Raw genomic sequence first — 72,089 nt, 5'->3', positions numbered from 1 at the left:
CTATATAGGAGGAATTTCAATGGTTTTTTATATGTTAATTCCTAACTATATAAGGCCTAAAACCTATGGTTTTTTCAGTGAATTTCCAAGGTTTTTTAAAGGCTAATTCCTGACTATATAAGGCCTAAAACCTATGGTTTTTTCAGTGAATTTCAAAGGTTTTTTAAATGCTAATTCCCGGCGGGCACAACGAAGGCTTCGCCCAGGCAGGGGGAAACGGAGCAACTTACCCTCATGACTTTCAAAATAATTAGTTGTACACCTAGTATTGGCCCTAAAAGTCTAAGGTTAAAGGAACATCATAGTTTGGTGAAAATGCCAGTTAAAACATACAGTTTTTCACTATACGTGCCATCCGCTCACATTTTTGAAGCGGTGTGACTCTGCAAGCAGAAGGAAGACATTTTAATTCCATTATCTGCCTATAAAGTCAGAAATAAATTATAGCCCACAAGTCATATGTGAACCTTTTTCATGTGGTAGCATCAAGGCCTTGATCGTTTTCCAATTCATGCCATCATCACTAGCTGGAACTGGGAGACTAGCTATGCACTGCCTGGATCCTAATAGAACTGAATGGCCCATCAGACAGCAGCATTGACTGGTAATATTTATGTAGGTTTCCAGGCCGCCACCCAATCAACAGCTCCCATCCATCCATATATAGTGGGCAAGGCAAAGTAGAGTGCTGGTACCCCGAACTACTCGCACAAGGGGTGTGAAAGAAAGGAGACAAGTGGCCCAAAAGTCCCTGCCCTGGGGTAAGTCATGTTATATGGTGGTGACAAGAAGGCTGGATTATTTATTCGGCCCCTTCTAGTTTTCATGCCAGACCTAGTGTCAAGAATCATATTGCTCAGGTGAGCTGTACTTTTGTTTACAAGGAGGGAAGTCCATGGGGCATTGAGGACAGACTTCTCAGTGTTGTAGTGAAATTTGAGGCTCAAGGCTTAGAGTGAGTATAATAGTGTGAAGAGACTAAGAACCAGGCATCAGTGGCCTAATATATCTCATGTGATAAGAGAACTTGACAGCAGACTTTATGATGGTTTTTCGAAGTTGATTATAGGTTTTACTCATTTCTCACTGGCCAATGAGTTTTGACATAATTGTGTAATCATACGAGTTTCAAGGGAGCCTCTTTGGAAAACTTGGGGTGATTCTGAAAGAGAAGACATGTGTGCAGACCAGCCAGATCTCTGTATAGAATACCATTCTTTCTCAGCTTTTATTGCAGCATCCTTACAGTACAGTGCATTGACGCTTGTCTCCTCTCTCCCTGTGTTGAATCCTTATATTAGAAGAAGGCCCTCTACTCTCTCCCTTCCCCAGGCAAGTGTAGTTCACATGACTCCTCGCTCAAGATCCACTTATTCTACATACTTAAAATATGACGTTAACTATCCCCAGACCGCCTCCACTGCTGTTAGCTGAATAACATTCTGGTGTTGGTGTAACTCATAATAAAGCATAACTGTAAACTTGTGAACAAGTCTGACTTTCAGTAACTGGATTCTAAACATTCCATGTACATTAACTTCAAGAAACTCATATCAATTTCTGATCGATGTATTTATTGCACGTTAATTACTCCGTTCAGCAAAGGCTACAGACTGAATGAGCCAGACAAGGGTTCCTTGCATCAATCCATGCTCGGATGGTTTCTACTGATCTATGCTCTTTTCTTGACGTCATACATAAGACTCTCCTATGTTTCCCACAACTTATGTAAGCCTGAAGTTCACATGTGGTACTGTTCCACAATATCTACTGCTGATCCATTTCAGCTCTTATTCTTTGCATCATCCAACTCATATTCAAGTCATGGCATAACACAAGTGGCTTCCTCCTGAGTTGTACTCAAAGGGAACCCCGAAATCAGAGAGTCTACCCCTCGGGAAAATGTGCAATTTTCAGGCCTCGGAAAACCCGATAGGATCTGCTATTAACTCCTGCACTCTTTTAAACTATCAACCGCTAGTTGCCACAGTGCCGCCTCAAAAACCTGAATACTGTCTTTAACACTCAGCAACCCGTTGGGAAGCTCACCTACTAAACCATGCATTTACTTTCTGTGCATAGTCAGCAATTCTTACCATAACAGATAGGAGATCGAATGCAGCAGGATTGTTTAAATAGGCCTGGGCTCCTTTCTCCTGAAAAGGCTTGATTAACATACGTAATCGCCAGCGCCTTTCAACCGTTGCATGACAAAAATCAGGTCTCGTGAAATATGATATCTCCTGAAATGTCACTTTATGATCTGGCCTGGCTTTCTCAGCTATAGTTTGCCTTAACAAAAAGTTGCCAAAATAAACCAGTATTGCTCTTGGATAAGGGCCTGGTTTAGCGGGAGGGTTGAACGGCATTCGATGGGCACGCTGGATTTCGAATTCCCAGTTCCAATCCTTTAATTCGGGCAATGATTCTTTAAATAACCTAATCACAAAAGTGCGTACATTTTCTCCCTCCATTTTCTCTGGAACTCCAAGTACGCGCAGGTTATTGCGGCGTTGACGATTTTCGAAATCCTCGAGCTTCCATTTAATGTCAGTTAGCTCGGCTGCTTGAAGATTTAGATTTTCCGTGTTAGCCATAGCCTCATTTTCTGTGGAAAGAACCCTTGATTCCACTTCCGCCATTCTGATACCAATCTGCTTACATGATTTCGATAGCTTTTTAACCACACCTTGCATTTTGCGGATAGCCGCCTGTGATCGCCTGCTATCCTGAGCAGTCTCCTCTCTGTGGGCAGCAATGGCTTGTAGGATTGTCTCTACGGCAGTGTTAGAAATACCATGTATATTAGCTCCTCCAGAATCGGGGTCCGAAGCCTGTGCAGATGGGTGGGGTAAGGCTGGTGTCTGCAGTGAGCCCCCTGCTTGGGTTAGCCTCGTCATGGGCTTCAGTTTGGATCTCACGGTGTTGGCCCTCGCGTCTTCTTCCTCACTGAATTCACTACTGATGACCCCCATAGACTCCGAGTCTACTTCCTCGTCTTCACCACCATCCTCTGACTCTGAGCTAGACCCACTGAGACCCAAATTGCCTTGACTTTCCCCACCAACTTCAATATCGAATCCTGCCTCATCAGTAAATGAGTAGAACTCACTACGGTCCGTATCTGGCTCCAGGGTAGCCCCTTGTGGATTAGAAGTATGATGCCCCTCGAGTTGCACCCCTTTACCTACTGCATTAGTGAGTTCAGTGAGTTCATCAGGGTACGGAGCTTCGACCATACATTCAGGTGTAGTGGAAGCTGTTAAAGAGGTTATATCTCCAGCCGGGACAACAGATAAGACTGATACTGTTTCACTAACGTCCTCCTGCACCTTCTGCACTCCCATTATATTCGCGCCCACTCCAGAAAAAGACATAGATTGATTTTCAGCTATCTGGATAGTAGTAACATCATCATATGGCTTCTCCTGTGTTTCAATAAGTGGAATACTCACAGTTCGATTGTCTGGGGTCAGTATGGCAGTCTCTGCAGTCGCTGCCTGTACTTCAGCGATAATGGAGATAGAGTCCGAATTGCCCCCGGAGCCTTCAGGATTTTGTAGCGTTGATTCCTGTGATTCGTGCGAGACCAGGTTTTGATTCTCTACTGTGGTTGTTTGTACGCCGGTCGTGGGAGAGGCAGGAGAGGCAAGAGCCCCCTGTTTCCTGAATAGCATATCCATGACTGTATTGCCGGGTAGAACTATGGTCTGAGTATTTTCTTTATTTATTTTCCTTTTGGCAGCCAGGGCTGCTTGCCTTGGCGTGATCTCCCCAGCAGGTGGTCTCTGAGTTTTGGATTTGGATTTCGACGGGGGGTTAGTACTGCTCGAGGATTCCCCCCGCTGCATCTCAACTTGCTCTGCCTCACGTAAAGCTCTAGCGGCTTTTGCCAACCTGGTGCGTGCTGCAGCTGCAGATGCAGCTTTAGAAGGCATTTTACGAGTAAATGGCAATGTGAACAAATCACTGCAATCCTGCAAAACTTAAGGTGGTTAAAGGGGGTCTGACAAAGTTTTTTGTATCCGAAATCAAAGCTCAGGCATTCCTTGAACAGATGAAGTAATCAACTCTGCATGACTTTGTATTAAATCTTAGCCTTACAGTCCGTTAAGGATGGGGACTATGATCAACTGAAAAAACAGTATATCCCCTTAATCATATCTCTTTGATCAGTAATAGTAAGACGAATCTATAAACTAGCTGGACGTGATTTTGCCCATATGTAGGGCAACAGGATATTAGCCTCTAGAATTTTGGTTTCATATTCTTTTTTTCACCTTGTGATCTCGTTTGAACTTAATATAGTAATCATAGGTTATGGTAGTTAATCCGTTGCACGTTACATGTTTTTTTTTTTTTTTTTAGACACTCTGTTTATTATCACTTAGCATTTTCTGTCTCAAATGAAGATAGCGGAAGCTCTGGTGTTGTTCTGCAGCCATCACCCAGACTCTAATTGAGTCTGATCGCCTCACAGATTGGGGGGAGGGGGGAGGGCAGCGGGTAGACGGGGCTACTCGGGGCGGGGGGGAGGGAGGGGGTGTGCAAAAAATCAAAAAATACGAACCTAGCCGGACGGCAGATGCCTCACAAATAAACATAGAATTTGCCATGAAGATAATTGTAGAAATGAAAGAAACTATATCAAGTATCAACCCTAATAAAGGAATAAGTTTTACACCAGCTCAGTTTATCTTATACGACAATGGGTAGGTTGAGTATTAAAAGCTGGAATGTTGGAGGGCTCCTAAATAGTGAGAAACGCAGGCGATTGGAGGAGTTAATTGGTTTAAATCCAGTGGATGTTATATGTCTCCAGGAGACACATGTGCCTTGGGATAGGAAATCCTTGTTAAATGTAAGGGGCTATAATTTAGCAATAGCTTCAACCCAGACGTCAAATATTAGAGGGGTTGCAATATTAACCAAGACACATCTGGGGGAGGCATCACGCTATCTCTCCGATCCCCACGGCAGATGGGTTATAGTTAAGCTCACACTTGGTATTACTGTATGCAATGTGTATGGATCCAATGATGATGATCCTGCTATATTTGAACATTTAGAAGCCGAATTAGCCACCTGGCAGGGACCCTTAATTATATGTGGGGACTTTAATATTTCTCTTAATCACTCACCTAAAACTGGCTTCATGACAAAATATGTGGGCCGAAAGCCCAAAGTTTTTAAAGCAATTAAAAGGCTAGTCAACAGTTTTGGTTTAATAGATGTCTGGGCTCAAACTAACAAACAAGATCCAGGGTACACTTATTTTTCGCACCCACATCAGAAACACGTACGTATAGATTACATTTTTGTCACCCAGGAGTTAGCCCCTCAGTCTACGATTGTTAAATGTCCCCAAATAATATCAGACCATAATGCCCTCATCCTTTCTACTGAATTTGGCTCCACACAAAAACAACCTAGACACTGGTCATTCGATCGTAAACTTTTGGTTAACGCTGATTATATTATGTATATCAAGAAATGGACAGAAGAATTTTTTAATATGAATCGTTTTAGTTCTTCAAGAAATATAGTCTGGGATTGTTATAAGGCAGCGCTTAGGGGAGAAACTACTAGCTATCAAAATAGGATTCGAAAAAAACAACTTAATGAACATAACATGAAAATATCCACCCTAGCTAAAGCTGAAGCAGATCACACCAGGCTAATCTCTTTGGGGCAGGATGCCAAGCAATTAATGTATCAAGTAATCACATTGAAATCTGAGATTAACACAGCTCTTAGCCAGAAAGCGGCGCAAACATATAGGGCCCATAGAAAAGATCTGTATGAGAACGGAGAGAAAGTAGGCAGACAACTGGCTCTAACCACCCGGCAAAAAAATGTTGCCAGTAATATCAGTTCAATTCAGGAGGGTGGTCAAACATTTACTAAAGCGACTGATATAATACAACTATTTCAGCAATACTATCAAAGCCTATACACTGAAGATTTAGTTACCACCGACACCCAAATAAATGTGTTTCTTAACAACTTTTTGGATAACGATAATGAAGAGAAAGTTCTCGATGAGGCTACTCGTGAAGATCTGGAAGGGGAAATCTCCATCGAAGAAGTATTAACAGCACTTACTGCACTACAAGCAGGAAAAGCAGCGGGGCCTGATAAAATTCCAATAGATCTGTATATAATTTTATCTGAACAACTAGCCCCAATTTTGCTCGATCTCTTTTTAGGCATACAATGGAACGGAGTTTCTCCAGCATCTTGGTCTGAAGCCAGTATAGTTGTATTTCCTAAAAAAGGAAAATCACCCGTACTTCTTACTTCATATCGCCCCATTTCCCTTATTAATTCGGACTCCAAATTGTTTGCTAAAGTAATGGCCAGTAGATTAAGCAGGGTTATTGAACATCTGGTCTCCCCTTGGCAGCATGGTTTCGTCCCAGGTAAAGGGACTACTGATCATACCTGCAGAGCTCTAGCCCTCTTTGATGCCACTGCTGTTAGGGGAGGACAGATGTCAATGATCCTGCTAGATGCCGAGAAGGCCTTTGACCGGGTCTCATGGAAATTTCTCTGGGCGGTTATGGCAAGAAATAATTTTGGCCCCAAATTTTTAAAAGCTATGAATTCTATGTATACGTCCCCCAAAGCAAAATTACAAATTATGGGTTCTGAATCTGGACAGATTAATATATCGCGTGGTACCAGACAAGGCTGTCCTTGTTCACCACTGTTATTTGCGCTTTATATTAATCCGCTTATATTAAAACTCTTAGAGCATACACTTATTACCCCCATCCTGAGTCATTCATTTGAGACTAAAGTATTAGCCTATGCGGACGATATCGCTGTTATCACTGCTGATCCAGTAGTGGCCATGCGTGCAATCGAAACAATAACTTTGGAGTTTGGCTCATATTCAGGTTACTCCCTGAATAGGGGAAAGACTATTATACTGGCTACAGCCAATACAGTATGTAACGATCAAAGAAGGAGTCCTAAAGCTACCTATTTGGGAGTCATTTTAAGCCCCGACATCAAGCATATCGTAGCTCAGAATTATGACCCTCTCATTGCCAAGATTAAACAAGACCTAGATCGGGTCAATAACTTACACCTCACGATCATAGGAAGAGCTAACTTCCTTAAAATGAATGTCTTACCCAGATGTTTATATCTATTTCGTGCAATACCGTTAGTAGTAGAGTCAAGGATATTGAAAACACTCGACTCACTTCTGTCGAAATTTTTATGGCAGAATGGAAAGATTAGGAGATCACATAAACTGCTCTCTCTTCCTATAAAAAGAGGAGGACTTGCTGTTCCAAACTGTACGCTTTACCACTGGGCTTCGATCTTAAAACTCTCAATTCCGATGTTTTGTAATAGTAATGGAACTACACATGTTGATATTGATTACATTCCTTCAATATATGAGCTGGTTCTTGGTAAAGAAGTAAAGGGGCTTTTCCTCCAGGCAATTGACACTAAGTATATGAAAAAGAAATGCAAGGTCGAAATTATGTCTAGTGCTTGGAAAGTCTGGGAACGGGTTGTTAAGCTTTTACAACTTAAGAGACTTAACAGGTATACGCTATTATGGAAACATAGTACTCTTGGCGCACCATCCTATGATGTGATAGCAAGAAAATGGGAAAGGATGGGTATAATCACAATTGGCTATTTCTTGATAAACGATTTTGAAACCACTTTTAATGACCTAAAACAGAAATATCTACTCTCAAATGGCGACTTCATTAAATTTGCGCAGGTAATAGCGTATTTAAGAGCAAAACGTCTCTCTATCTATTTGGGGAGAGTAGAGATAATTGAAGCCCTTCACAATACAAACAATAGAATAGGAGCATATTATAGGCTACTACTAATTAATATGTCGGATGACTTGGAGAAAACTGAAACTAGCTGGGCTACAAAATTAAATAATCCTGATGTGGATATCGATAGGATACTAGAGATGAGCCAACTTTTGGTTATGGCCAGTAATTTAAAAGCCCAAATATATAAAACAGTTTTCAATCTCTATTATACACCCGCCAAGCTGTTTCTATGGGGGAAAAGGGAGAATGACATCTGCCCAAGATGTTCGAAAGGTCCCGCCACCCTGATACACATGTTTAGCAGCTGTCCCTCACTTGTTTTAATTAAGAACATGCTTTCAAATTTTTGGGAAGAACTTTTTGGGCATAGGGTACCAAATTCAGATACACTCTTTGTTTTAGGATACGATTCTACTCTTAAATTGACTAAAACAGAGCAAAAAATACTTTATATTGAGACCGCTCCCTTTAGAATCATTCTGGCAGCTCGCTGGAAGGAGCAAGAAGCTCCTAGTTTCCAGATGTGGCTATCCCGTTTTCTTGCAATCTATAACATAGAGACGGCTATATATACTACAAAGGGAAAGAGAGCAAGGAAACATGGGGAGTCACTCTGGCTTCCGATAACTAATTGGAAATCTAAACATAATCCTATGACTATATAAGGCTTCTAGTTTGCTCCATTCTAGAAGCTTGCTCTAATGTTATACGAAGTATTTCTGTTATTTCTTTTCTTTTTTAATGAATCTGTAATGTTTTGCGTTATATGTACTGTATAGATTTTGTCCGGCTCTGCCTGTGTTGGGTTCGTAATAAAAAGAAAAAAAAAAAAAAAGGAGATCGAATGCAGCATCACTGTATGTAATCAGGATATACTGTTCCTCCCCAATGCCTAACGGATGTCAGTACAGAAGCACTGGTGTATAAGGGGACATAGAATGCACCTAGGACAGCCCTTCCTGACAACAGCAAATCAAAGGGGGCACCAAAAGCAAAGTGCTAGGGTCTTGTCCTTTTGCTTTTTGTCCTTCACAAATACCTAAAGTCTGGACGCAGAATAAGGCCCCCCCCCCTTTCTGCCTGCTGCCAGCATCTGTCACTCAAGCAGCAAGACACCTCCTGATTGTTTTCTGACCCAGTTGGAAACCTCCACAGGATTTACTTACAGCCTTGGCAGAAGGCTTTAATTAGCAAGACGGGCACGGGAGACCGGCGGGCACAACGAAGGCTTCCCCCAGGCAGGGGGAAGCGGACGGCGTCTCCTCTTTTCCCGGGGCTCCCTCAGCACACGGGAGCCCCGCACCAGCCATGCACCAGCTGATCATTACCCGGTCTCCCCCTCGGCACGGGAGACCGGCGGGCAAGCGGACGGCGTCTCCTCTTTTCCCGGGGCTCCCTCAGCACACGGGAGCCCCGCACCAGCCGGCATCATTATCCGGTCTCCCCCTCGGCAAGGGAGACCGGCGGGCACATGAAAGGCTTCCCCCAGGCAGGGGGAAGCGGAAACCACGTCGTCCCGGCCCCGCCCACAACCAGGCGGCGGCCATCTTGAGGCGGCTTGGGCCGCGGCGGTGTTCTCGGGGGTAAAACGAGGGGTGGGCACCCTCGAAATTAAAATAAAACAGATGAAAATAAAAGAGAGAAGCCCCCCAAGCCCCCCCCCCAAAAAAATCCGAAAAATCGCGGGGTGCGCGCATGGTGCGCGCTTATAGATATATAATTTGATTCTTTTTTAATTTTCTCAGGAACTACTGGAGGTATTTACACTATTTAACTAAAAGCGTGATCACTACCATTTTGACAAGTTTGGTGTAATTCCCTTCAGCGGTTCAAGCTGTAGCCTTGTCTAAAGGTCCAATGGAAATTAACATGGGGAAAACAAGTTTTGGGACCCCCCTTTTTTCTCAGCCCCCACTTGACTAATCCCCCCCAAACTTTCAGGGAAGGAGAGGAGCGCAGCGAGCCATCTTCTTTGAGAAATTTGCGAAGATTCATCAACCAGCGCCAAAGTTATTCCCAATAGAATGTTGGTGATTTCCTATGGAAACTAGGTCCTAACTATATATACCTACTGGCTACCGCCAGTAGGTAATATATTACCTACTGGCGGTCGCCAGTAGGTATATATAGTTAGGATTTTTTCTTTATGGAACTTTTGTATATTCTATGTCTAATAACTTTGGCGTTTGTGGACGGAATCGGCTGAAAGTTTCTGAGCAGCCCCTGAAAATTTGGGGAGGTTTCGTTAAGGGGGGGCTGAGAAAAAAGGGGGGTCCCAAAACGCGTTTTTCCCATTCATTTTTCCATAGGGCGTTTGGCCTCACTTTTAGCTCGAACGGCTGAATGGATTTACACGAAACTTGGCAAAATTGTAGGGACTGTTAGCCCGATGTGCCTTTGCTGGGTCTCAATATATGTGCTCCAGTGGATTTTGAGAAATTAACGTTTAAAAAAACAGATATATCTGTGACAGCGTCCCAGATAGCGCTCCAGATTGCGTACTTTTCGCGTAATGGAGCTTTGCGAAGCTGATTGGCTCTCTGGTGTCTGTCAACATTCTAAACAGTCCGGTGCGGCCGCCATCTTGTCTCTCGGTAGGATCGAGAGACAAGAAGAGGAGAAAAACGAAGGGGGAATTTAATGAAAGGGGGCAAGGTAGACTCCTTTTGACCCCCTAGGAATGATGTTGGGGTCATTAAAGGGTCCCGTGGGGCAAATAAAAAAAAAATGATTTTTCGCGGTAGAAGCGCTTCTCGGTTCGAGAACCGGGTCGCAAACTGGTAGCGAAACAGGAATTCGCCAGTTTGTGTTTCGAATTAATTAAATTACAAGATGGAGGAAAAGCAATGTGAGTATTGGGTATAAGGGGGTATGGGAGACGTATCCTGACCCCCTATGTTTTCTGAGGGGGGTTGAGGAGGCTCATATATGTTGATACTTGTCTTCCAGCGGTTGCGCGTGAGCGTTTTTTTTTTTTTTTTGCTGCTTGACTTCTGTTAACGTTCGATTCGAAGGAAATCAGTAAGTGTTGACAGCCATTTTGACACTGCGAGTAAATATATTGTTAAAAATATTTGTTATAAATTAATCCGTATTGATAAACATTGTCTGCGCCATCTTGCTTTTTTTCCAATGCCACACTTTTGTCGTGCACGGCAGCCATTTTAGATGCCTTGACCAGACCCACTCTCTGCACGCCGCCGATCCTCAGCATGGCTCCCCACTTTCGCAAGCATCTCCCCCATGCACTGGTCACCCACGCTCTCTCTCTCATGTAAGGGCCATGAACCTCCTCCCATATGCGCTGCTCTTCCCTGAGAATCACACCCCGTGCTGAGGAAAATTCAGCCCAGATTACAACCGATGCCCAGGCTGCTGGCACAAGACGCCACTTAGTTCCCATCTTGAACGGTTACCAAATAAAGAGACGGGCGCTGGAAGCAGGAACACAAGAACAGAGTTTTATTTCTCATGAGGAGAGCCTGTTATTTCACTCTACATATCATACAAGTACCACTCAGCCCCCCGGCCCCCTAATCCTGAGGCAGAATTGCCACTGCAACAAAGGACTTAAACTCCTGCAAAGAACACCATGTAACATTTAATATCATTTTCCACCAATGTTTTCATATATCAGTGTTGCTGAACTCACTCAGTGAAATGTCGCTCATTTCATTAAATCACTTTTAAACCATGCCTTATAACAATGCACCCAATCCTATGTGGAAGTGCTTATATTAAACATGACATTGCTTTAACCAGGATAGACAAAGAAATGACACAGTGATGTAAAAGTTTCTGAAAGAAATGCCAAGAACGTCCCATGTGAAAGTGAATTTTATCTGGCAATTTTTTTCTTTTCCTTCTCATGAAAAGAAAGTTAATGCCAGGTTCGTTACCTGCCTCATCTGCAAAAAAAACTCTCGAGAGGGACCGAAAAAAATATAGCTATGGTAATCATACCATGCATCGGCACATGGAGAGGTGGCACCCTCTTAATTATTCTAAAGCGCAACTTCGAGATTTGGTGGATAACCCCCGACCGGCAAAAACATCCACCAATGACTTAGCAATAAGTGAGTCAGAGGCAAGGGAAACGGTCCCAAATCTGCAAAAGAACTTTGGGAAGATGAGATTGACTTGTGTAGCATGTGGAAAATTGATTTCATGCGGGGAGATGAGTATTACTTTAATAAATAGATCATATAAAAATCATCAATGTCCAAAACGTCCTAGAAAGTGATTTTTGTCATTTTTGAGGAAGAGAGATAACCTACAGTGGTACGGGGTCGTTTTCGTTCGTACTAGGGGGGCCGGGTGACATTCCTTCGGGGTGGCTTAGGGGCATTTAAAACAACTTCCCTGATACAGGTAGCATATAAAGTAGAGGCTAAATACCAGGATCTTTATCGATTGCTTTCTGCTGTACAAAAATGAAAAACACATACAACAAACCTGGACCATTCATATTTTCAATGTTTCTGCGTACTATACTTTTTTAACCCTTAACTAATTGAGCTGCTTCATTTCACCTGCACAAATACGGGCCTACAACCCCGTGGGCCGGCCACGGAGCAGGCTGGAACTGTAAATGGGGGAGGGGGGTATTTATTTGTGGAAAACATAACAGAGTCAGTGGTCGTTGATTTCATAGTAAAAAGTGCGACAAGTGCAACAAAATCATATCGATAATTCATTGTGAGCAAGTACCAAAAGTGTCGACAATTCGAACCTTCAATAAATACAGTAATCAATGATGCATTAGAACTTAATATCAATTCATTGTCCGAACGTGTAATCAGTCTTATCCCATATCAATTCATGTGCATACATATCTCATGATATCAAGGCTGAGCAATCGGGGCACAACAAGGAGTTGAGAGTTTCATTTGTACCGGCGCCATTTTGGGTGCGGTCAGGAAGGTCCAAGTATAGTCAAAATGTCTCCACCAACTCGTGGTTGGACCGGGACCTCTTTCGGCAGTCCAAAAGTTTTCGTTGAAGGGTGGCAGAGGGGACTGCCGACATGAACCATCAGTCAAAGTGGGGTGGGAGGCAACAATCTCTCCTACCGGGTCATACTGGTGTCCCACCGGAACTGATCAAGTTGGTAGTCTTGCAGGATTTTGGTCATTTCAAGACTGAGGCCGGCGCCGGCATGAGCGCGCCGACGTCCCGCGGCTACGTCGTGGTTATTCCGTTGGTGATCATGGCAGTCATTCCCCATCGGGGGTCGGGGGCCCACGTGGCTCTTATAGAATCTTCAAAGTTGAGGAGAACGTTTCTGGCCGCAGGAAACTAGAAGCGTCGTTGCACCGCAACAGTGGACGAGACCCCCGCTGGGTGAGCGGAGCATCATTGCCTCGCAATAGTGGACGAGACCTTTTGTTGGGTGAGTGGAGCGTTGGGGGTGCAGCTGAGGGGCCCCCACCTGTGGGGGTGGGAGAGGCTCGTTTGCGCCGCCTCTCCCTCCCAGCGCACCCCACGCCGATACCTGGCGTTGATATCCGTGATGTCCGGACCAGGCGATAAGAGGGGGGGGGGGTCGGAGGCAGAGGCAAGACATCCCCTCCGTGGCCTGCAGGGTGCCGCTTCAGGACCGAACGGGGAGCTCATATCAAGCCAGGGCTAGACCAGGAGATACGAGGGGAGGGGAGGGGGGGGGTCGGTGGCATGTGCAAGACATCCCCCCCCAGTGTTGTCGCAGCCATTATTGAAAAAAGAAGAAGAATCCCGTCGGCCTCGGCTCCTCTCCTGGTCCACATTACGCGACGACCCTTTTGTTGGGTGAGTGGAGCGTTGGGGGTGCAGCTGAGGGGCCCCCACCCGTGGGGGTGGGAGAGGCTCGTTCGCGCCGCCTCTCCCTCCCAGCGCACCCCACGCCGACACCTGGCGTTGATATCCGTGATGTCCAGACCAGGTGATAAGAGGGGGGGGGTCAGAGGCAGAGGGAAAACATCCCCCCCCCCCCGTGGCCTGCAAGGCGGCAGAAGAAGGGAATCGGGAGACCAGTACATTTCGGGCCATCCACCCCACGACTGATGGCGGTTAGCCGGGCCCCGCCCTGCACGTGTCGAGGCCTTATCTTCCGGATGGGCGTAACCGTGGCCCTGTTGCACTTCGGGAGTTTCCGGAATGGGGGTAGGTATCTGCTGATTTGTATCTATTTCATGTTACCGTTAATGGGCGTGGCGGGCGGTGGGACAGACATGCTTGGAGCAGTGGGGGGTGGCGAAACCTAGCTACCTCGTGGCTGCCGTAACGTCAAGCTTGGCTTCTTTCACCACTTCCATGTTTCTTATTTCTAGCGAAGTCAAAAACTCATCAGTGGCCTACTGATTTTGTTCGATTTCTTTCCCTTCCTTTTCAAGTGTGTTTCATGCTAAAGTTTCTGTTTAACAGGCTACAGTGATTACTTCGTATTTTACATATGTCTTCTTTATTAGGGGTACTCTCCGGTTGAGCCAGATGATGTACCTCTAATAAATGGTCCGGGTGGAACTAGTTTCTCAATCAGTGGGGAGTAGATGGGCATGACAGATTACAACGGGGGACAAAGGTCCGCATTACCCACCCTTCACTACTTGCAAAGACTAGACAGAATATTTCTATTCCACGTTATTTGCAAACAGAGAATACCTCGAGAGAACTATTCCTTGAACAATAAATGTCCAGCCAATCAATCAATCAGTGGGGAGAAAAACAGGCATGACGGATTACAACGGGGGACGAAAGTCCGCATTACCTATCCTTCACTATCTGCAAAGGGAGACAGAATATTCCTATTCTTCTCTGTTTGTAGACAGGAAATATCTCAAAGAGCAATAATCAATAAAAAATTAGTAGGATTATAACACTTTAATAACTTATAAATATATACATTGCAACAAAAAGAGTAAACACCTTAAAACATTTTTTATTAAAACAGAAGCAACAATGACAACTAACAGTAGTGATATCCTGGGCGGGTGATGGAACTGGGATTGTTAATGGAAAAAGATCTACAGAGAAAGGTATTGGTGAATTATACTTCTCCGGAAATTTAAAACTCACAAATGTTTTATTTGTGTAATCGTTTCAGGTCAAACGGATTGTGGGACAATGGAAGAGTCACCAAAAGGCAAAAAGTACACTCATGTATGAACATCTTACTATTAATGCTTGACTGAGGCCAAGGAGATCAGAGTGCATGAGTCTCATGCTCGATCGATTGAGCTAGCCGGATCGGGCAACCAAAAGTATAAAATAGTTATGTAAATAGTTATTTAATAAAATGTTTTACCCTGTTACTTTGCTGGTGTGTTGTATATATTTATAATATTTGCATAGGGTTTGTCGTTATTTTGGGTGGGGTGGGTGGCGGAGCCGAGCTGTCTTGCAGCCATCATGGTGTGGAGCTAAGTTCATCTGACTAGTTTCGTATTTCTCATGAGGGGTTGTTCTTAATGTTTCTATTTTAGCGAGGTCAAAAAGAGATCCCATTAGTGGCCTACTGATTTTGCTCGATTCCTTTTGTTTTTTTAAACGATTTTTCACTATCTGCAAAGACTAAACAGAGTATTGCGATTCTGTGCTTGTTTGTAAATAGAGAATGAACCAAAGAGAACCAATTCTAAAATAGTAAATGCTTGGATAACAATCAATCAAATAGAGAGGGCAGCAGGCACGACGGATTACAACGGGGGTGAAGGCCTGCGTTAACTACCCTTCACTATCTGCAAAGAGAGAGTACTCCTAAGAGAAAAGAGGGGGGGAGGGGGGGCAGCGTTCAAAGCACATCAGCGTGCATAAACACGAAAATGTTTTTACCTTTCACGTACTTGACATTTGACAGCTTTTGATATTTGCTATTAAAAAACCATTGAAATTCACTGAAAAAACCATAGGTTATAGACCATATATAGTTAGGAATTAGCATTTACAAAACCTTGAAAATTCACTGAAAAAACCATAGGTTATAGACCATATATAGTTAGGAATTAGCATTTACAAAACCTTAATTTACTCGCACAAAACCATAGAAATTCGCATATATAGTTAGTTGCAATAACTATATATCGCGCACCCGCAATCCACTGCTGATGATGTCACATATTACATCATTCATGACATGGTCAGTGACATCACTGATGACATCACTGATATATATATATATATATATGTGTGTGTGTGTGTGTGTGTGTGAGTGTGTGCTGAGTCCCACAAAAAAGTACAAAATATAGAAAAGAGGGCAGGGTAGTGATACCCTGCCCCCACAGATATGGTGGGGGTCAACACATGCATTCTGCAATGCATTAAAAAGAGATTTATTTTCATTTTTGCCACAAATGTGAGGGTGGATCCACAGATTTGCAGCAAAATAGAAAAAAAAACTGTGCAGGCTCATTCAAGCAAAGGATCTGGGTAGGCCAAATCCTGGGAGCATATGAAAATTTAAGGAGGGGCTGCATGGGGTCCCCATCCTCTGGTTTCATCAAACCCAGGGAACTACCACCTCCCCGGGGTTTTTGATTTAGAATATGCGGAGGGTGCCTGCATGGCACCCCCTGTGCCACGGGGAGCACCACCTCCCTGGGGTTTCTTAAATTATTAAATGGTGCCTTTCAGACCCCCACAGCCCTGGGGCCAGCCATCTCCCTGAGGCTTTACAAGTAAAAATGTGGGTTGGGAGACTTGGATCCCCGCTGCCCCAGGGGCTTACACATCTCCTAGGCTTTATAGTTATTAAAGAGGGGACTGCATGGATCCTCCCCAGTCCCGGGTACCACCGCCTCCCCGGGGTTTTTTTGCTTAAGGAGTGGGGAGCCATGTGGACACCTGCTGCCCCAGGAACTGCCAGATCCTCAGGGATTCTGACAAATTGAAGTCAGGGGGGTGTGGTCACCCTGCAGCCCAGGGGACCACCACCTTCTGAGTGAAAATTATTAGAAAGAAAGGTGGCCTCATGGACCCCCTCCTGGAGCCATAGATGGCCCTTGGAATGGCCATGTCCCGGGGCAGGCTCCTGCTATGTCCCTTGGTGCCCAGCCACAGGACATAGATGTGCACTATGTCTTGGCATGCACTTTACTGCTCCCACAAAGCCATAGCAAATGCTGCTCAACTTTCAGCAAGAGAGGGCATTAAAAATGCTCTTGCTTACTGAAAGCGGAGCAGAATTGCTTTTGAACAGAGGGAGGTGCATGTTCAGCAGCCCCCTCTGTCAGAAAGAAATGCCAGCTCCCACAGGATGCAGGGAGACAGCAGGGACTAGGGGGAATTGTGGGTCTTCCCCACGGTTCGCATCAGTGACAAATGGGTGCCATGGGTGGGAGAAAAGTCCCCATAGTAGAGGTCAGGCACTAGGGGATGGGGTCCCTGATCCCAAAATTTGCCTGAAAGGGGGCCTTTTCTAAAAATAAAAACAAAAAATAAAAATGACTGGCAAGTCTCTGGAGGTCCTGCCCTCTTTCTCCACTACTCTGCAAATGCACCTCTTGGTATCCTGCTAGTTGGGGAATGACAGCCACTTTGCTCCAGAGGGTCCTTGGGGGCCAACTACCCCTCCTGTTAACTTGCTGAGAGGTCATCGGAGGCCACACCCTTTTCTCTACCACGCTGCAAACACGCCTCCTGGTGCACTACTGGTTGGGGGATGAAGTCCCTTTGGATTTCGAGGGTCTTTGGGGGCCAAGAACCCCTCTTGTTACCTCTAGTAAGTCCCACATAGTGCGATTGCTGAGAACTGTTTGGGGGCTCCGCCCCATTTCTCCAGCAGTCTACAAAATTTGAGTCTAGCTGTTTAGTAACATTTTGGTTTAATTTTATTTTAACAAAACATTTGTAAAAAACAACGGTTTCAAAAAATAACTTTCAACATATGAACTCACGAACATAACATAACTACCAAGCATGAATCAAACTACCCATTGTTACCCAAACTCATGGGGAAAGATAATTGATGGAAAACTAGTGCAATGCACAATCAGGGGCAAGACCCTCTCTAGAAAGACGAACAACAAATATTCATGTGGGACAACGTCCATGTTATATCATGCTAAAAGCTGTCATAGAAAATATCTAAAACTGGCGATCAAGCAGAGGGAAACTGGACAACTACATACAGCAGTGGCAGCACCATCACCAACCAATACTGTGGTTGCAATGGCAGCACCCAATACTGTCTGTATTGACAGAAAGTCAAAACAGATGTGCAGACTACTACAACAGATATGGCTCCAGAGTTTTCAAGAATGTAAACTTTTTGCATGGACTGTACTGTTGCTATAAGTGCTGGTGAGCAGTGCCTTCCAGCTATTTGCAGTGCGGCATGAAATCAAACATCCTTATTTTTCTCCCCTTTTATATTTTCTGCACATTTTTCAAATTCCTCCTGTCCCAGTTTTCATTTTTAATATCATAAAAGAACAACTTTTTTTACAACTTTACAAAACCACAAAAACAATTAAAATAAAACAGAAAATCATGTCACCAGGAAGTAAAGAAATATCATTGGATAATGCACTTGAGAAGAACACACCCACTTATCTATCTACATTCTTTAAGAGAAGTTGATAGTGAGCAGAATTGTGTGATGCACAAGGTGTCACAAGAACTTGTCATGGGGTAAAAATAGAAGACTGCGTGTCCACGGTGTAATCAAGAGGGGGCGTGGTTCTTCCACATGCTTTGGGACTGTCAACAACTGGGAGAGTACTGGAGGGGTGACATCTGAGCTGGCAGCAGCAATGGAGAGAGGGGTAGCACTAACACCAGGCTGTTGCTTATTACATTGGTTCCCACATACAGCCAAGACCAAATGTACTTACAAGTTTATAGATGTGGGGCTGGTCTTGGCCCAGAGGGTGAGGACCAACCACTGGGAGGTGAAAAATTGGCCCCAACTTAGCATGATGGTGCAAGGAGTTAGCGAAATGGGCGGAGGCGGAGGAGAATTGCAGATTACAAATGGCAAGATGAACTGGGAACGACAAATCACTGCAGACGGCGCGTGCTTAGGTGGCACTGGTGGAGCTGGTAAAACACCCAACAGTCAATACCATTAGCACTCCTGAGCAGAGAAATCCTTCAGCGGACTACTGACTTTGGGAGGCACTGATAGACTAGAGAGCAGAACGCGAATAGGGCGGGATGAACTTGGGGGAACATCTGTACCCTGACACCGAAACTTGAGTTCTGGGATATAGAGGACACAGAGCCATCGTCCACAGGAACACCATCCGCATCACGACCAACACCGATGACACCCTCGCAACCGCCGAGCACCTGCACTTCCAAGTCCACATCAACCCCAAGACCACCCTCAGAGGCACCCTCATCTACAGACCCCCTGGACAAAGCACACAATTCAGCGAAGACATCGCCGACTTCATCAGCCCACACGCCCTCTGCTCCGCTGACTACATCCTCCTAGGGGACCTCAACTTCCACCTGGAGAACAACAACGACCGCAACACCACCACCCTGCTGGACAACCTCGCCAACCTGGGACTCAAGCAACTGGTGACCACCCCCACCCACTACGCCGGACACACACTCGACCCCGTCTTCTCATCCAGCAAGGACATCGCCTTCAGCCACGCCACCGGACTCCACTGGACGGACCACAGCTGCGTCCACTTCAGCTTCGCAAGGACCACGATCCACCACCACCAGCAACAGGCTGCACGCAGGAACTGGAACAAGATCACAGCCGACCAGCTCGCGTCCTCCCTGAGCATGAACCCTCCCACCAGCACAACGAACCCTAGCCAGGCGGCCACGAACCTCACGAAGTGGATCAGCGACTGCGCAGACGAGCTCGCCCCCCTGAGGACCCCGGCCAGCAGACCCGGCAGCAAGAAAGCCCCATGGTTCACCGACGAACTCAAGAGCTCCAAGAAGAACTGCCGAGCCCTCGAGAGAACCTGGCGCAGAGACCCAACACCGGACAACATGACTGCCCTCAAGCTCGCCACCCGAAAACACCACCAACTCATCCGCGCCACCAAGAAAACTGCATTAAAGGAACGACTGGACAACAACGCACACAACAGCAAAGAACTCTTCAACATCGTCAAAGAGCTCTCCAACCCCAACGCCGGAAACAACGACATCACCCCTTCGCAAGACCTCTGCAACTCCCTCGCCTCCTACTTCCACAACAAGATCGCGGACATACACAACAGCTTCAGCACTCAACCGACGAACACCACGACCGAACCACCGCCCCCCACCACCACCCTCCGCGCCTGGACTCCGATCAGCACCGAAGACACCGTCCGCACGATGAACTCCATCCACTCCGGATCTCCGACCGACCCCTGCCCTCACCACGTCTTCAACAAGGCTGACGCTGTCATCGCACCCCACCTGCGGGACATCATCAACACCTCCTTCGACACCGCTACCTTCCCGGAGAGCTGGAAGCACGCCGAACTCAGCGCTCTACTCAAGAAGCCATCGGCTGACCCCACCGACCTCAAAAACTACCGCCCCATCTCGCTGCTCCCGTTTCCTGCTAAAGTCATCGAGAAGACCGTCAAGAAGCAGCTGGCCACCTTCCTCGAGACGAACGAATCCCTCGACCCCTCGCAGTCTGGCTTCCGGGCCAACCACAGCACCGAGACCGCCCTGATCGCAGTCACCGATGACATCCGAGCGCTGCTCGACAACGGAGAAACAGCGGCCCTCATCCTCCTCGACCTCTCCGCGGCCTTCGACGCTGTCTGCCATCGTACCCTAGTACAACGCCTCAGCAACGTCGGAGTCCAGGAGAAGGCACTGGAGTGGATCATCTCCTTCCTCGCCGGAAGGACACAGAGAGTCCGCCTCCCTCCGTTCAGATCTGAAGCCACCGAAGTCATCTGCGGCGTCCCTCAAGGCTCCTCGCTCAGTCCAACCCTCTTCAACATCTACATGAGTACCCTCGCAGACATCGCACGCCAGCACCACCTCAACATCATCTCCTACGCCAACGACATCCAGCTGATCCTCTCCCTTACCAACCACCCCGCCACCGCCAGAGCCAACCTTCACAAAGGGATGAAAGAGGTAGCCGAATGGATGAAGAACAGCCGCCTGAAACTGAACTCAGATAAGACGGAAGTCCTCATCCTGGGATCCTCACCCGCCGCTTGGGACGATTCCTGGTGGCCCCCCGCCCTAGGCAGCGCACCCAAACCAACAGACCACGCACGCAACCTGGGCTTCATCCTGGACTCCTCCCTCTCCATGACCAGACAAGTCAACGCCGTCTCCTCGTCGTGCTTCAACATCCTGCGCATGCTACGTAAGATCATCCGGTGGATCCCCACCGAGACCAGGAAGACGGTCACCCAGGCCCTCGTCACCAGCCGTCTGAACTACGGCAACACCCTCTACGCCGGAACCACCGCCAAGCTCCAGAAGAGACTCCAGCGGATCCAGAACGCCTCAGCACGACTCATCCTGGACATCCCCCGTCGCAGCCACATCTCCGGAGAGATCTGCATTGGCTCCCGGTCAACAAGAGAATCACCTTCCGTCTCCTCACCCACGCACACAAATCCCTACACAGCCAAGGCCCCGGATACCTCAACAGCCGCCTCAACTTCTACGCTCCCAAACGCCAGCTTCGATCGACCAGCCACGCCCTCGCCGCCGTCCCCCGCATCCGTAGAGCCACCACAGGGGGACGGTCCTTCTCCTACCTCGCAGCCAAGACATGGAACTCCCTGCCCACCCACCTCCGCCTGACCCAGGACCACCTCGCCTTCAGGAAGCAACTCAAGACCTGGTTGTTCGAGCAGTAGCAGATCCCCCCCCCCCCCCAGCGCCTTGAGACCCTCTGGGTAAGTAGTGCGCTATATAAATGCAATGATTGATCGATTGATTGATTGATAGAGCATCACTGTCCTGCACACTGATCAAACAGCATTATTGACCCAGCGGCGTGCCTAGGGGGAGGGTGGGAGGAGGGGTTAGTTAAGGTTGGAGGTAGAGTTTTTTTTTAAAGTTACATGTTATGGATGGTGTCTGGAGAGATACCAACTAGAAGTTCTCACTGATTCATACTGCAGGACGGAGGGTGGGGTATGAGGCGTTAGCCCCATTTCAGGTCACATTAATCCCCGTCAGGAGGGACTTTTCCCAGAGGTTGATGACTTAATGTGGAAATTTGGTATCCTGCTAAGTTCTATGCCTATGTGTTTATAACTCAATAAAAATTTGTTTTTAAAAAAATGGGGTACAGATAGAAAATATTCTTGCAGGAATACGTCCATGCTTTACCACCTAAAAATACACTATAGAAAATAGTGCAGAATTAGCAAGAATGCAAAGCACGGCTGAAGGACACTCAACTTCAATAGCAGTCACAACAACCCTAGAGCAGAGTGTTTCTTCAGAGGTCCAATCTCAACTTCATGATGTGGCTCCACAGTTTTCCAGGATTGCACTATACTGCATGGATTGTGGCTTAGTAGTGAGTGCTGGACAGCATTCCAATACAGCCCTTCGCAATGTTGCAAAGAATCATAAATGATTGTTTAGAATTGTTGGCCCTTCTTCATTAGCAGGCATTTGATTATCCTACAAAATGGGTATCTAATATCTATGTGTTGTTCATTTAGTATCTTCTAATTTATTATAATACTACTTATATTTAACTTGTATGGACAAGGCAATGTGTTCCTCTACAAATAAATACACAGCTAACTTTTGCCAGTTATTATTTACTTTTTCTCATTTTAAATACAAGTCAACAGTCTGTGTTCAAATCTTCCAGTGAGTGCAACAACAACACATACTAACATACTCTTGTTTTTGAGACCATACTGTGCTAAATTTTGTAATCTCTTTGGGCCATATGTATGAAGCATTATTGCATTCGCAAACGCCGAAATTTGCCGAATTACGGCGTTTGCGAATGCAATTTAGCAAAAAGGTATGTATCAAGGCAAAATATTGAATTGCGAAATTTGCGATTCCTTATTTTACATTTGCATTTAATGAATCGCAAATTTTGCGATTCCTTAAATGCAATGTAAGAAGCCAAAAAAAAATGCAAATTGGCTTTAAGGAATCGCAAATTACCACCAACTTCAAGTTGGTGGTAATGTGTGAATTTCTTGAAAAATGCAAATATTTGCGTTTTTCAATGTGCCATGTGACACACATACATGCCCTCAGGACATGTATGTGCACCACATGTGCACCCATGCTTATTTCAGGGGTGCAACAGGGTGTCCTTTGGACACCCCTGCACCCTTGGAAATATTCTCAATTGGCGATTAGCAATTTGCTAATCGCAATTTTCCCTTTCATTTCTATGGGCCAGGAGGCCCATAGTAATGAATGGGAAGTATTCCTTAATTGCGAATTCGCAATTTGCAAATTCGCAATTAAGGAATATCTAGAAATTGCAAAAAATTGCATTTTTTTTTATACATGCCATTTTGCGATTCTGAAATAGCGATTTCTTAATAATCGCTATTACAGAATCGCAAAATGGTTCCTTGATACATATGGCCCTTTGTCACAACTATCAACTGTAATATCTGTGTCCAGCTCTGCAACTCCTCCTCTTAACAACTCTTATTGTTCCCTAGAATCCTTCTCAGGAACAAACAGACACATGCATCAACGTGATTTGCATTCGCAAACATTGCGATTCGCAAAAATCGTCCGTTTGCGAATGCAAAATCATGTTTTTGGATGCATCATTTTTTTTGAAATTTCGCAAATTTGCGAATCGCAAATACGTTTTGCGAATTCCTTAAATATTCGCAAATCTTAAGGAATCGCATTTTGAAGGTGCAAAACTGCATGCATCAAAAATCGCAATTTGCGATTCCTTAAGAAATCGCAAATTGCATTTCTTATATTTAGAAGCCCTCTGACCTGGTGGTAAAGTTTGGCACATTTTGAAAATCAGCTGAAACTCATTTGTGCTGTATAAAAGGTGTGTGATAATGCACTTTAGACCTTTCCACAATGGCTGCTGTGATAGCATTTGCACGTCGGAGGAGGTTGCGAGCTGCTGCAAGGGAAAGAAGGATCAATGAGAGGATTTTTAGAGTGAGCATTACTTTGTTTGGGCAGACTGAGGCAGAAATTTATGACAAATACAGGCTTAATGGGGATTCAATTTTAGAGCTCATAGCAGATTTGGACCCTTTTCTCCAAAGACACACCCTTAGAACCCAATCCATTCCCACTCATGTCCAAGTGCTGTGTTCTCTTCACCTTCTAGCCTCAGGGTCTTTTCAGGGTGTCATTGCTATTGCTGGTGGAGTGTCGCAGAGTGCCCTATCTAGATTTTTCAGTAACTTTTTAAATGCCATGCTACTTAGGATTAGACATTACATCTCTTTTCCCAGAACACAACATGAAATACTGCAAACTAAGTTAGACTTCTACAATATTGCTAACTTCCCTCATGTAATTGGCTGTATAGATGGCACTCATATCCCCATATGCCCACCCTCAGAAAATGAGTATATATTTCGCAACAGAAAATGCTACCATTCCACGAACATACAAGCAGTGTGCAATGCAAAAACAATATTCATAGACATAGTCGCTAGCTACCCTGGTAGTGCCCATGACTCTTATATTTTCAGACATAGTGCCATCCATAGACGACTACTAGCAGGAGAGTTTCATGATGGTTATTTGCTTGGTAAGTAACATTACATTTTTACAAATCAGAAGCAATTCATGCTACTATAGGGTCATACTCATGCATTTTCTTTCCATTTCCTTAAACCCAAAGGTGACAGTGCATTTGGAGTGAGAACATTCATACTTACACCATTTCTAAATCCTGCCACCCGCAAAGAGCAGCAATATAACCATGCCCATATTGCCACTCGTAATGTCATAGAGAGAGCTTTTGGTGTCATGAAATCCAGATTTCGAATTCTGCATAAAACAGGAGGAGCATTGCAATATAGGCCAGATGTATGTTGTAAAATTGTTGCAACTTGTGCCATGCTTCACAATGTAGCCACCAAGAGAGGACTGGAACTTGAAATAGAGGAAAATTTACCCAACAATGACAATCAACCCCAGCAACCTCTAGCAAGAGCACATGGACCAGACGCAGCAGAGGGGAGGAGGAGGAGAGCGGAGATCACTCAACATTACTTTTAACAGAGGTATGATGCAGCAAATGTTTATAGTGTGCTAGCATGTTTTGTTTATTAAGTTCCTAAACACAAGTGTACTTAGTAAAATTAAAACATAATTTGTTTTTCCACAATCAAAATATAATGCATTACTTGTCAAATTGTCAAAAAATCTTAACTTCTCAATAACTAATTGAATAAACTGGAGAGGTCAGAAATTTATTTTTTTCTACCACGCACCCCTAAAGCCTTAGCTGATGTAGTAGCTGTGCCAATGTCTTCACCAACTGCTGTTTCACATTTTCTTTTGCTACGGCTTTCCCCTACTTTACTGCTACTTCCATCAGCAACATTACTTGCAGTTACGTCAATTATAGACCCTTCCATGCACAATGTTTTTGCTGTACTATTTTGCATCTCATTTGCAATGGTTTCAAGTGCATTCATCCCTCTGGAGATGTCCCCACAGCACTGTGAGACATCCTTCTGCATGTCCACAATTGATTTTATGAGCTGGCCATTGGTGCGGCACATCATATTCATTGCCCTACAAGAAGCCTGATTACTCAACATTGACCTAATACCTCTTTGTGTATTTGCACTTTGCTGACTCTGCATTGTGCTGCACATAGCTTCCATGGCATGTGCCATCCTGTCTAGTTTGTCTGATGACACAGATTGGGCTTTCTCAAAAACGTTAGTCATGTGAGTGAGAGTACTGCTAATGCAACTGATGTCCTTATTGACCTGATTAAATTTACCCTTTATCACCCTTAGGTCTTTGCCCTGCAGTCGCTGAACTTTGAGCAGCTTGAGTTCAACTGCACTGGCACTTGTGTCTCCATCTGTGGCTGTATTGCACATTGAAGGGCGTGCCCTCCGCCTCACAAATGGCTGGATCCTCTGTCGCCTGCCTACTTGACTTGGTCCTGGAGCTGGGGTTTGTGACAAGTTCTGAACTGGAACTGTGACATTGGTATCCTCATCAGTATCTTACTGTTCTATATGACGCACTCTGCACTGTGAAGTTGTAGGCTGCACTGTGGGTGAAGTTGATCCTGAATCCATGCCTGCAGAGTTCAGTAGATTTTCAGTAAATGACTCAGCGTAGTCAATGAAGTCAGTCTCCACTTCTGCATCTAAGATTTAAAAGAGTGAATTTTTTTCTAAGATTACTAAAGTGTACCACATGTGGAGTCATTAAAATTAAAAACCTTTCTGAAACATACTTTTGTGTCATGCCTACTTATTTTTCAACATTAAATCTTTTGTGGGTAATGATTTTTAAGTTTCAGGAAAATCATTTTGGTCAGCTTCCTATGACTGAAACTACAAGTCCCATGATGCACTGTTTTTCCCAATGAAAAACTCATGAACTTAACAGACTGCCAAAAAGTACAGCACAGTATTACACACCAGGACATGTGTACCACACTATCAATAACTACACATTTACAAATATAAATTTCTTACCTTGAGATGGTCCTGGTTGATCTGAAGTATCAATATTAATTACACCAATGACTGCTTCTGTTGAAAGGGTCCCTTCAACAAGGTCCTCCAGAGGGGTGTTTGGCCTGTCCCTGGGAGTCCCTCCGCCGGTTTGATTTGCAGACTTGGTGCGGGACGCAATTTTCTCCTTGGCCCTACTACGCAGGTCATACCATCTCTTTTGGAGGTTGTTGATGTCCCTGTGCGCTACACCAACTGCATTCACTTTGGATTGTATTCCATGCCAAATTTTCCTTTTTACCCCTTCAGGCACCTTCAGGGAAAGCTTTCCAAATTGCTGATCATTGTGTGCAGTCACTTCTTCTATCAGGATCTCCAGCTCCTGATCGCTAAATTTAACTTTTCTTTTCCTGCCATGTGGCTCCTCTGGTTGATTTTCTGCCATATCAAAATGCACAATAAACACACAGAGAGCCTCTTACTGCTCCAGCAGGCTGAGTTCCAACTGACAAATGCCTCTCCAGCAGTTCAAACTGGGCCCAGGTGGGTCTAATTGCTTTCAGTGCTTTGCAGGCAGTGATTTCAATGAGATGCATCATGTGTGTGAAATCACAAATTGCGAATTCGCAATCTGCGAATTCGCAATCTGCGAATTCGCAATTTTCCTGCGATTCGGTAAAAATTGTGATTTTTACCGAATCACAAAAAAATTGCGATTTTTTTGATGCAAAGCTTTTTGCGATTCGGTATTTGCGATTCCCTAATTTTCGCAAATACCGAATCGCAAAACCTAACATTGATGCATGTGGGGGAAAGACACAAAACTGCACATCATCATAAACCTTTTCTACGTCTGACACAGTGCCATGCAAAAGTGCTCTATTCATTTCTCCAAAAAATAAAGCAGGAGATTTCACATAGTACAGCCTGCTAACTAAAGTTTGCATTTTCGAGTGGTGTACAACTAACATCCTGAAATGAGGAAAGGAGATTAGGGACACTTTGTTTGATCAACAAGCTAGTGGGTATCCCTGCAAATTTGTATGCTTTCTAATCTTGCAAGAGTCCAATCCTTGTAAAGTGCTTATTTTGTTTTTTTAAAATTTGCCTTGAAAAGATATATAGAAATGTCCTTAATATATCCAATGGTTTGTTGTTGAATACTACAAACACTACTACAATTGTGTTTCTATACAGGCATCTGATTCCTATATCTGTGTACCTCTTCTCCAATAGCTTGTTCTACATTTGTAGGTGCCATCACCTCTTTCGCTATAGGTGTGCCATTCTTCATTGCATAACATCATCCTCTGTAATCGATCGCATGGACTAATTTATTATCCTGGAGATATATTATTCTTCATTAAAGAAAGACTCTCTTCTAGACGTATGTATGCATTCTCCACTAAAAACTATAAACGTTACTTCTGATATGTAATCTTTTTTTTCAGGTTTTGTCTCCTTATGCACAACACCATTTTGTCAAGAGTTCTTTCAATTTATAATCAAAATAAAAAGTTTCCTCTTCAAAGCTAAGACCTTATCAACTACTTTCTGAACTTGTTCTTTCTGTTTCAGTGCATGTCTCCTTCTACTATATTTCTTCATATTTCTCAGTAGATTTATAACTACTCTACCATGAATCATCCTGGCTCTGATTATCTTAAACTGCTTCTGTCTCCTAGTGAAGGTGTGTCCATCTTTGTTAAATTTTTTCGTGTTCTTGTTATATGGATTTCGTCCATTAATATTCTTTCTCATAAGTCAATTTTTGCTTTCTTTATTTCATAATCTTTTGAACTGTCCATATATATTTTTAAGAACTTACTTTGTCCTTTTGCCAATAGCTCTTTTTTTCAAAACTTTTTCTTTATTATGCCCCTTTTGATTCTCAGTTCTCCATAGCTGATGTAGATGTTTATTCTGAGCTTTTGTAGGCATTCTGTAACTATGCAGATATTATTCTGTGAAAAAAAAACTATATTTGAATTTTTTTCCAGGCCAGTGTACCTGTGGTAAAAAAGTATTACCCTGTCATAATTTCTATAAATAAACAAAGGGTCATGCATAAAATGAGAGGCAGAGTCCGTGGTGTCCGATTCAAAAGGGCTTTATTTCAATAACTCGAGTTAGGGGAGAATCGGTTCCATCACCACTAAGGTTCAGGAAGGGTCTTCTAAACTTTATTCACAGAGTACAATATTTATACATTCAATTTCGCACATAGGGAGGAGCGCTCCAGGCAGAGCAAGAGAAAGAGAGATAAGAGCATGTGGGCGTGCATGAGGACGTACATGTGGGCGTTCACTTGAGGAGTCATAGGTGAGTCATAGGTGGGTGGATTCATGGGGGGGTTGCATGGCCAGCGGGAACTTTGCCCTACTTGTGTGCGCAACTTGATCATGACGTGCAACTGACGTGTAACTGGGGGGAGCTGACTTTCAGTCTGGTAGGGAGGCCTTCAGTGTCAGGGCGACCAGCACGTCTGGTATTATCTGATATCTTAAGTCCGGGGATGTATTATCTGAAGCAAAGGTCGCTCATCACCAAGAGCCAGTGTGGGCATCTATTTCTTCGCTCATTGCGTGGGGGCCTTGAGCTTGCTATGGACGCGAGCTCTGCAAATCACTTAAACGGAGACAGAAAGGCTAGGCCCTATCTCTGCAGACGGGTTCTGTTTACCTCCTTCACCAGGCAGGAATGTGATTCTGTAGAGTAAGCAGATAACTGTTTATTTATTTATTTATTTATTGCTATTTGTTAAGCGCAGCATATACCCGAAGGCGTCTTGGCGCTGATTGTTTGCAGTGGTCTCAATGATGTTAATTATCTGAGCAATACCTTTAATGAGTTATTGAGTGAACAGCCATGTTTTAAGTTTCCTGCGAAACTGGAGCAGCGTTGGGCAGGTTCTTAAGTCCAGCGGGAGGGAATTCCACAATTTGGGTGCCGCGACCGTAAAACGACGGTCGCCCCACGATACTGTTTTTACACGGGGAATCATTAAAAGATTGTTATTGGAGGACCTAAGTTGGCGAGAAGGCTGGTATGGTTTCAGTTGCTCACTCAGTGAGTGTGGGCCTTGTCCATTAAGTGTCTTATAGACAATACATAATGATTTAAATTTAATCCGATTCTGGATTGTCAGCCAGTGTAATCGTGAAATTGCATCTGAGATGGATGCATATTTTGGAATTCCAAAAACCAGGCGGGCTGCGGCATTTTGTACTGACTGCAGTTTCCTCAGTACTCTGGATTGTGTATTTAAAAATAGACCGTTGCAATAATCCAGTGACGATAAAACCAGGGAGCTGACTAAGGTTTTAATGGCCGTCACAGGGAGGTAAGGACTGATTTTTTTAATCATGCGGAGCTTATAGTGGGCTGTGGAAGCCACTTTATTTGCATGGTCCATAAAATTGAGGCCATCATCAAAGATGACGCCCAAATTCCTGACCTTAGGGACTGGTTTGGGAACAGCTCCAAAACTGGATGGCCACCATTCTGCTGACCAGCTGGGTGACATTGGGCCAAATAATAGTACTTCAGTCTTTTCTGAATTAAGTTTTAAGCAATTGGTTGCCATCCAGTTTCCTATCTCCGTCATTCCCCTCTGAAAGCATTGGGCCACTTCTGGTCCATCTCCCTTTATGGCCATAACCAATTGTGTGTCATCAGCATATGAGGTAAGGCCCATCCCGTGTGCCTTGATGACATTAGCAAGGTCCGACACATAGATATTAAATAGTGTCGGACTCAGGGATGAGCCTTGAGGTACCCCACATGGCAGCGTCAGCTCAACAGATTGGTAAGGTCCTAGGGTGACTGCTTGAGTTCTCTCTGAGAGAAAAGTGGCTAGTAGTTCTTTGGCTGTGTGACAGATGCCCATCTTCTCGACACGGTCGACTAAGATCTTATGGTCGACCGTGTCGAATGCCGCTGAGAGGTCGAGCAGTATCAGTACTGCGGTTCCGCCAAGGTCTCTGATTCGGCGTACATCATCAGCGGCTTTAATCAGGGCTGTTTCTGTCCCATGATGTTTCCGAAACCCGAACTGGGTATCATCCAGTAAACTAAACCTCTCAATGTATTCTGATAGCTGAATATTCATGGCCTTTTCCACCACTTTGGCCAGGAAGGGCAGATTAGCAATTGGCCGGTAGTTTTTTAGTTCGGTCTTGTCTGCTCCTGGTTTTTTTAGGAGAGGTTTAAGCAGCGTAGTTTTTAAGAACTGAGGGTAGTTACCTGAGCACAGTATGGAGTTACATACCTGTGTTGAAACAGGTATTATTGAGTCCATCAGTGGGAGGAGGACTGAAGATGGGCAAGGATCAAGTATGGAGCCTGATTTGATGGTTGATACAATGCTCAATGTTTGGTCATCTGTTATTGCGGTAAAATTAGGAAAAGTTGAAGTTTGTTGTTTTCTCAATGTCAGGGGTTCTATTGAGATGTGTGAAGTATCGGTTGATTTACAGGAAAATGCCTGGTAGATATCATCTACTTTAGAAAAGAAGAAGTCTGCCAATGCATCACACATATTTTGAGATGGTGGTGGTGTTAGGTCTTGGATATGGCCTGAGAGGGATTTAGTAATTTCATAAAGCTTTCGGCTTGAGTTTTTTGCTTGCTCTATTTGATCTGAATAGAAGGATTTTTTTGCGGCTATGATCATACTTTTGTAAACAGCAAGAGATTCTTTGTAGCGTAACTTAGATGTCTGGTCATAATTTTTTCTCCATTGCCTTTCCAATTGTCTATTTTGATGTTTTTGTATTTTTAGTTCCTCTGTATACCATGGTGCTGTAGGAGCCGATCTATTCTTTGAGATAGTTTTAGTAGGGACAAGAAGATTTATGGCTTGACTCAGCCAGTCATGATACCGCCGTGTTGCTACAGCCGAGTCGGTTGGTATGCTCGGTCTTGTAATGTCGAGCTGCTTTATTAGATCAGTCTGGTTGATATTATGCCAGGCTTTAATAGAGCTCTGATGAGTCCTTGCAGTTACCTTATTTGTGGTGTTGGATATGGTTAAAGTAGCGAGTATTACATAATGATCTGTCCACGTCATTGGTAGAATACTGGAGATCTGTAGGCCTTGTGCGTTGGAGAAGATTCCATCTAAAATATGCCCGGCCTGGTGCGTGGGTGCAGTAATAAGTTGTGTGAGTCCCATGGTCTGAAAATCTGAGATTAAGGTAGTAGTATCTCTGTCATTTTCTACATCTAGATGAAAGTTCAGGTCACCCAACACTGTTACAGGGTTTTCTAGTGCCAAGGTTTCTAATATCGAGTTTAAATTGGTCAGAAAGGTAGACTTGGCTCCTGGCGGTCTGTACAGAAGTAACCCTTTAAAATTGTAAAGGGGGGTGAGTTTTATAGAGTATCTTAAGATTTCGCACGATGTATCTGGGATGTGTGAAGTCGTGACTTCAAATTTGTCTCTGGCTATAATGGCAAGTCCGCCTCCCCTCTTTATTGGTCTGTCCTGTCTATAGGATTTGTACCCAGCCGGTGTAGCTATAACCAGATCTGGTTCAAATGCGTCGTCAGTCCACGTCACCGTTATGAAAAGAATATCCAGCTTAAAATCAGTTATTAAATCTGCTATTTCATGACTATGTTTGACTAGAGACCTTGAATTAATAAGGGCTAGGTTTACCGTGGTATGAGTATTTGGTTTTGAGTGTGGTCTTTCCCTGCTTAACAGTGTTGTAAACTGGCAATGTGTACAACTATGACCACATGTCGTAATGTTGTTAGATAAGTCTAATAGAGTACAGGCTGGGTTTATAGTCAGTTTATAGCTCATCAAGGATGCTCTTGTGTAGACTAGCTGGGAGTTTGTGGAGATTGGACCAGGGGTCTGGGCCCTCGGCCCGGAACCGGCGTGGACGGGCGCAGACGGGCTTGCCTCTGGCGCGCCCGCTGCGCCCGCCCGCTGCGCGGACGGGATGTATCTGTTCTTTTGTACATGGTTGGGCGGGAAAAGTGGGAGGGTTCGACCAGCTCGACCGCTAACCCTACCTCCGCAAGATGTCAGCCAAGGAGAGTCGGTTGAGGTCCCAGCGTCTGAATGCAGGCGCGGTGCAATCGGCCAGCTGATTGAGGCAGCCTCGGTGCGAAGCGACTCTCGCGCCGAGGTGTGGTATTTAAAAAGCTACAGCTAAAATATTTACAACTTTAAAATAACACGTGAGTATTATTCTATCACGCGTATGTTTAACGTGGCAATTCAATTTCTGAGCAAAGGTAAAGTAAGATGCCCCCGTTGTGCACAATACTGTCTTGGCACCCCGTGCTGGGCCCCTCTCGGCTTAGCCAAAAGTATGCGAGGTCAGGGATACGTAGCTACAGCCCTCAGAGTGTCTGGAGGCATGAAACCTTAATTCGGGGACTGACTGAGCCACAAAATGGAGAAATGGGTTCTTCGCGATATATTAAAAGTGCACAATGCAAACACATGGGCCACATTGGCCTCAGTGCAAAATTAACGTTTCTTTTATGGAAGACTTGGTGACTGGCATCCTAATGTGGGACGTAAATGCAGAGGCATCATTATTGCAGGCCATAGAGGGAAAATGCATGGGTAACATGCACGTACACTAAACGTTGGGGTACACGCAGGGGACACATTGGCCATGTAAAATTTCTTTTTCCTCATACCAACCACTTTACTTCTGGCTTACACGTAATACAAAAGGTTTTTAATGTTATGTTGCAGTTTTAAATCTACAAATAAACCTACCTACATAAATACAAGCACTCACTTCAATGTACCCAACTCAAATGAAAACACAAAACGTAATTTATTAGTTACCTTCTAAAATGATGGCCCCCCCCAACACAGTTGCAACATATCTCAGTTCTCACTTATACATACTAAACTAGCACTTTATCCCTTCTGTATTCAATTTTAAAATAAAAAATAAACCAAAGTGCAAAAGTACATACAGCATCTCAATACTGTAAATCCAAAAACACAACATAAGAGCTACTTCTGTGCCTCTCAACCACTGTACTCAGCCACTGTGTCACTGGTACATTTAGTGTTTCAATACTTTTCTACTTAGATGTGTCAGATATAAATTTTGAAAAACACTGCAGATAAATATTTGCACATTACTCTGTATTACAGCATATAACTCACTAATTCTTCTGAGTACATGCAAACAGTGTGTGACAGTTTACATATATCATTCACCAGATCGTTCGAAAAGAGTATACATTCCTCACTAACCCTTGTAAATACATGTGTTTCTGGTTGAGTACAACAAAACTCCCAGGATTACTGAATAGTGCCCAAATGATTCCCTCAGAATATAGGTAGTACCTGCATGGGTATGTAACTGTTACCACAGATTTTTTACAACGCATACCATTACAACGGATACTATTACAACGCATGTCATTTTACAACGCATACCATTACATCGCATTACACTACAATGCACATACTATTACAACGCATACCATTACATCGTAAGTTTAATTATTGGTAAGTTTATCTTTTTTTATAAACATTGGGTTTTGGGGTACAGGGGTATTTTTAGGTTTTAGGGTTGGGTTTGTGTTTTGGGGTACAGGGGTATTTTTAGGTTTTAGGGTTGGGTTTGGGTTTTGGGGTACAGGGGTATTTTTAGGTTTTAGGGTTGGGTTTGGGTTTTGGGGTACAGGGGTATTTTTAGGTTTTAGGGCTGGGTTTGGGTTTTGGAGTACCGGGGTATTTTTAGGTTTTAGGGCTGGGTTTGGGTTTTGGGGTACAGGGGTATTTTTAGGTTTTAGGGCTGGGTTTGGGTTTTGGGGTACAGGGATATTTTTAGGTTTTAGGGTTGGGTTTGGGTTTTGGGGTACAGGGGTATTTTTAGGTTTTAGGGTTGGGTTTTGGGGTACAGGGTTATTTTTATGTTTTAGGGTTGGTTTTGGGTTTTGGGGTACAGGGGTATTTTTAGGTTTTAGGGCTGGGTTTGGGTTTTGGGGTACAGGGGTATTTTTAGGTGTTAGGGTTGGGTTTGGGTTTTGGGGTACAGGGGTATTTTTAGGTTTTAGGGTTGGGTTTGGGTTTTGGGGTACAGGGGTATTTTTAGGTTTTAGGGCTGGGTTTGGGTTTTGGGGTACAGGGGTATTTTTAGGTTTTAGGGCTGGGTTTGGGTTTTGGGGTACAGGGGTATTTTTAGGTTTTAGGGCTGGGTTTGGGTTTTGGAGTACAGGGGTATTTTTAGGTTTTAGGGTTGGGTTTGGGTTTTGGGGTACAGGGGTATTTTTAGGTTTTAGGGTTGGGTTTGGGTTTTGGGGTACAGGGGTATTTTTAACCTATTTTTACAAATAATAAAATTAAAATTAATTTAATTAATAATTTTAATTATTAATTATATAACAAATAATTAAATTAAATAATACATTAATAAATATTTACATTATATTTTAAAATTATTTATTATTATTATATACTTACCTATACTTACGTTGTAATGGTATGCATTGTAATAGTATCTGCGTTGTAGTGTTTTGCGTTGTAAAGGTATGCGTTGTAAAATGACTTGCGTTGTAATAAATCCGTTGTAATGGTATGCGTGCTAAAAGTACGTGTTGTAACATCATATATCCACCTGCATGTTTCTATGAGCATTTAGGCAGTACATCTGCAGTTCCACATCTGCATAGTTGGTGCCTTTGTCTTCACATGACTACATTGCTACTATCTGTGTGATTTGGATGAATGCATGGGTGTTTCCTGCATAGCTCAATGAGTACATAATTAGTACCTGAATGATTGGTTGAGTGCATGTGTAGTGCATGAGTTATTGAATAGTCTAGACATCACACTGGATATGTAATTGTATATGTGGCTCTTTAAGAGCATGCATTGCTATGTTACTCAGCGTGCACATGTATCAGTAAGTTTCTAAAACTGAAACCAACAATTTTTACTTTTTCAAACCACGAAGTCTTTTCCTAATGGCATAGCTAGATCATTTCGCAAATATTTCTTGCGCCTCACAAAAATATATTCAGCATTTCTCAAAGAAAAGTTACACGCCAAGTGAAGCTATCACAAGAACTCTCAAGAGATATTCTGCACTATTAAGCCTCCTCAATTTAAAACAATACCATGTTTAAAGAAATACATCACCCTCACCATATACATTGAATTTTCAAAAGTCTTAAAGAACATAGATCACCATGTACACATATATGTGATTTCATAAAAGATATACACCGTCAGGCCTTCTTTCCAAAAATATATACTTCTCCGCATCTTTAAGTAAACTCAAGAGTCTCATTGTGCATATAACTATCTGCAACCACAACAACCATATCTACAATCTAGGTACATACAAATCAGTCATATAAATTGAATACCTTATTGACAACCACTTCCTAATACATACCTAACACGTTTTAATACTTTATAATTCATAAACAGATGCAACACATTTTCTTATCTTTTATTTCTGACTGCTCTACTCCTGTAGTGACTATACCTACCACAACTTCCGGAATGCATATAATAGAGATGTGTCTATTCTGCACATAATGCTTAGACAGTTAAAAATATCATTTTTAAAGACATTCTTCATGGTAATTTTCAAAAGTACAAATATTTTAAACACATACCTGCTACCAGATACAGCTCATCTGATATATGTTTTTCACATCACAGCGATAATCTTTTAATCAAACTCATACATACATCTTCATTTCTAATGTACATTTTTTTAATAATAAAAAGTTATATACATAACAGTGAATTGAGCTCATATATTATATTGTTGTTTTAGCTCTTTCTGTATAGTTTGACACTGTTAAGATTTGTTAAAGCTAAGCACAAGAAAAGTACACCACCCCATACAAAGCAACCATAAAATGGCAACTTCTTCCACTTTCCACTCTATGAGCATGAGAAAGGCAGCAAATGAAATCATGTCTTTTTATTTTAGACTATTATGTCTCCCGTGTGAATGGTTAGCATCTGTAGTGTTAACCCTTTTCCTCTCTTTCAAAATAAGGTTCTTGTCTCCGCATGTTCGTGATATTTTTGCGATGATCGCGGAGTAATCGGCAAACCTATATTTAGCTTTAGTTTTTTAAACCTAGATACTGCACAACAATTTATTACATAGTTCTCAATTGAAAATAAAAGTTTATCATTACTTAAAATATGTCAAAACTCCTCAACTTATAAAAAAATCTGCCTGTGTAATACCCTTTCCCCAATACACTTTTTTCGCTCAGTGTATCTAGAAACCCAGAGGAACCAGGAGGTCAGAAGTTCGCAGCACATTCTAGAAGGAACATGCTACTTCCAAATGAGATACAGCAGGCATTGTTTACTCCACAGATTCAAAAGCATATCCATGTCTGTATTACTTTCTTTTTTATAAAAGAAAACAGCCAATCATAGGACTTCTTGTTAAGGCATCCAATAAACAACCTTGTTTTATTCACTTTCATGCAGACAGCATCCAATCAAATATATCTTTAAAAAAAAACACCTCCACTTTCACTGTTTTTTATTTGGAATACTTCCTCATTCAGCTCCAGCCTTCTCCTGACTGCTACTGCTCTTTCACTTCAAAATGCTTAGTGTGGATTGTGGGCCTCAGCTATGTCTATAAGGCTAAAGAGGCTGCAAAAAAGAGAGGCATTTACAGGGACTTGGGTTTGAAACATTTGGAGATTGCTTGGTTTGGGTAGAGAGGGTTAAAGTTCCATCAGTTCCTGGCTTTAGTTAAATCCAGTGTGGATTTCCAAAGCTCCTCATATGATGATTGTACACTGTTGTGGCAATGACCTAGGCACATTGACTGGGGTAGCGCTGGAAATCCTAATGAAGGAGACCTTTGCAGAACTGATGTCAATTTTCCTCCACAATGTCTTGGTGTACTCTAACATATGCAAAAGACAGAAATGGAAGTGGTCAAATCAATTCAGTCCACAGATTCACAAAGCCAGGAAACATGGTAATAAAACTGGTTCTGCATTCCACAGAGACAATCGCATGGGCTGCATCTGTAGCAACAATCTGCATTTTGGCATGCAAGGAATTTATAGAAATTACTTTATAGACAAAGGCAATAGGGTGTTTCTGAGTAACCTGAAACTCTGCATCCGGTCTGTTGCAGGGTAGAGACAATATAAGACTGAGTATTGTCTTTGCATGATTTATTTTTATTGGTGGTCACACAAGAAAATAAATGTAAATGTCCATCCTTTGTTCTTCAGGGAATATGTACTCTTCCTGGAACCTCCTCTCAGTCATATGACAGATGTCCAGGGCTTTAAATAAAAAAAAGAAAGGAGACTGGGGTAACAGAGTCAAGCATGACTATACCTGTCTGCATTGGGAAGGGAGTGGGGAAATCACACCAGACATGCAGGCAAAGAGAATGGTGGTAACAGAAAAAAGCCTTCACCCATGTGTGCATAGATAAAACTGTTGGGAGTCCATAACGGTGCACAGAGTAAAGCGTCAATGTGTTCCCCGCTATTGATGACCAAGTCTGCTCCACCACCCGCCTCCCCCTCCCTAGGAACTAAGCACACACCTGTGCAAGCAAAGATCCTCCTGGAACGCAGTTGGGCGGCTCGTGGGATCGTTGGCCTCCTGACATTGGTGTTGGTGTCTTGGGGCTGGATTTAGGCTTCCCTGGAATGTCTTTGATGTTCTTTCTTCCTTGAGGCTGCTCTGCACCACTTTCTCCACTCGGGGCACAGTATACCGTCTTCCACACTGACATGGGGATCCTCATGAGTCCCCTGTGGACTCCGTCTTCCTCTTCATCATCCGGTCTTGAGTGAGCCAAGGGGGCGTGGCTCATCCACACATCAGCGTCAGGCATCGAAGAATTAAAGGGCCCGCAGACTGTAATAATGGGGTCATCATCTGCAACAAAAGACTCTTCTTTGGCCGGGCAGGAGGGCTGGAAATAAAGCAGAGGTTTGGGCATGTAAGGAATTGTCCATTCTTCCTTCTCGTCAAGGTCTGTGTGGCGCGGAGCTTGACACGGTCTTATGTGTAGCTGACACATACTCACCATCAACGCACAGACTCTTGTCAGGACCAGCCTAGTGCCAGAAATATTGTTAATTTTCTTTATGAAGATCCTTTTTTTTGTTAGTTTTTGGGTATCTTTGCTATGATGACGCGATCACTGTGAATACATTGCAAAATCGCAAAACAGAAGCAGACATTCAACGGCCGCCAGCACATCCAAAAACACTAACAAAAAAATCCCATTCTAGAAATTGTGCTACATCTAATACATATCACATATTTATTGGTTTTCTTTCAAAATGTTTGAATTCATGTTTTTGTACAAAATTTCTTTAAAATCCATCTTTAAGACAAATTTTCAGTTTTATCGGTTATTTGGAGAGTCACGTTGAAGCATTAACAGCGACAATCCCACCTTTTCAATAAACTAAAGATCACATATATGCACATGAATTACAGTTATTTACAAACTGTGGGGCAGATTACGATGCTGTCAGAAAAGGCTCTGACTCTTGGCCAGAGCTTTTTTGATTGCATCATAATATGCCAGTTGGATTACTTTACGACTGCGGCAAGAAAGAAATCGACCGGTCATTCCAGTTGGCTTCTGATGGGCTTTGCAGAGCCCGTTGGCCAGTCGGAATATGGCCAGCAATCCCAAAGGCAGCTATTTCCACCCTAGGGATTACAATGCCGAGTTTTGCCAGTCTTTCTGACATAGAAAGGCTGTCAGAACTCAACTTTGGGGGCCCCAAGCAAAGCCCCCTTTGTTGCATGGCCTCCGGCTGAAGGTCGATGGTTGATATCTGCACCCCATGTCAGCCACCGGATGCAGGGATGGACTGCACCTCCAATTTTACAATGGGAGCATGCATTCCAGCCGGTTTACAGCCAGAATGAATGTCCCTATTGTAAAATGTAGGAATGCGAGCGAACAGTGATCGGTCGCATCCTAATGATCTGGTCAAGACTACTGACTGGGTGCTGGTTGGGCCCGTGACCGAGATGATGTTTGATTGAGGCAACACCACTCAACATTGTAATAATTCTCTAGAGGGTTTATTACTGTGCACTTTTTCTAGTAGTAAAGGTAGTTAACTACCTTTACATTCAGCAGCAACCTACTTCCTGGCGATTCTGAATCTGAGCTCCTGATACTCGGCCAAACACGTGAAAACACTTTGGTCTCCATCCAGGCTTGGCCTCCTGCAACACGCCCAGGCCCCCAGTGGCCCCTCTAACTCTCCGTTGTGGGGTCCTGCCATCAGCCCAGGTCCCCCCCGCTGCCAGAGACGCTACTACATCCAGCGTCGCGGCCGCCAAGAGGGGGGGAATACAGCCCCAAAGAGGCTTTGCGGCAGACGCCGCCTACCTTCAGCCGGTGTCCGGAGGCGCATAAAAACAATGGTCTCTTTCGGCAGAGCGGGAACTACCTTTACATTCAGCAGCAAACTACTTCCTGGCGATTCTGAATCTGGGCTCCTGATACTCAGCCAAACACGCGAAAACACTTTGGTCTCCATCCAGACTTGGCCTCCTGCAACACGCCCAGGCCCCCAGCGGCACCTCTAACTCTCCCTTGCGGGCTTCTGCCATCAGCCCAGGGCCCCCCCGCTGCCAGTGACGCCACTACATCCAGCGTCGCGGTCGCCGAGAGGGGGGACTATTGCCCCCAAGAGGCTTTGCGGCTGATGTCGCCTACCTTCAGCCTGCCCCCGGAGGCGCATAAAAATAACGGTCTCCTTCCGCGATGCGGGACGCGCGCGGGAGTCGCCGGGAGAAGCCCGGGACAAGGGCGGCACCATCTGTGGCCAGAGGAGGCTAGGCTGGGCCTATTCTCTTATCTCTTTTGGCCAGGACTGCTCGAACATTAATCCAGTAAGCTGTCATCTTCATACTATTGTAACTGGTTTCTTCAGTAATCACTGCTTGAGTTACCTCATCGTCTGTTACCAACTTAGTGGTCTAAAGTGGTTTAACAAGACTTGTATAATTAATAGCACGCACCATGACATTGCGTGTGTCTAAAGGAAAACCCTTTTCAATAGGGTGGCTAAACAGAGGAACATTAGACAATTACATCACCAGGGCCACCTCAGAAATAGAAAAAGAAATTGTACTGGCTGAACGACGCCTATCCGTTGAGCTTCTCAAACATAAGAGCTCATCCTTGGGCCCAATACAATTACCCATCTCACCACACACTAGCAAACCAATCGAAAATGAGGGGCACGACTTATCTAGCAATGATAGTATTCCACTACTCTTGCAGGATAGAACTCCCTCAACTGATATAAACAGTGAACTAAACATCAACGCTTCAGCCTCTCTTTCTAACTCATTACTAGAGGTAGAAGTGCTAGCAGAGACGCTTCCACCCATAGTAGAGACCTCCCAAAAAAAGAGTAAACTCCCTAAGAACCATAGTTGAGTTCAAGGACCACCACCAAAAAAAAGAAGGAAGGGGGGAGCGGACCTCAAAAAAACTACAATAATCAAACCAATCTTGGCAAATCTCCTAAAGGCCTTTCAAATAATACAAACACGACACCTATCTTAGTTACACCCCAACAACATCTAATAAAAGAAACACCAAGTACTGATCTAATGGAAAGCATTGAACAACTACTTAGATCCCTCTTATTGCCTCTCATTGAGAGATAAAAAAGAATGGCGCAGCAACTGGGGTCCCTGGAACTAGGAATTGAAAAAAACACAGGGTTAATTAAGGACTTATCAAAGACCACTTCAGTTCCTTTAACCACGGCACCACTCCTAAAGTCAAAATCAATTGTACAAACGGAAGCAAAAATAAATAAGCCAACTAATCCAAAACCGAATAGACCACCATCTCCCAAAATATTGAGGCAAAACAAAACCTCCAAAACTAGGACCAAGGAGGCTCAGGTGGGAGGGAAATCTCATCCTTCAGGAAGTGTCCCAAATTCTCCTGCCCGCGAAAATCTAGCTGGGGTGAAAAAGCCCAAGAGGCTACAAGATGAATTGCCACCAGAAGCGGTTTCGTTTGTGGTGGTTCTCACGGGAGTCCCAGTATTAAAGGATGAGAAAAGAGAAGACTACTATAAGCTAAAAACAAAGTCATACATTGGCTACGACAGAACCGACCGCTTCCTCCAAACATAAATGGGGAAATTTTACATGTACGGCGACTCCCCTGGCTAGGCCATAGAACAAAAGATACACTGGGCGATATCATAATCATTAATTTTAGAGATCATAGAGCAGTTGGATACAATACTGAATGGTTCTCTGAAAATGGAAGTAATGGCATTATTCCACGTGATCTGACCTACTTCTGTCCCCGACCCCTACTGTCAAACATAACAAATTCCAGGGCCCCTTCCCTATATCAGGATGAACGATTTAATTTCGTATTCCTGTCTATAACCGCTACGCGGCTTTCTCGGGCATGGAGGGAGTGGACTGACTTTGTAGTGTAGTTCCTATTTTCCCAATAGGCTCTGTGCATTGAAATAACATAAACAGCAGTGTAGACGTAGGGCTGAGGTCATCTAGGTCTCTACTGACTATGTTAAACTTAATTTACGTTTGCGCCAGCTAGCTCAGAGGTCACTGGAAACTTTCTTGAATGAATAGGGAGGGATAAGCTTCCCTGGCTAAGACAAGAAGGGATTCAGCTTCCGACAACCATATAACATGACAACTTTGCTCCCCCGGAATAAGAGTAAATCTCTAGAGTCGTGTGAAAACAATCAGACAGCTATTTCACTCAGTCCAATGCGCGTACTTAGTTTCACCAGAGTGCAGAGAAGAGAGAGACGGGCGTTTTCAATAAAAGGTATAATTTATTGAGCCGTCTTCCTTCTCATGCAAGAGAAATGAATTGCCACAATTGCAATACTTTATGTAAAGTAAAGTGCGTACAGTAAAAGGAGTATTATGAAATAATACTGTAAAAGCATTGATATGGTTTCTTAGCCATAAGACACTTTAAAATGGATAAAATATATACATACATATATACATTGACTAACGTGCTCAACTGGTGCTTCTAAAATACGCCTACCCCGGTGTACCTGACCTAAGCATAATACGTGGGAAGGAGTAAGTAAGTAGCAGTTTAAGTTAAGTTGGTTTTGCCAAGAATCTGATTCAAGAATTCTCTTTAAGGGTTTAGTCAGCACTGTACCTTGGGAATAGAATGTAGGAGGTCTGGTATCTCTCTTTCAGGACTCGATATCCCAGTAACCCGCAAGGGTAGGCTGGAAACGCCGGAGCTGGATTTTCTCGGCAGGGGAAAACACAGCGTCTTTCTCAGCGCGTCAAAGGGGAGGGGCAGCGTCCGTGGGCTCTTCGTATCAGCTGGGCTCTCGGCAAGTAGATAGCTGCTCTGTTCCAAAACCGCCACCGTGTGTTTGCTTAAGGCAACGTTGGTATATTTATACCTGAAAGGTGCTGAGTTTGACGTAAGGTTTGGACATAAGACGTCAATAAAGATGTCACTAAGAACTGGCCATTCTTTCAGTGCTCGCAGGAGTTCTATTACAAATCAAAACAATGCAAGTGGGGATTTCCCAGGTTGCTGGAGGGTTGGTGTGTCAAAAGAACTCGTTGTGCTTTCTAGGAATCCAAGGAAGTAGCTTTTGCCGTGCCTTGGACTGCAAGGGCGATTTACTGAAATATGGATCTGATTCTTATGCCATTATAGGGATATTATTGATTATAGCCGTACAAGGGCATAAAATGGTAATATTGATTCAGGTTCCTAGATAAAAACACAATAACTTCATTTCTGGAGCTCCGTAAAGGAAATCACGGATAGTATACAAAGAGATCCATCCACGAGTAGTGAGCTAAATTCTTGACATAACCTTCCTGATCCTCACTCTAAATCTACCCAGATTCAGGTCATAGGCACAGACTCGTTGGTTAACCCTACTGGGATAAACCAGGTCCACCCTCTCCCGGGGCCACAACAGGACTTCAATCCTAAATCAATTAGCATATCTATCTTAGGTACTGCGGGATGCACTGGGAATGGAAATAAACCCTGCATCTCTGCCTTATTTTGGAATATAGCAGGTCAACGCTCCAAGGCAACAAATAATGAATGGAATGCTTTCATCCATAAGTTTGAAATCTTAGCGTTTCAGGAGACTTGGTCTGTTGACAAGATCCATATAGAAGGGTTTAAAACCTACTTCTCACCTGCCCAACCTTCGACATCGGGCAGAGCAAAAGGAGGATTAACTATTTACATCTCAAACCTCCTTAACACAATTGAAATAATCCCTATTAACCTTGAGGCAAATTTTCAGATTCGTAGTTTAATCTTAAACAAAAGGGATCATTTCCTTACAGTAAACTTCTATAATAATCTCCCTGATGGAGACGCAGTGACCTTGGCATCCCTGATCCGTTCCATATTAATATCTAAAACAAGGAAGACAGCTAAAGAAGTGGTAATCATTTGGGGGGGGGGGGGATTTTAACCTGGGACCATGCGCAGTCAGTAATCGTAACATCTGTGGTATTCACGATCCCACTTTTCAGACACTCAATCTTGAGTAGTTTTTTAAACGAAACCTTGTTTGAACTAGCGCTGGTACAAGCAAATAACTTGGACAATGCAGAGATATCAATGGCCCTACATTTCATGGGAGAGGTCATCAAACCACCATAGATTACATCCTGGTCTCCAACGGAGAATGGATTATGGACACATTATTTGCCCCACATTCAAATGCACTGAGTGACCACTACCCACTCAGCATTTCTTTGCCACTGTTCCATAATCCAAAAAGCAGTCTTGGCACCATTTCAGCACTCAATAATATCTAACTGAATAGGTTAAATGGATATGGTTAAAATTGGGAAAAGTAGATCCCATAGCATTTACTAAGTCAGTGATATTAAAGGCCTTCCCCTCCATCATGAAATGCCTAGCCCCAGACACACCAGATTTGAAAGTTATTTCTAATTTTGGTATGATTATCAACGCTATAAACGAAGCCCTCTGGATAGAAATTAAACATAAATTAAAGAAGGGGAAGGGATGGTTCAACCATAAGTGTAAGACCGCCTACACAAAACTAAAAACTGCTCTAAGGAAACCAGTCAGGATCCCTCATCAGATAACAAATCTTAGGAAATTATACAATACTGAATTAAAGAACAGGAAAGCAGAGATAAAGAAATAACTCTGGGACTAACTTCATGAAAGCTGCAAACATAAAAACAGCGTCGCTTTCTGGCAAGTGGTCAAGTCCCCTTTTTTATGTGATAATACCGACTATCCGAGATTAGAGGCGGGAATAGATGAAAAGGATTGGGTCCATCACTTCTGTAGGATGTTTGCGATTGACACAGAGGTTGTTAACCTACAGGAACCCAACCCTCAAGACCATGTAGACACCCCCTATCCCATTGACCTAGAGTTTTCATTGGACCAGGTTGCTCTCGCTTTGAGAGCAAGCAAAAATGGGAATTCACCGGGTCCAGACGGTGTACCCATTGATTTTTTTAAAGCCCAGATGGACCTCTGGACCCCCCTTCTAACCAGAGTCCTAAGCGCATCATGTGCAACAGGCCTTATGGAATCATGGTCCAAATCCATATTAGTTCCTATCTTTATAAAAGGGGACCGGGGGTCGGTAACCTGCTATCGTCCAATTTCCCTTTTAGACTCGCTTGGTAAGGTGGCGGGTTGAGTTATCCTCGAGTATCTGCAGGATTGGGCGGACGATGGTAGGAATATCTCAGATCGCCAGTACGGTTCCGACAGGGATTGGGGACCATTGATCAGGCCTTAAACCTCTCTCTCTTGATAGACAAGTATGTCCACATTAAAAAAGGAGACCTGTATATGGTTTATGTGGACTTATCATCTGCGTTCGACTGTGTCTCCCATTCCAAACTTTGGTGTTTATTGTTGGATATGGGGGTACCATCGAACCTGGTCAAGTTTTTGAGGGAACTCTATTCAAACGCGACAGCAAGGGTGTGTTACGGACTGGGAGGAGAGCTAACAACAGAGTTTGCAGTTGAGAAAGGGGTTAGGCAAGGCTGTGTCCTGGCCCCCTTCCTCTTTACATTATATACCAATGGAGTGGAACGAGAGATGATTAAGGGGTGCCAGGACCTTCCAACAGTGGATAATCGCCCAATTCCCGCGTTACTCTACGCAGACGATACTGTTATACTATCCCGTACTCCCCTCGAACTTCAAAAGGGTTTGAATAGATATTCCACATTTATGACAGGCCTTGACCTCAACATCAATATTAGTAAAACCTTTGTTATGAGGGCAGGCACTGGTCACAAATGTAAAATGAGTGACATCTACCTGAAGCAGGAAAAATTAGCGTCCACACAGAAATACCTGTATCTGGGCATTATGACAGATCATAAACTATCCTGGAAACCGGGCGTAGAAACTAGGAAACTCCTCTTTATAAGAACCACTACAGCCCTCGTTAATTTTGCAAGGAAGCTGGGTAAGAGAGCTCCCCCCGAAATTATCAAGATCTATAAAACTAAATGCCTTTCCGTAGCATTATACGGGGCGGGTCTTTGGGGTTTTGTGGCTACGGATAGCAAACAGATGGTGGAAAACATCTTCATGAGGTACCTTCTCTCGGTCCCGAAGAGCACGAGTACTTTTTCCTGCCACATGGAGTTGGGACTTTTCCATGTGACAGACTTAGCAAAGGTTGAACCCCTATTATTGTGGCGTCAAATTTGGACATTGGAAAAAGCAACACTCACACAGTCAACACTTTCCGATTGCTTAGCCATGGAAAACACCCATAAATCCAAGTGGCTGTCGTATGTAAAAATGTTCCTTCGCGATCTACACTGGGAAAAATGTTATCACAATCCCCCCTCAATTCGTGAGGTTCCAAGGAAGGTACTACAGACAAAATGTCTCGCAAACCTTGAAGAACTGAGACTGACAGGTGAGGTCATGAAACCATCAGTTGTACACAGCCTGATGATCCAAACGACAGCCGCTATGCAGCCCTACCTCACTTAAAACATCACGAGCTATGATCGCTTTCTTCTGGTTAGGTTTAGGATGAACTTTTTCCATCGACTGGTTGCATTCCCAACTCGAAATAACTGGGCTAAAGATCTTCCGTTTTGTCCTTGTGACGACAGCTCTAAACAGTTGACTCTACATACTATTCTTTTTTGTAAGTTTCATAATGATTTCAGGAAAAAATGGCTTATTCCATTGCTACAGCAAACAGGTTATAGAAAATGTCGTCCGGCACTCTTGTTTTTGCAGCTCTTGGAGGGAGAACGGTTGGTCTATTTAAAAGTTAACTTCCTGAAGTGTATTGTTCGTCATCAAATGAATTTAGACTGAACTTGCCCTCCTTGGGGTCTGTGTAATTTTAAATATAAAAAGGCGTTTTTTTTGCATTATAATGTTATAAACTTGTAAATTTTAAACCCAAATTTTTGGATGCTGCTAAGCATCTTATTTAAGTGACTGTAAGTTGCAAATGAAAAAGCTTATATTTCCAGTTTATAAAGAGAAAGTTCCTAAAATAATGTTTTTAAATTGTATAATTGATCTTTTAAAGCCTGAAGATACATTTACACAACTCTAGTTCTTCCAACGATTTTAGGTTGTATAACACATATTCCCACGGATTGACACCTTTGAGATTGGTCTCCTATTTTAAATTGTAAATATTGCATTTTTTATCTCAAAGTATGCTTTTTACTGTATAGAACTACCTTATTGTATGCTTTTATGATTTTGCAACTTAAAATTGAAATAAAGCTTAATTGAATTGAATAGTGTATTTTTAGAACAACCATCTCTAAAACCTATTTCCCATTTTTTGGAGTGAGGCTGGGGATTGCGATGACGTCAGAAATTGCGATCTCTGTGGATATGTAGCAGAAACAGAAAACAAAAGCAGGAATTCAATAGCCAGCACATTAAAAATGTATGACTATATAATTAATTCTAAACATGACACTAGATAAATCACTATCTAAATCTATACTAATATAATAAAGAGAGAGCCCAAACCTTTGAGGTGGGTAATCTCAGGAACCACAGCACCAATCACAACACCCAATACAGCGTTGGAAAGGGCAATTGCAGCAGAAGGACATAGGCTATGCAGACGCCCACCATATACATTTAAAAGGTAAAAGAACCGTGCCAGCAAAGTAGTCCCTTGTGGGCATGACTGCTTTGTGCTGTGGGCGTGTGCTGGGGCGTGACAAACGCTGGGGGCATGTGGTACGTTCCGCCCTTCATGCCATGTCTCATATTGTGTGCTAGTCCCACCCTGTTCCCTTTAAATACCCCTGCACCCCATAATCATAACCCACCCTTACTCCTTAAAATACCCCAACACCCTTAAACACTAACCCATCTTAACCCTATAAATATACCCTGTACCCCAAAACCCAAACCTATCCCTAAACGCTAAAAATACCCCTGTACCCCAAAACCCAAACCTAGCCCTGAACCCTATAAATACCCCTGTACCTCAAAACCCAAACCTACCCCTGAACCCTAAAAATACCCCTGTACCCCAAAACCCAAACCTAGCCCTGAACACTAAAAATAACACTGTACCCCAAAACCCAAATCTACCCCTGAACCCTAAAATACCCCCGTACCCCAAAACCCAAACCTAGCCCTGAACCCTTAAAATACCCCTGTACCCCTAAACCAAACCTACCCCTGAACCCTAAAAATACCCCTGTACCCCAAAACCCAAACCTGAACCCTAAGTGCATCAGCAGTGCACTGTGAATCGGAGCGTTTCACAGGCCTGTCACAGATAACAAATGCTATCAAAACGAAATCCAACAAAACAATATACTACTGGCCGGCAGCAATTCATACCCGGACAACGTCGGACGGGCTGCTAGTAACTCTAAAAAACATTTATCAGAATCTCAATATCTCTATAAAAATGTATTATTGATTCATTGACATATTTTTTATATTTACACAAATATTTATGGTGTCGCTGCAAGAGTCGTGATGTCCCCGGGAAGGTACACTAACTTGTGTCACTAACACTTATATTTCTGAAACATGGGGGCAGAGTACCTCAACCCTTACCCCTTATGTTTGCTTTCAACGAAGATTTTAGCCCCGGCAACAACTTTCTCTTCAAGTTACATCCACCAAAAACACAGCATTCCTGTTGGTGTGCACAGTCTCAATTGACCACAAAATCATTGCAAAATATCCACATGCAAGATATTGCTTTAATTTTCAACTTAATTTTCTCAAAAACTCCTAAACAGATATATATAAAATAATCAAAAGACACTTCCTTGAACCAACATCTACCTTCCTGCCAAATTTGGTGTAAGACCATTCAGTGGTTCGGGCTGGAGGTGTGGCTAATGGGTCCCATTGGAATAAACATTACAAATACAACCTTATTTCATGCCCCAATTTGTCAGCCCCCACTTCACGGATCCCCCCAAACTTTCCACAACACATAGAGCCTACCTTGTCAATTTTTTCGGAAAATGTCATGAAGATTGGCCACTGCCAGTAGATTTTAAATATTAGGTAGTTATAGTTGGGACCTAGGGCCAGATGTAGGTAGCCCTTTACCGATCGGAACCGGCCGAAAATACCGATTTTCGGCCGTTTCCGATCGGTAAAGGGCTAGGGAGATGTAGGTGCACATATTCGGTAATTTTACCGAATCGTTATTATTACCGAATCGGTAATAAGTACCGATTCGGTAATAATTACCGAATCGGTAATATTTACTGATTCGGTAATATTTACCGATTCGGTAAAATTACCGAAAATGCTATGTGGGTAGCCAATTTTCCATTGGCACATGGCTTACAGAATCGGTATTTTACCATGGAATACAAATCCATGGTAAAATACCGATTCCTGTGTACATGCACATCTGTGCATGTACACATGTGCCATGTGACAGACAGACGTGCCCTTAGGGCATGTCTGTGTGCCACATTGCACACATGCCCGTTTTGGGGGTGCTAGAGGGTGTCAAAGTGACACCCCCTGCACCCTTGTGAATTCATTAATTACCGATTCGGTAAATACCGAATCGGTAATGCCTAATCATTCCTATGGGCTTCAAAGCCCATAGGAATGAATGGCCATTACCGATTCGGTATTTACTGAATCGGTAATTAATGAATTGTTAAGGATTCGGTAACAAATCCAGATGTTGAGACCTACATCCCATTTACCGATTTTGAAATACCGAATCGGTAAAATTCGGTATTTCAAAATCGGTAAATGGGATTTACCTACATCGGGCCCCTAGTTTCCATAGGAAGATTGTTTTTTGATTGGTCTTGAAAATGTCAGCGTGATCAATCAAGCAGGGGCCAGAGAAATATGGAGTGTGTCCTAAAATGCTTTTTCTCCTTGGTAATTTCCATAGGAAACTTTAGACATGGGCTGCAGCCCGCACTGATGAACGGTATTACACCAAATTTTGCAGAAAGGTAGCTCTTGGTTCAGAAAGCCCTTTTTTTGTTCAATGGTGTACATCTGTTAGGTAGTTTCTGAGAAATGTAAAGATTTCTCAAATATACCAGCATAGCGACGGTGGATCTGCGACCCATGCAACACTTGTGCCTGAGCTCTGATTAGCTGCCAACACTTTAAACCAGGAAGAGTTGCCAGCCATCTTGTGATTCTATGGCAGTGAGTTACAAGAAAAAAGCTTAAAAAAATGAAAAGGGAACAGGATAGAAACTATGTGGACCCCTAGGCCTGTTGAGGTAGTTCTACAGGGAACCCAGGGCCCAGAAAGGCATTTTTATTTTTAATTCAGCAAGAGTCGCGGTGGAACCGCAAATCCTGGCAAATTTGTTTTTACAAGTGAAGCAAGGATTCCTGTGCTGTGTTTAATTTAGGCTCTCTGGTGGGCCAGGTCCTGGGAGCAGTACAAAATAAGGATGGGGGCCTGCATGAGCCTCCTGTAGCCCCAAGGACTGCCACCTCCCTGGGGCTGATTAACAGAAAATGTGGGGGGCCTGCTCATAGAGCCAGAAATGGCCCAGGGCTAGCTTCAGCAATGTCCTGGGTTGCACACAACAGGATATTGTGGTTTGCTACTGCTTGGCAGGTCGTCTGCTTTATGGAAGCAAGAGCATAAAAAATGCTCTCACTTCCATGAAGCGGAGCAGAATTACTTTTGGACAGAGGGAGCTGCATGTTTGCAACTTCCCCTGTCCAAAAGCAATGCCGGCTCCTACAGGAGGCGGGGAGTCAGCAGGGACGTCGGGGGCCTTGAGGATCCCCCTGCAGTACCCAACATGGCAGCCATGGCCCGGTGTATGGGGTCCCTCTGCAATTATGTGCCAGGAAAGGGGGATTCACTTTTTTAAAGGGCCTGGCCACATGGGATGGGGTCCATGGGGTCAAATAGGTCTTGGGTTGGGGACTGTGCGACCCAGTTCCTTTGTTTAAAGAAATTAAATAAAGGGCAGGTCCTGGGGGATGGGGAGCCTGGAACCAAAATTGCCCCTCAGAAGGGGGCCACTAGGCTCCCCTTTTTTCATTTAAAATAAAAAAGGAAGAGACCGGGCCACTGGCGATAGGGTCACCAGGGCCAACATCGGCCCAGGATGGGGTGTGTATGGCCAACCTTCCATTCTGAAAAAAATATATATAAGAAATGGGTAGGCTCCAGAGAATCGGATCCTAAGGTCCAAAATCGGGCCAGAGAAGGAGGGTATTAATAATAATATATTTTTTTTTTCACGTGGTAGTAGTCACCAACCAATGTCTGCACTCAACATGGCCTCCCTCAAGTAAAGTCATAATGGAGTCAAGAAATACACCTTAAATAAATAAAAAAATAATCACAGACTCACTTACACACTTGTGAAACTTATCATAGAGCTTCTCAGAGTGAGGTACATACTTCCATTCAAATTTAGAGAGTTAGAAAACAATTTAAGATGAATAAATTTAAAAAATAAAATGTGTTGTACTTGAATTTGTCCTTTTGTTTTGCGGATTCGTGATGGGTACGCAAATCCAGAAAATATTTTTGAGGAATATATTTATTTTAAAAAAATATACTTTTCACTGTTCCGATATAGGGTGGCTCTGAGAAGAGCTGTTGTGTTCATTATGACTTTGGGGCAGCTACATGAAAGTACGAAAGACAGCTTGAGGTTGTTGAGAAACAGCCCATTCCCTTCATCTGTGAAGTGAACTCCATCACTTCTGTACATGTTATCTATGTCAAAATGCATGTTGTTGTTGTTGTAGAAAGAGCTCATTATATTGTTTAATGTATGCAGAAACAGCTTTAATAACATGTTCCTTGATTTGTCTATCTGTGGACAGAACTGATTTGACCACTTCCATTTCTGACTTTATCATATGTTAGTGTACACAAAGACTGTGTTTGGGAAAAGTGACATTAGTTGTACAAAGCATCCGTCATTTGGACTTCTAATCCGTCCCCAGTCAGTGTGTTTAGGTCATTGCCACCACAGTGAAAAACCATGAATTCAGGGGGTTGAAAATGCAAACATTTTTTTAACCAAAGGCAACCATTGGTGCCACTTTAATCTTGTCTGCGCAAACCATTTAATATTTACATTATGCAAACCCAAGCCTTTGTCAATACCTTTGTCTCCAGTATATTTTTTGCCAGAGAAAACATAGCTGTGACCTACAGTCCACACTGTAAGCATTTTGAAGGGACTGTGCAAGGAATCAAAAGATGTATGTAGCTTAGTAAGTCAGTTGGTATAATGAAAGGTATCTAAAATGGTGGACAGAATGTGGTTTTAGAAAATGCAGATGAGTCACTGGATGTTCATATACATTGTGTAGTTAAAAATAGGTTGCATGTTAATTTGCAAAATATGTGCTGTTTTCACAAGATGATCGACCCAAGTAGGAGAGAGACGGCGAGGAAGAGGAGGAGGACAGCCCGGAAACTACGGCAGTGCAGGTAAGTGTTTATTTTTTCATTTTGAATAAACTATTTCTAATAAACTATTATTCCTTTTTAATAGAAGGGGTGGAGGTTGGGGATGGCCACCTCGTCTCTGCTGCTGGGTAGGAATTTTGCCCTATACTCCACGATCTTTGTGGAACAAGGAGTAGGCAAACCTCTGCATACTCCACTGGCACTATGAGAAGAGATGGTGCTTCATTTTGTGTTACATACTTACATATGATGTGATGTGAATCAGACGTAGTCTTGTACCTATAGCCTACTTTATATGTTTTATCTAATCTCTATAAAGCAATGACACAGTCATTGAGGTCTCCAGAAACATGCTTACGTTCACAAGAATTTGTCAGCTAGAAAGGGTTAGGCCGATAATCGGTAAGGCTTGCACGATTTAATAATCAAACAGCTTCGCACGTGCCAGTACTGATACCAGTTCACCATCTCACATCATGACCACATACACCATTTGATATTACCATATATTTTATATTTCATCCGTTATTTCATATCTATTTTTCAAAATTGCCAAAATGCAAATGCATTATCCATCCATTAGAGCATCTATTGGTCACAAACATTACACAGCATATAGACACACCAACATGTTTACATCAGATTACATAAACAAATTATATATATATATTGGACAATACATCAATAAGTAACACCTAATACAGAGATCTTAATAGCTCTGTTTCTGTGATTTCATTTTCTCATACAAAACACAGCCCTTTAAGCTAGTGTTTCAACACCCTACTTATATAATCCATTTTTAACAATAGCAAAACAAAACAGTGTACCAATTAGGCTCAATATACACTGTGTCAATTACGAATTATATTAATTCACATTATTAGCCTCCATGGTAAATGCTTGCAAAAAAACTTTTTTAGAATAACAACAGCCGACGTGTTTTGAACCCTATTCTGTATCTTACAGGGTTTTCCTCAGTACTCAGAACATACAACTCTTTCTTTGTCTTTTTCAGTTCTCTAGTAAAATCGTGAAGCTGGGGCTACTACTAAAGTTCAAATGATAACTAAACAGTAGAGACTAATTTTGGATATAACAGGTAAAAACAGTGAGGATGGTGTATGAGAGGCATGTGGTGCACAAGTATGATAATGTTTCTTAATATAAGTACTTTTTTGTTTTGTTTTTTAAGCTCATTGTATGTTCTGGGTCCTAAGGAGAACCCTGTAAGATACAGAACAGGGTTTAAAATGCCTCAACTGTTTTTATTCTAAACAAGTGTATTTTGCAAGCATTTACCATCTTTTTTCATGATACTGCTGGAAGTAAAGGTAAGAAGAATGGGCAAGACAAACCTCCTGCAAAGGAGCTCGCTTGAACAGCTTCAATTACCAGATTTGTGACCACAGCAATTGGGGTAATTAACGGTGAGATTGAATGTGTGGAAGGGAAGCTGGGGGTTATAAAAAAGACTATGTGGCAGTAAATCCTTGTGTTTATTAGGGATGTATAGAGATTGACTCTAATGAAGCAGTATGCCCCCTTTCAGATACTCTGTGCTCACCTATGCTAAAGAAAGCTAAGAGTTCTAACAAACATACTCGAAATCATAAGCCACCTGAACCACAAAAAAAAGCCCAATGCTGGTAAAGTGGGAAGAGTGATGAACATATTAAAGAGGAGAACCTAGTAAAGGATTCATCAAATTCAGACGTTAATGGCTCTACAACACACGCTCAGTTTGTAAGTATTCTGGAGAATACCTTGAAATCTTCTCTGAACCCTCTCATTAACATTCTGAATAGCATTGATTCTTCATTAATGACAGATTGCATCAAGTACAAATTGCACAGCAAATATATCTGACATAGGGGGCAGCGATAAAGCACCAACAGATTTGGCCTTTCCAACAGCTAGTTAATGGACAAGTAATACATCATGAATCAGTAAGTCATCAGGCTAACATCTTTACCCCAGGTCATGTGGTGGACTCTCAACCTTTGTCATATAGGTATCCAAAAAGCCTACAGAGCTCGGATTACCGACAAGGGGTAGCACAACCCGACCCAGAAACATCTGCCTATTCTAGTGCTATGATGATGAAAATGAGTACATGCACCAATAGAGTTCTTCATTTACCACCAGAAGCTACACCTTCAGGCATAGTACTGAAAATGTGCCTTGCATACGCTCAGAAAGGGAAGAAGACAGCATACAACTAAAAATTAAATGTATTCCTTGGCTCCCAAGAACAGCAAGCTGGCCTAACTTTGACGCTCTAGTCGTAAATATAAATATTGTCCAAACAGTCTCCTGGCTGGGTACACAAATAAAGGATGACACTGGTGACTATGTCGTCATTAATTTTAGAAGCATGTGTCTGATTAGATTCCTCTAAGAAAACTCACTTGGCACAGTTTATTGAGGCCATGCAACCCCCCAAGTTTTCACTTCATGGACCACAGTACTATGCAGTCTCTTTCTGTGCCCACTTCTAACCATTTCCCTCCCTGGAGCAAAATGACTGACTATGTACACATGGCACATTGCTCTCACAACCAGTGGCACTCATATCAATGGTGCTAGATGACAATATAAGTGCACAAAAACATTTGATAAGTACTATAAAGAATACAGGAAAGTAATCCCCATATATGAGAGTAATGATGGGAAATAAAGCAGCTGCGATGACAGGCTGGGAACACACTGGTCACTCTGAAACTATTGAGTGTTCAAATTACAAAAGCGTACATAATCTAGTATTCATTGTCAATGTGGATTTCAATACCAACTTTCGTCCAGTGTTAGTGAGTCTTGAGAATATAATTCTGCAGAACACACCACTGGCTCCCACTGGTAATTTTGGCGATAGAAAATGTACAAGTGGGCACAAGGCGGCCAATAAAAATGACCTGTCAATTTTTGGTTGCTCTTCATGAAATGTAGCTGGCCTCTCCAGTAAAATATGGAACAATGATTAGCTTGAGGTAAAAAAGGGTTATAGCATCATCTGTTTGTAAGAAACCTGGGCCAGGTAAATTGCTCATATAGATGGCTATGTCTCTTTTCATGCACTGGCTGGACAGGCTCTGGGTGGGCATCAAAAACACCCGCTCCCCTGTAGTCAGTCATCGAAGCAATCCTGAGGTACATTCGGTACCTCATGTTGGGCCCTATGATGAAGCATGCCACCAACTAGGTTGGTGGGTGAGGGCCTTCATAAAAAAACTATTGGTTTTCCTTGTGCAGACACTACACGTACATTGTCGTAGTAGCTAGTCCTTCTTGTTTAGAATACATCTATCTGACAAAGGATGACCTGAACCAGCACTTGAACAGGATGAACACCATTATTCTGGGCTTCGCCTCTGAGGGTTATACATTTAATTTAAAAAAATAAAGAATTGCCTATCTCAACATCCTTTTCCTAGGATATAAACTATCAAGTTAAGGCAAAAGCCTGGCAGCCAACTTTTTATAAAAGAGCCCGCTGCTCCTGTTGTATTTTTTATCTAGGACCCTAATTCGATATTCCCGATTCATGCCCTTATGTGGTTATAACAAATAATATCCTTATAAAGACATAAGAATCATATCCATATTTAGTAATAGCCCATGCAGTCCAAAACACGGCAAGGCTACTCCCATAGACTCCTAGAAAGCACAACGCGTTCTTTAAACAACCCAAGCATCCAGAAGCCCGGGAATTCCCCCTGCTTTTGTTTTGATTTGCACAAAAACTCCTGGAGTCCAGAAAGAACTGTTAGTTCTTAGTGACGTCTTATGTCCAACCTTACGACAAACCCGGCACCTTTCAGGTATAAATATACCAACTTTGCCTTAAGCAAACACATGGTGGTGGGGAGCAGAGCGACGTTCTACTTGCCCGGGAACCCAGCTGTTGCTAGAGCCGAAGGAAAACGCCCCTCCCTTTGACGCACTGAGAGAGACGCTGTCTTTTTCTCCAGCCGAGGAAATCCAGCCCCGGTGTTCCCAAGTCACCCTCGCGGGTTGCTGGGAGATCGAGTCCTGAGAAGCGAGATACAAGACCTCCTTTATTCTATAACCAAGGTACGGAGCTGATTAAAACCTTAGAGAGAATTCTTGATTCCGATACTTGGCAAAAACCTAACTTAACTTAAAACTGCACCTTACTTACTCCTTCCCACGTATTAGGCTTAGGTCAGGTACACCGGGGTAGGCGTGTCTTAGAAGCACCAGTTGAGTTTGTTAGTCAATGTTTTTATGTATGTATATATTTTATCCATTTTAAAGTATCATATGGCTAAGAAACCATATCAATGCTTTTACAGTAATATTTCATAATACTACTTTCACTGTACGCACTTTGCTTTATCATAAGTATTGCAATTGTGGCAATTCATTTCTCTTACATGAGAAAGAAGACTGCTCAAAAAAATAACCCCTTTTTATTGAAAACGCCAGTCTCTCTATTTCTCTGCACTCTGGTGAAATTAAGCATGCACGATTGAGTGAGTGAAATAGCTGTCAATTGTTTTCACACGACTCTAGAGATATACTCTTTATTCTGAGGGAGCAAAGTTGTCATGTTTATGCGGCTGTCAGAAACTTAAAGTCAATTCTAGGTTTCCTGAATTTTGGAAGAACATACATTCTAAATTACGCAGAATGGGATACAACCTCTCTACAAATTAATCAAACCTGATTTTAAAATCACACATTGGACACAGGAACACACAGGTATCCTGCGTTCACTTCAAGCTGACATGTTAGCAACAAAACACTTTAAACACGCGTAAACGTACGCACTTAGTGATCTGAATCATTCCAGGTCAATGCGGATTCATCTACTTAACTTTTAACGAAGGTGAAAAAGTACCAGTTGCATACAAATCACATTGGTGTACGCAAGCAGAAATGAAATTTACCAGCAACAGAAAAAAATTTGACAGCAGTTCAAACCACTGTAGCAAGAGAAAGAGCCCTAGCACAGTTGAAACGATTATTGTTGTAACTCCAGTACCAGCCTTAGAGGCAGTTACAAAAGCGAGCATTCCAAATGCAAAAACTTTACATCCAAGATAGATACAATGGGTTAATTCACCTGCTGAAACTGATGTTGAATATGTTTTTGATCCTTATTTGAAAACAAAAGCGTTCCTGCAATATGAACACGAATGTGCTCTGCCTACTGAGATTCTCCCTCTTGACCAGTATGAATTCATAATTTATACTGACAGATCTGCACAACCCGCTACAGAGGGTAAGCAAGCTTATAGTGCAGCATGCACAATCGTTAAAGGTTGTATGCACAATGGCAAATTCAGACCAATGGTCACAAAAACACAATCTCTGAGAGATTGTAAAGCTCAGCGAGCTGAACTACAAGCATTTAAAATGGCACTTGAAAATACGGATTGCAAATTCCCCACACTCATAGTGTGCAATTCTTTTTACTGTGTTCAATCTTACAATTAATATTTACAGAATTGGCTTCAAAATGGTTTCAAAGATGCAAAAGGTGGCACAATCAAGCACAAAATGCTTTAGGAATAAGTGGTTCAGTTGCGAAACGGACTACAAAACACTCATGTTGTATACACGCTGAGTCATCAACGTGTGCCGTTCACATTGAAGGAAATTCATTGGCTGATTAAGCCACAAAGAGGGCTGTGCAAACGGATTCCGTAGCTGCAATCACTCGTTCAAAAACAAAAATAGACACTGAAATAATACTGGCTGTCAATGCTTCAAGCAAAGGCGGCGGTGCAATGTTGCTTAAAGAGTTTATACTCAAATACTCGAATACAATTGATGTAAATAGTGTTACCTTTGCTCGAATCCCTGGAGTGGGGGGTAGGGTAATACCAAACATGGAACATAGATTAGGACTAATCCAAGCAGCACATGAAGGGATTGCCTTTGCTCATGCTGGTGTTTTCGCCACAGTATCATTATTAAAACTAAGATACTGGTGGCCCAGCATTAGCAAACAGACGAGAAACTATGTTTTGGACTGTGAAATATGCCACAAGATGAAAGGCTCTACTGTGAAACGTCTTGTTCAGTGCCCCTGTTAATTTCAGATAAACCATTAGCTTGTGTTTACCTGGGCCACTGTGGTCCCTTACAAAGGGATGGTAACTATAAATATATCATGGTTGCAGGGGATTCATGTTCAAGGTTCCTAGGGATGTGGCCTCAGTGCTCGGCTGACGCTCAAACTGTTATAAAAGATTTGCAAGTCTTTGTCGGCACATACGCAATTGGCACACTACACTCTGACCAGGGTCCTGCGTTTAGCTCTCGAGCTTACTAAGAGGCCATTGCCAGTTTGTGCGCAACATTGCGGTATTCTTTTACATTCCATCCTGAGGGAAATTTTGTTGTGGAAATTAAAAACCGGGATATAAAGCAGTCTATACCAGCTAGGGTATTAGGTTTGGGTGATGGGTGGGTCAAACAACTTTATGGAGTACAACGCTCATTAAACAATTTGCCAAGAAGTTCCCTAGGAGGTCCTATTTGGGACTAGAATGTTGGTACTGGACCTTGACATGAAAGGCACAGTGGTGGAAAAAGAAGAATTTGATATCAAAGATCATTTGGCTGTTTTACAGGACTTAAATGAACTAAGATCGAAACAAAGCAACGTGTTCCTGAAGCCAACCACCACTGGGGAAAAACATCCGTCCCAGCAAGACCTGTCTCGATCCCAAAACCTGGTTATCTAGTCAGTGAAAAGATCACGGACAAGAAGAAATTTGAGTCTTCTTACAGACAACCAGTACCTGTCCTAGCAATCCACAGACCAAGAACAGTACTTTTGCCGCCCCTTGCTGGTAAAAAGGAGAAAAGATTTGTGTCCATCGACATGATCAAACCACACTATGTGGCCGATACTAAGCAGTAGGCCAAGTGGACTCCGACAATGTAACAGACACACTCCTCTAGCTACAATCCAAGAGGTTCAAACTGAGAGACTCATCACCTTTGAAGATTCTACAGTGAGAAATGAAGGACTAAGCAACAATACTATGGAACTTTTTTCTCTTGAAACCAAATAACAATTTGTCCTGATACACCTGTCTACAACGAAGTAACAAGTGATCAACTGGTTCCAGCGATTTCAACGAATCCTGATGCAATTCCACCAATTGACAGAACTTCCTCTGGCTAATTCATTAACTTTGATACGTTTTCTGAGGATCCTAGCAAACCTGAACCAATGCCAGCACCAAGAACTTTCAAAGAACAAGCAATAGATTTTTTTCATCTCCTGAAAAAGACTTATCTGGTTTCACCATGGATTGAACTATGGATTGTTTTGCGAATATTCTTCTTTCTACTTTGGTTAGCTCTGGTAATAACTCTGGGTATGCTGATAAATGTAAGATATATTCAAATGGACACAGCAAGTAAAATAGTGAACTTACCTCTTCAGCCACACAAATCATCCCATCGTGAAGCAAGAGACTTGTCAGCAGTGAACATCACAGCCGTTCCTATACCAGATGGTGTAGTTTGGGACAAAACCGAATATGACATTTTTGGCCAGTCAGAACTTTTGAAGATTCCACACTTATTTAAAATGTCATTAAGTGACTTTATTACCTCTATTACCTTTTTTGATGATTGCAACTTCGAGACTGTTAATAATATGAAGTCTGTTCTAGAAATGTCTGCAGTATTAACAATTCATGAATATTTGGAGAGTTCATCAGACTATGAATAAATGTATTGTTATAACCATTATGGTCACCATTTCTTGAATACGACTGCAACACTTGGAAATGTATTTATGTATAACCAATGGGAACATTGTCCTATATCTCTAAAGGGTAGCTCAAAAACGTTTGCAAAGAAATTTCCATATTTGTCAGGGTTCAACTTGTCAAATACAGAAACGTTTTTCTTTAAAAAGGTGAACAAGACAGGAACGGACTTGTCCAGGATATATTCATTTGACAGTATTGTATCCTCTGTCATAGACATTATGGAACAAGACTTGGCCATGTTGCAACATGGTCAGTCTCAACTACATTCTATCATGCTGTTAGGCTGGATGCTACAAAACCTGCATGCAGGCTATGTGCCTGGCGTTTAATCAACACTTCATCACTGTTTTCAGAATTCAATCTCACTGATAAACAGATCAAACTGGCACAAAGGGGAGTAGACTATACGGTGCTGAGCATTGAAAAACTGGAAAAATTACCATTCATGGTAGCAGAAAAAACAGCTTCTGAGAGGATCATACATTGTAAAATTACTCTGCCTGTTACAACTTTCCATTTTCAGTATTGCCTAAAACATATACCAGCAGGTAAATATGAAAGGTTGGGTAAAGGATACATCAAGACATCCTGGGATTTACCTTACACACACAGATGTTGGAGTGGGGGGGCGTGAAGGGTTTGATAGAGGTACAAACTGTGAAAACGCACTAAGCGGTTCTCTCCTATGGCATGGTATTAATTTACATGGGCCTGTAATGTTTCCACTACAAACTTATCCTGCCACCTGCAAGGTTCACCAGCTGCAGTGATTAATCTAATTTTTGGCCAACTTTCGAATGGAAGTTACAATATGTTGAATGATCACAGCTGTTGTAGCATTTTGCCAGGTATCCCATATATAGTAACGGTTACATCCAGGGTCACTTGCTGTATGCACGTCTTGTTCCCTCAAATAGAGACAGCCAGGGAGTCGCCTTTATGGCCTTCACTGAACATCTCTTCTATATGAATTGATACACTAAGAAGAATGAAAGCCATTCTTTTACAACTAACGGTGCCTTTGACCTCGGCCAAAGAAACTTATGTTCTACAAGTCGCAAGGACTTCAGTCGAGATACAAGCCCTTTTGAATACAAACTGTCCTATACATTTCTCAGAAATGTTGGAACATATCTTAAACATGTCTGATATGAGTGGTATTGTATATGTATTTAAAAACGTGTGTTCAGGACTGTTAGCACCTTTTCAAGCAGTCCTCGGAATAATTCCCAACTTAGTGCACTCTGTGTTTGGCGGACTGACACTACTTTTAACACTATTTTTCTTTTATAATTCTTTCTATTAAAGAAAGTGATAGCAAAAATCACAATACAGAGGTGATATCATAATACTAAGAGATCATCGGGGGATAAAAGAAGAATACAGAAACAAATGATGAGGGACATTATGGGGATGTGGGCACATCAAATTCAACGGTTCTGGGTGGCACACAAATCTCTCCTCTGTAATGATTCCAGGATCCCCATACCAATGACCATTTCCGAGGGCGTCCCCTCGCGAGATAGACAGTTGTTTTCCCATACTTCTACTGTGGGTGGTTGTGATGCTCCCCATAACTGGGCAATGTTCCTTTTTGCAATCATGAATCCCAAAGTAGTCCACTGTGTCTGTTTAGATCGTCAGGTTACCATATATTCAGGCGGTACCTCCTTGCCTCCGGAATCAAAGAGATCCCCAACACCTTATATATGATATCATGAATTTTGCGCCAGTATTTGGAGATATGTGTCTATTCCCAAATGATATGAAGAAAGGAGCCAGTCAGGCCACAATGACGTCTATCCTGATCAGATTCCGACAAGCCCATATGTACCAGCCAGGATTCCGTGATATACACCCTATGCCAAAACCTTCAATTGAACCAGTCTTAGCCAAGCCAGAATAGCAACATCTTTCGGGGAGGACAATGCCATCTGCCAGTCTTCATTGTCCAATTCTATACCATCTTGGACCCATTTAGCTCTCAGCCCTTCGAGGGGGTCCGCCCTGTGATTAATACATTTTTTATAGATTAAGGATATCGTCTTGTTGGGGAGGTGACCGTCAAGAATTCTGTTTTCAAGCAGTGAGGCCTCAGGGTGCTCCGCATCCCTGGGGAGTACAGCCTGGAGCGAATGCCGGACTTGTGTATAACGAAAATATTCAGAGCTTGATATTCTATATTCCGTCTGCATATCTGCGAATGATTTGATCCTACCCTTTCCCCACACATCTCCAATGGTGGAGATCCCAATTAGATCCCACTTATCAAACCCTTTTGTCCTTCAAAGGTTGCCCAGTTTCTCAGAATCAAAGAGTGGGGTGGCCAAAGTCAGTCTATCCTTCCAACCCAAGGAGCTGTTAGCATCAAACCAGATCCGAACAGCATGTTTGGTTGGCCCCGTTAGTCCGGGTTTCGCCGTCTTCGAGTACAGCGCACTGCTATACCCCCCAGGAAGAAGTCATTTATCCATAGCGTTCGCCGGATCACCCACTGGACCATACATACAGTGGTAAATCGCTGCCTGTTGGGAGGCCCAGTAATACCTTCTGATGTCCGGGAGGGCAATGCCTCCATCGTACCAGGGAGTATGAAGCCTTACTAATGGAAATTCAAGGTCTACCCTCACATAGTAGGCTATGCTGCAGTCCCTCAACCTCACGAAAATAGCTAGCTGGCACCACATCTAAAGTATTCTGAAGGGCATATAAAAAGTGAGGCAACGCCATCATTTTTAAGAGGGATGCCCAACCCAACAGAGAGAGTGGAAGTTTCCTCCAATTAGCAACGTCACTCCTCAGCCTCTGCAAAGGGGGAAGAAGGTTTCGGGCATACCTCACCGCGGGGTCAAAGGAAATATAAATACCCAGGTATTTGAAACCATCCGCGTTGATATGAATTGGAAAGTTACGAGGAGGAATCAGAGGGTCACCTTTCAATACAAACAATACTGACTTCCCCCAGTTAATGGAAAGCGCCAAATTTTTGCCAAAGGAGGCCAAGACATCAAAAACGACAATCAGAGACTTCCGGGGTGAGGTCAAATAAAGCAGTATGCCATCCGCGTATAAGGATATTCGATCCTCCCATTCGGAGGACCATCTCAACCCCCGAATACATGGTTCCCAACGCAGCCAAGCCGTGAGCGGCTCCAGGGCAAGTGCAAAAAGGAGGGGGGGCAGGGGGCATCCCTGCCGGGTGCCCCGACCAAGCTGAAATGGTGTTGAAACCCTCCTATTTACAAGTATTTGGGCCATCGGTTTAGTATATAGCAGCCGCACCCACCTAATAAACTCGGGGCCCATCCCAAATTTAGTCAGGACCGCCCACAAGTAGGGCCATTCAACAGTATCAAAGGCCATGGTGGCGTTGAGCGAAGCAATCACGGCTGGTTCATTGAGAGTATGGGCTCTAGCCAGCATAGAGAGAGCTCTACTGGGGATGAAGTGTTGTGAGCGCATCGTCCAAATTTTAGGTTTACCTTATTTAAGAGAAATAAATACAACATGGTTTCTGTCATTCAGACCAATCTGGCAAGATTGCATCTTACCTGTTCTACACTGCCTGCTTTGCGGTGAAGAATGCGTGCTAGACATCTGTCTAATACTTCCATCAGTCATGCCAACGGATATCGATACTCTGCTGAACCCAGTGGCTACCAATCCTGATGACGGCATTCATTGAGAACTCGCAGATGCAAACTACTACTGCTGAGGTATGAGAGGAAACAACAAGCACGCAGGTAAAATCAGACTTGAATATTGCTGATGCTTCCAATGCTGAAGGTGATGCTTGGCATCTATGTGCAGTTAGTCTTCTAAATGAGGTAATCCAACTTTCACCTAAAACGGTAGATGACTTTTTGTCTACAGGATTAGAAGATTTCATGTTTTCTCCATCCCCATAAACTTACCTTTGATTCAGCTCACAGTGTACCAGGAAGATTCTGAATTTGGCCTTCATTTTTCAAAACAAAGACTAAACTTGGAACTTTTTCCTATGACAATTATTTTTTCCCAAATTTGAATTCTTCTTTTTTATGGCACAGTAATCTGCTTACAGTAGAACTATTCATAGAGAACAGAATTATTTGAGACACTTCTAGAGACAATATGTCACCTTGTCAATAGCAATTGTTTTATGTAACTTGACATGGAATAGTTTCAGCTTTTTTCTTCTGTATTTACGAGCCATTTCATCATATGTATATATATATATGTATGTTCATTTGTTTAGCATTCACTGTAAATATATGCTTGGAATGAAACATTGCTTTAATATATACAGCACCATTTCATTTTGTATGCATACCAACAGTTTCAATGCATTTTTTACAAATGTGTTTGAGACATGTTTTTAACAATTCATGTGCAGCCATATTTTAGATGCGTTTAGCATGCTTTGAATTTAGTAATGTTGTTCTTACGAAACTGGAGTGGGTGTTGTGTGTCAATTTAGATACCGTATATAGGTTTCCCGATTTATGCCCTTATATAGGCACAATTCACAATGCCCTTATTTAGGCCAGGAAATCCAACCCTATTTAGGCATTATTCATGCTAACCAAATACAGGCATGGTCACCTACATCCATCTACGTCACAACGAGTTCTTGGAAAACCAGACGCTTAAGCCTTTAGGACTTCCCCTTGCTTTGATTATTGATTTCTCAAAGAACTCATTTATGCATGAACATCTATTCCTTAGGGGTTCATTCATGATGTTCCTATGCCCTACTTTTACTTCAATACTGGCATTCCTAAACACCTTCAAGGTATAAATATACCCTCACTTGCCATAGCAAGTCACAGCTGTATACTGCTCCTCGCCACGGTAAGTTCGGAAGGAAGTCGAGTCCCCGTCTGACACACTGGCTAGACGCTGCCATCCTCCTAGCAGAGAATCCAGCTCCAGTGTTTCTGACTCCCCTTGTGGGGTGTTAGTGATCGAGACCCGGAAGGAGATTCCAACCTCTCTCATTCTAAGGTAGGGAGCAGACTAGAACCTTGAGGGACTTTTGCCTAATCTTGGCAATACCACTCTTAACTATAGCTAAGCTAGACTATAGAAAAACAGCATCTACTTCACACCTCGTAGTACACTTAGGTTAGGAACACTGGGGTAGAACTAGCTAGAAGCACCAGACGAGTATTCACATTTTAGCCTCTGGTATTTATGTATGTATTTTTATGAATATATGTCATAGCTACAAACCATGCTATTGCAGTATTATATTATCTTATTGCTAACGCTGTACGTATTCTAATTCGCATTCTGTCTTATGATTGCAGCAGTTCATATCTCTTGCACGAGAAATAAGACTGTTCAATAAACCCTTTTTATTGAAACATCCGTCTACCTATTTCTGTGTAAACACTGTAGAAACTATGCATGCACGATTGACTAAGAGAATCTGTTATCTATTGTTTCCACGATTCTGAGACTGTTCCAATTCTAAGGGAAGCAAAGTTGTTATGTTTATGCAGTTGTTATAAACTAATCCATTCTTGTTTATTCGAGAAATTTCTAGTGACCTCTGAGTTAGCTGGCACACACAAGTAATTAAATTTAATGTACTCGATAGAGGCATACTGACCTCAGTCCTATGCCAAAACTATAGTGTATATTATTCCAATGCGCAGAGATATCAGGGATTAAGGAACTACACTACACCTGTTGCCTCTTTGTGTACCCCTCTTCCCTCTTCGTGTAACTTTCTTGCCTCTTTTTGCACCCTTCCTACCTATTTCTATACCTCTCCTGCCTCTATCTTCACCCCTCTTACATTTTTCTTGCCTCTTTTTGTACCTCCTCTGTTGCTTCTTTCAGCAATTCTTTTGCCTGTTTATGTTCTTCTCTTCCTTGTTTTTGCACCCTCCTGCCTCTTATTGCACCTCTGTTGCTTTTTTCTGCACTGCTCTTGCTTCTTTCTGCACCTCACTTGTCTCTTTCTGCACTTCTCTTGCTTCTTTCTACTCCTCTGTTGCTTCTTTCAGCAATTCCCATGCCTCTTTCTGAACTTCTCCCCCTTCTTTTTGTACCTCTCTTATCCCTTTCTGCACCCCTGTAACCTCTTTCTGCACCTTTCTTGCCTCTTTCTGCACTTCCCATGCCTCTTTTTGCACCTCTATTGGTTATTTCTACACTGCTCTCCCTTTTTCTGCATCTCACTTGTCTCTTTCTGCACTTCTCTTGCTTCTTTATAATCCTCTGCTGCTTATTTCAGCAATTCTATTGCCTCTTTCTGTATTTATCTTCCTTCTTTTTGCACCTCACTTACACCTCTGTTGCTTCTTTCAGCAATTCTCTTTCCTCTTTCTGCACTTCTCTTGCTTCTTTCTGTACCTCTTTTGCAAATTTCTGTATCCCTCTTGCCTCTTTCTGCACCATCTCCTCTGTTTCTCCACCTCTTTTGCTTTTTTCTGCACTTCTGTTGCTTCTTTCTGCACTACTCTTGCTTCCTTCTGTACCTATGCTGCAAATTTCTGTATTCCTCTTGCCTCTTTCTGCACCCCTCTTTCCTCTTTTTGCACCTCTGTTGTTTCTTTCTGCACTGCTCTTGCATCTTTCTGCATCTCAATTGTCTCTTTCTGTACTTCTCTTGCTTCTTTCTACTCCTCTGTTGCTTTTTTCAGCAATTCTCTTTCTTCTTTCTGCACTTTTCTGCACCCTCTTCCCTATTTCTCTTCCTCTTTTGCTTTCTTATGCACTCCTCTTGCTTTTTTCTGAAGCTCGGTTGCTTCTTTCAGCAATTCTCTTGCCTCTTTCTGCACTTCTCCTGCTTCTTTTACACCTCTGTTGCTTCTTTCAGCAATTCTTTTGCCTCCTTCTGTACTTCTCTTCCTACATTCTGAACCCCCCGGCCTCTTTCTGTACCTCTATTGCCTCTTTCTGTACCACTCCTACTGTTTTCTATACCTCTCTTGCCTCTTTTTGCACCTGTGTAGATTCTTTATGCACTGCTCTTGCTTCTCTCTGTACCTATTTTGTAAATTTCTGTATCCCTCTTGCTACTTACTGTACCCTCTACCCTATTTCTCTACCTTGTTTGCTTCTTTCTGCACTTCTCTTGCTTCTTTCTTTACCTCTGTTGTAAATTTCTGTTTCCCTCTTTTGCATCTTTATGCACTGCTTTTGCTTCTTTCTACACCTCAGTTGCTTCTTTCAGCAATTCTCTTGCCTCCTTCTGCACTTCTCTTACTTCTTTCTATACCTATGTTGCTTCTTTCAGCAGTTCTCTTGCCTCTTTCTGCACCTCTCTTCCTACTTTCTGAACCCAACCTCTTTTTGTACCTCCATTTCCTCTTTCAATGTAAAACACTCATTTGTTTTAAAAAGAACAAAATTACAATAAAAATTCATAAAACTACACAGGAGAAAGGGAAAGACAATCAACTTTGTCTTATCACTATTAATTTAGACTCAAATATGTGACGCATTACATATTTGTTAAATTTGGAGTGGTCAACAAGCAAAGGGGTATAGGGAAGGGAAGTCCAAACCTGTGTTGCCCAGATAGAGTCTAAATTAACAGTGATAAGACAAAGTTGATTGTCTTTCTCCTGTGTAGTTTTATGAATTTCTTTTTGTAATTTTGTTCTTTTTAAAACAAATCAGTGTTTTACATTGTTTGCACATTCAGTGGAATGTTTTTTAACATGAAAATAAACAGTCTGTTTTGATATATTTGATGTTTTCTTTGTAAGTGTTTCACATGATTTATTAGGTGGATTGAATCCCATGAGGGGAGTGATTCTGGCTTAGTGTATTGATTGAATGTGCTTGATGTTGATGATATACGAAAAACACAAAGGGAAAAATTCTTTTTTTACTTCATAGTAATTTGGTGCTCTATTCCCTTTTGGTTGTAATAGAGCCCCTCTAATTTATTTAAGATTAATCCTCAATAAACAAGTGGAAAAAGATACAATGTCTCGGCAAAACAGCCCCTATACATCAGTGTCTATCAGCAAAATCGTCACTCAATAGAAGATTCAAAAATACTTTCCATGTCCCTTACCTCGATTCAATAATATAGCAAAGTCTCTATCCCATATGTTAAAAAATTTGTAATCGGCCAGAAAATTCAATCAGCAATGTTTATTACGCGCTGGTCTCTCGCAAGGCAATATCATATTTATCCTGCAAAAAGTTTATAAAGAGTGGGGTTTAGAATCCTCACTAAGTAATGCTATCTAGATAAATATCCAGAGCTATAAATACACTAAACTCTTACCTCGTATCAGAGAAAGCAGTCCCTTGTTCGCATCCCGCCCGTGTGCAGGCGAACACATTTGTCTTCCTGGTCTGTGCTGATAAGCCAATGCACAGACACTGAAGACGGACTTCAGAAATCGGACTAGGATGGGCGCCATCATTAAATGGTGTCCATAGCACACTGTACGCCTTGAATGTTAGTAAAACAAGCATAGTCAACTAGATGTAGGACATAAGATAGCCTGGCTATCCAAGTTGAAACAGCTAGTCGGGGACATTGGCTTGGGAGAGGCCTGGGTGAGCCAGAACCCACCGTCTAAACAGGTTGTAAAGAAGGCCTATCGGGACTGGGTTTCTGTAGCTGCAACAAGAATTTTTTTTAGACGTGAAGCCTGTACCTAAACTAGAATCCTTCCTGGATCTTATTGAGTCCCAGAAAGATAGGGCACTTTATCTGAAGTTTAGGTTTGTTAACCTCCCATTGAATGATTTCAGAGCAGGCTGGAGGAAGTCGAGGGAGAGTGACACAGGGTGCCCGGGATGTGCCTCCCCTACGGAATCTGTTGCTCATTTTCTCTTCGTCTGCCCAGTGTATGGTCAGGCGAGGAGAAAATGGCTGAAACCCGTCTGTTCCAACTTGGGATGTAAAAACCATAGGGAGGCACTGCGTATCCTAACATCTGAGACATCGATCCCCAGTGTGATTCATAAAAGCCAAAAAAAGTACAAAATGTTCAAAAAAACATTAAAAAAAATATAAAACAACAAAAAGAAGAAAAAAAACAGTTCTTTTTAGAACTACCTCTAAATTATAAAAAAGGCTACATTTTTTAAAAACTCTATCATTCTTTTTTCCCCATGGAACGCTTCCCGGTACGCTCCGCGGTGCGCGTACCGGGCGCTTCCCCCGCGCAAATAAAAAAAAATTATAATTTTGCCCTGCGGGGCTCTTTTATAGCCCCCACATCAAACCTAGGGGGTCAAGGGGGGTCTACTCTGCCTCCTTATGGTCATTTCCCCCTTTGTTTTTTCCACCACTTGGGTCTCGATCCTACACAAGATGGCGGCCTCTCCGGACTGTTTGGAATGTTGACAAACACCCGAGAGACAATCAGCTTTTTGCGCGCGAACTCGCGTAGCGCGCTGGTTAGCGCCCCGGAGCGCGTACTAGGGCGCGCTTATAGATTTATATATTTTTTTGAACCTAAATTATTTAAAATCCACTGGAGCACATATCTTGAGACATAGCAAAGGCACATCGGGCTACCAGTCCCTACAATTTTGCCAGGTTTGGTGGAAATCCATTCAGCCGTTCGGGCTAAAAGTGAGGTTGACCGCCCTATGGAAATTAACATGGGGAAAACATGTTTTGGGACCCCTCCTGTTATCTCGGCCCCCGCTTGACAAATCCCCCCCGGACCGGAGCGCCGCGAGGCAAATTTGAGGAAATTTTCAGGCAGATTCCTCAACCGGCGCCAAAGTTATTCACAATAGAATTTTGAGATTTTCTATTGAAAATAATCCTAACTATAACTACCTACTGGCGACAGCCAGTAGGTAATATATATATATTGTTGAAAAATTAAATTGCAACATCTTGAACATTGTCCTCAGTGGCACTAAGAGTTTGACAACTATTGAATATCTCGATGTCAAAATTGAAATTGTAAATAATGAAGTACACACCTCACTCTTTCGCAAGGCAACTGCGGGAAACAGTATTTTACATGCCCTCAGCAGTCATCCTGACAACCTCAAATGGAGTATTCCGTTTGGGGAACTGCTGAGGGCCAAACGAAACTGTAATACGTGTAGTGCCTATGCTGAAGAAAGTGACATTATCTTAAACAGATTCAGAGAAAGAGGTTACCCGAACTGGGTACTCAAGAGGGCTAAAGACAGAGCTAACTCAATTAAAAAATTAGACACCATCTCTGACAAGAGTGAAGAAAATAAGGAGGATGAGGATGTTACCAGACTTATCCTCACTTATAGTACTGATTCCCAAGACATCAAGAAAATATTAACTAAGAATTGGGATATTCTTAAGACAGACAATGTCATAGGTAAGGAGTTACCTACTAGACCTAGTATAACATACAGACGGGGTAGGAGTATCCGTGACATGTTGCTCCGCAGTGACATCACAGTGTACCCATCAACCAGTATACATGGCTTGGATGTTTTTTTCCCATGCGGGCACTGTAAAGCCTGTGCCAACAGTAAATCTTTTAAGGAGATCAGCTACAATGGAGTCAATAAAAAGATTGTGCCCTTCCTCACTTGCAGTTCAACGTTTGTTGTATACGCAATTGTTTTCACATGCAACAAATGGTATATTGGCAGCACCACGTGTATGGCAAAGAAAAGGATAATAGAGCACGCAAGAGCCATCACTAATTTTGACCCTAAATACCCGGTGGCACGACATTTTAGAGAACAACATTTCTCAAATGTCAAGGACCTGAATTTCATCATTTTAGAACAGATAGTGAAAAACCCGAGGGGGAGAAACAGAGTTCTTAAATTACGCCAGAGGGAGTCTAAACTTATTATCGACTTCCTGACTAAGGCCCCTGGGGGTCTGAATCAGGATGAAGAGTTAGCCGTACACCTTAAGAACTAATTTTCATGCGTTCTCAGTAATCTTCTGTTTCTCTAAGATGTTTTTAGTCTTATGTTATTATCAGAAAGGAATGAAACTGTGATTTTAACTATGCTGTATATTTGTTTTTGTTTTAGGAGCAAAAGAGGGGGCCCATCGCACCTTCACTTCACCTCACGGGACTTCTCCCCTTCTCTGGCTCCTTGTCACATGGGTACTATCACGCTGTGAAACCTTAATGAGATATGGACATGTAATGGACCGACTTTGTGGACAGAGTATGCGTAATCAGGCACTTGCCAATACTTGTCCCCTTTTTGGGGTAATCTGACACTTGTCGATATTGGTTCCCCCAACCCTCTGTGGGGTAATCAGGCACTTGCCAATACAGGGATCTGTGACATTTTAAGTCTTCTATTTTTGACAGACAGTGCTTTTCCTCGTAAGCTTTTCCTCACGCATTTCGCATGAGTAGGGGTGGAGTCACGTCTTACTCTGGTACACATTTACTTTATTGGAGTACACATAACCCCTTGCACCATCCCCTTTGATTCAATGTAGAGTCATGGACACATTTAAGTACAAGGTATGCAATTTACACCTAACCTCGATTTACATTTGCAAATTTCCTGTGTAACTAAAATAGTTATTATAACGGTATCTTTAAACATTACAATACAGAGATGATGAATTATGAACACATGTATGAATACCAAGATGTTTTATTAATGTGTAATGACTTGATGGTGATTACAATACAAGTCCTCTGTCTACGTCCATGCAGACTTCTTGTCATATACCTATGGTTTGCAAGCAGCAATTCACGTGATCAAGCAGTTTGTCGGCGAAACGCGTTGTGAATTAAACAGCACTGGTTGATATTGGTGTCCTCCTCGTTGTATCCTGAGAGCGTGTTTGATGAACCTTTGTTTGGATGCATGAGAGCAATATATATATATATATATATATATATATACTGACAAAGGCGGCAACGCCGAAACGCGTTTGTTGACTAAATAAGTGTGCACGTGGGAAAATAAACCTGGCGTAGAGACTACGATATTTTGACTGGAGTGTCCTTAATTGTGGAGCAGTTCGTAGACATGGGAACTGTGTGTTTGTACATATTGTAACGCACTCCACTGTGCAGTAAGGAGGTACCCGAGGTGAAGAGGAGCGACAGTTGGTGGCAAAGTGTTTTGGATATATATATATAATATATATATAT

The sequence above is a fragment of the Lissotriton vulgaris genome, chromosome 6 (assembly GCF_964263255.1).
Source record: "Lissotriton vulgaris chromosome 6, aLisVul1.2, whole genome shotgun sequence".
NCBI lineage: Eukaryota > Metazoa > Chordata > Amphibia > Caudata > Salamandridae > Lissotriton > Lissotriton vulgaris.
This window is presented reverse-complemented; position numbering follows the sequence as displayed.